Genomic DNA, 72089 nt, shown 5'->3' with positions numbered 1-72089 from the left:
TTTCAAATTCTGTATCTGAGACTCTTAAATGTGAAAAAAAAGGGATGGGGCAGAATACTTTTTCAAGGCACTGCATATATATATATATATATATTATATATATAACACACACAGTGTGCCGTGAAAAAGTATTTGCCCCCTGTCTGATTGTCTGCATTTTTGTATATTTTTGACACTGAATGTTATCAGATCTTCAACCAAAATCTAATATTAGATAAAAATTAAGTAAAGACAAAAGAGTAAATCAAATAATTTCAAACATATAAATTCATTTATCTATCCCACACCTTCTCGTAAACGTTTTTATATTCAATTATTCCCCAGTGGAGAAAAAAATCTTTTCACAGATTTTTGATCGAGACATAACAGGCCCATGTAAAAACTATATTAAGACTCTCTTAACCCCGTGCTCCATTGTCCCCTAGACCCGCCCCGAAAATAGTATACTTATTTCATTTATTTATTAAAGTTATGTAACACCCACTTCCCCCTTGTGAAAAAGTAATCGCCCCCTTAGACTCAATAACTGGCTACGCCATTTTTAGCAGCAATAACTGCAGACATAACAGGCCCATGTTGGCCAAAAAGTTCAACTTTTGACTCATCTGTCCATAGAACTTGGTTCCAGAACTCTTTTTGACTCATCTGTCCATAGAACTTGGTTCCAGAAATCTTGAGGATCATCCAGGTGACTTTTAGCAAACTTGAGATGAGCAATCATGTTCTTCTTAGTGAGCAGTGGTTTCCGCCTTGCTACTCTGCCATGAATCCCATTTTTGCCCAGTGTCTTTCTGATGGTGGAGTCATGAACACTGACCTTAGCCGAGGCGAGAGAGGCCTGCAGATCCCTGGATGTTGTTCTAGGGTTCTTTGTGACGATTTTACGCCTTGCTCTTGGAGAGATTTTGGCTGGATGGCCACTCCTGAGAAGATTCACTACTGTCTCAAACTTTCTCCATTTGGACAATATGGCTCTGAATGTGGTTTGGTGGAGCCCCAGAGCCTTAGAAATGGCTTTTTAACCCTTTCCAGACTGATAGGCATCAAGAACTTTTTTTTCCAGAGGAATTTCTTTTGATCGTGGCATGATGTGCCTCTAGAACCTGTGTGCTAACAACTTCACTCTGATGGTAAGGGCAAAAGTTAGTCAGATTTATGTTGGTCAGGGCTGGCCCAAATCAGGCCTGATTGTTAACCAAAGTATTCAAACAGCTCACCCTAACTAACCCTTTAATTGGGTTGAGTTAACTAGGGGGGCAATAACTTTTTCACACCTGAAGATTGCATGTTGTTCACTCCATCAGCTTATACAGATGAACCTGCTTTTCACATTTGCCTATGACAGCACATTACCAGTGCAAGAAAGAAAGAAAACTAACAGTGAATTAAAGAGCAGTGTTTTTAATACTGTACATTTAGTCGTTCTTTACATTTAAACAAATACATACAGTTTACTACAGGACAAATATGTTTTGTATCATGAACTGGAATGAAGCAGCTTGTCTTATTATTTAAAATAAAGGCATGAATTGTTGACTGATGAGAGCTATCAATTGCACTTGGTGTTTTTTTTTTTCTTTGCACTTGTATAAGACTGACTGTTAAAATTGACATCGGTGTTTTGTAACTGAACTGTATCCCGTTAAGACCGACCACGCTGCATTTGATAGACTGCACAAAATGTCAGTTTATCAGCCGAAATGATTATTGGTTGTTAGCTGCATTGGAAATTAATTATTTCCTGTGGTTAATTAATAGAGCCTGGCCACACAGGATTTAACGTGCAGCACAAAACAAATAAGCAGGTTTGTGAGATGATATTAACTCTTTATGGATTTTCAGGGCCAATTGAGATTATTTAACTTTAGAGCATGTATCAGACCAAATATCTACTTAAAGTATACAGTATAATACATTTCTAAAAAGCTGTTGCTCTGAAGATTACTAAATAAATTATTTCATTTTATGATCAAGTATACCCACACTGACCTAGTTTTACTGATCTCGTACTTAAAATATGTAATATTACCAGCGGTAGCCACACACCGCAGGAACTAGAATCGGAAGTATTTTTTTTTATATCATGTATGGTCTTCATTCTATACAAAATTGTTTGACAGGTGTGTGTTTTTACCCTTTTGAGAAGTAATTGGCAGGCTTTTAGCTTATTATGTGAGTTAATGTATATATCCATTTAAAGCATAGGGTGTGATACATTTCTGAATAGCTGAGTATTTTTACAACCTGGATATACCAAGGGTTGAACTCTGACATTCAGTAAAATCTTAATTTACCCAACTAGAAAGCAAAACAAAAGTAGAAAAAAATTAGAAAATATTTTTGTCTTTTTTTAAAAAATTGCTTTAAAAAATGTTTCATTCATAACAAATAATTATATACTTATATGTATAATGTATACTTATGTACATACATATGTTAGGATATGAATAATGTCTGAGCAACAGCAAACATAAAAATAAATAAAATCTGATTACTTAAAGTGCACTTTGTCCATAAAATATTTTAAAAAACATGTTTTCAACATAAATAAATACTACGTTATCATAACTAATTAGTAGCTATACAAGTAATATACTACACTGAATCAAATTCATAAATGGCAAAGTGAAAAGGAACATCTTTTATAAAAATGTCTTCTACCGTATTTCTTTTGTATCAGTAAGTGTTCTGGGTATTGCAAAACGATTTAGAAACCTCTCCGGTAAAGTATAACGCTTTGATGCCGTGGTCTATGGTAATCATGAGTAAACACTGCAACCGTAGATACTTAAACGTTGCACTGCGTCCAAAACCTCAACTCTATTGGTTAGGGGCTTTAGTGAAATACATTTTGATTGGTTTGACAAGCCTGAAGTTTGTCACACATATATTTCACTACAGTAAATGTTTGTTTATAAACATTTTAGGTGATTTATTGTGCTGTCAGGTCATTCTTTGTAGTTGCAGAACACATTGTGGTCGCTGAATATCACGGCAGAAGAAAAAAAAAAACGTTGCTATAAAATGAAATAGAAATATGGATCTTGACCTACTGACTGGACTAACTGTTGTTTGTTTGGTTGAAGTCTGACAAAGGTTTTTATGCTAATTTGAAAAAGAAATAACATACTTGTCACAGCTCTGTGTGCTATTAAGTAATCTGATGAAAAAATGTGTCTGAAATTATAATGGGCCATCTGTAAAGGGTTAAGAGAGATAATTTCTCAAAGAACCTTTGGAGCATAACAAGTGGTTTTTCAAAAATTGTTAGCAGGAAGTGAGTTTTAGGAAGCACTTGCACACAGAGGAAAAAAAATACGATTTTTGGAAAGTATATCCTTAGAAATTCCATTTTTCAAAATGGATGTATGTAGGATTTCACTGACAGCAACTCTCCTCTGAAACAATAATGGAGAATGCATAGCTCAAAGGCAGCTGTTCTGATGGTCCTCCTCCTTCAACCCCTGGATTGGTTCTCTATCTCTAGACTTGAGTTTGACAGTCAACACTGCACTATTGGACCCAGGAGCTGATTCAATAATTTTGTTGCTCTCATACTAATAGCAAAATTACTTGTGTATTGCTCGTACTCTGAAAAATGGCCTACTTGTTACGAATATCCATTTTTACTTGTTGCTCAGCATGGCCGTAACTCTTCCTCAATGTTAAACCAATTGTAGTGAATGTCAGTTCTGATATGAGTGGAGTCACGAGAGCTCTAGAAATCAGAACTATAAACACCCAATAATTTAAAGTTGTCCATGTGTTACTCATCCACATAAACTATGTAAGACGTTCATATTAACTATAGAACCATTTTAATCCTGGGGACTCTTTTACTTGCTACTACTGCAGTGAGTAATAAAATGTCATTTGTTACCACAATATCACAATGTCAGAGAAAGTCAGTGGAGAGTAATGCATGAAAGAAAAATGACTGTTCCAGGAAATCCTTCTACAGTCTGCCCATAATAAGAGAACCCCTAATTAAAATACAGAGTCTGTTTAACCATCACATTTCCTGTGATTAAACATTGCTACTTCTTCAAGAGGCAGCAACAAATTCAATCAGGGATAAGCACTGACATGCTACAAGAGACAGACTCAATACAGATGATTTATCTACATAGACAAATTAAATCACTGTTCGCTTATTCATTGGAATTGGCTCTGTTGTCTCTGCAAAAAGTCAGGGGCAAATTGAATTTGGAATTGTGTTGGACTTTGAGAAACTTTGTTGACCTAGGGCATTTCAAAGAGACAAAAAGGGAAACAACGAGAATTTATGGATCCTTAAGATTATGTAAATTTGCCTAGGTAGTAAATTAACAACACCAGTGTGTGTCCTATTTACACTTGAACTCAGGTGTTAAAGTAAAGAACATTGCTCTTATGAACCTGAAGTACTGATATTGGGCGATTCATCTTAGAAACCTTAACGTATAGAGGGACCACTGCTGGATGTGTGTGTTCACTTGATGGACTACAATTATCAATTTCTTAAGTTCCTACAACAACCCTTTCTCAAGAATATAGGATACAGTCTCACTAATTTCATTCCACTAATATGTGCAACAGGGAATTGTGTTTTCCACAAACCAGTTAATACATTTTAAATGACTCCCATTTAAATATTTTAAGAATAAGTTAATTCCAGACTCAAACCTTATCATTTTATCATTTGTTCAACCAGGTACCAATTAGAATGTGTTTGGGAATACCCCCTAGTTGCACATTTTTCCTTGTCGCAGGTGGTCTCCTTTCTTTCTGGTCTCCTTTCTTCTATCATGTGATTTTTTTTAAGGTTATAGTTATATCTAAATTAGCTTTACTTTGAGTGTATGTGTTTTCTTATTTGCTTATATAAAGTGCTTATTTACATGTCTAAAACCCTACAAAGCAAGAGCTTAAAGAATACATTCACACCACCAAAAGCTGTGTATTGAAGACAGTAACTATTTGATGAAAATGGCAAGAGATGGATTCAATCAAAATCAAGTACCGGACCAAATATGACGCAGTCATGAGAACATAAACCACAAGAGAAATCTGTGGAGAATAGCAATCAACTATCAACGACCAGTAGCATTTGTGATACATTGAATAATTGACTGATGCAGGAATTCTTTTTTTTTTTTTTACATTCTGGAATTCATAATTATACAAGAAAACCACAAAAGTTAGACTTACCCTTGGATTAAATCTTGATTACAGCACCACTATCCTTATATTGGCTTTTAAGAAATACCAAATAACAAAAACTCTGATAACTGTGTAATTTTATCAATGTAAGTGCTTTATAAAATCTTCCAAGACAAGAATACAGACCAAGGTAAGTCCAGTTTGACATGGGATGTGGTGGTGGCACTGTGTTCCACCAATCACCATATGCAGAAATAGAGATCTAAGTAAAAACCTGGGAGAGTTGTTCAACTTAAATAATATGCCGGGATACACAGGATCAACAACTTAAAGGGGATAACATGGAAGTAATGGTGGTCTCAATCAATTGAAATAATAACATTGACATATTTTCAGAAATATGTTTTTCTAAACAAAAGCTTGTTGCTTATGTTGTACCAGCTACAAAAATAGCAGCTCAGCATTTATGTGGTGGTACAGTTATTTTGTCTATAATGAAAACCCTTCAGAAAGTCTTGTGATAGCTTAATAACTAATATACAAAGGTCTGGGAACATTTATGAAGACAGAGATCTGTATAAATTTGATCAGACAGCAATTGTCGTTCTAGAAACACAGACTTCAGAAACAGTTCAGAATCATGGATTGGTTATGGCAGTAAGTGTAACTTCTAAAACCACAGACTCCCCCAGGCAGATTATACATCTCAATTTGTGCCTTAAAGGACATTTGGCTTGGGAAGGCTTTTTGGGCTCCCACCTCCTATATCTTAATTTCCTTTGATTTTTCCTTGCTTATACTATGTTGTTTTTATTATTATTGTTTATTATTATTTATAGTTTTTTTTTGTTTGTTTGTTTTTTAACAATACTTCTCAATGTTATACAAAGCTTTCTTGCTTACTAGAAATATAATATGTCAGACTACTATGGTGTACCAGTATGTGGACTGTGCAGAGGCGCCACTACTCGTTTGAACTGGTACGTGGAGGTGTTAAACTGGAAGTACCTTAAAAACAACTGTCTGCCATTCCGAGAGTGATTAGACAGTGCTTTGCCATTATTTGACAGTGTTTTTGATTGTTTTATGTATATATTTTATCATTTTAGGTGGGCAAGGTTTAACCCTATTATAATATGTAATCTTTTTAGGATATGAACATTTAAACAGCCATAACTCCAAGGAATAAGTTTTTTTGTATATAAAAGTATACATTTTATTAATCCATTTGAACCACTCTTTATTTTAAAAGTACCAACACTAGGCCTTTGCCACCCTCATGGTCACATGATCAAATCCAACTTGGCTGGAATGTTGAAGGGTGGTTATTTTACACTATCCAATGTATTTTGTAAAAAAAAAAAAAAAAAAAGTCAGACACGTGTTGTTTTTATGTTGTTAATATATTTACAGAAATACCCCCTAGTAAATCAATATAATAGTGGGTTTCACTATAGCAATACATTCTTTAAAAATAGACAAAAGGCATCCTTGCTGCTTTGATCCCTGAATCAATAATTTGGGTTATATGGAAGACCTTCAAGGACCTACAACACTATTAGTCTGTAAATCCATATACTATGACTGCAGAATATAGTATATTTAAAGTTATAAAACTGTGAGTGACATTCCATCCATTTTTCTTTAATATATTTGGGGATGAAACTCCAGAGAACTAGTACAGCAATAACTTTCCTTGTGAAGATAATAATCCACCTGAAAAAAGTAAGTGCTACAGAAACTGTCAACAGTAGACACATAAGATTAATGCTCTGACATATGACAGGTCTCATGTTGGATTTAGCTGTCACTAACTGCCCTCTTGCTTCTCATCTGACTAATCTAGACTTGGCTATATCCGATGACGTGGCTATTTTATTTGATTTGGAATTTCCTGTCTCACTTTATCCCTTCAGTTTCGTAACTGGTGTTCAGTTGACCATGCTAGGTTTTCCAATTCTATTCTTTCTTCACTCTCCTGTTTTTTCTGTCTCTGACACATTGGAGGAAAACGTGTAGCTTTTCAATAGCTCCCTTGACACTTTGACCCCAGTCAAGACTAGGTCTGTCTCCTATACTGACCATGCTCCATGGTATACCGTCCAACTACACTCTATTAAGGCTTGTGGTCATACAATTGAGCATAGGTGGCAGGACTCTGGTTTAACTATACATCTGCACTCATGGAAGGATTGGTTGAATATAGGGATGCCAGATCTAGCTATTTTTCAAATTATTGAGAATAATCAAGATAATACTAGATACCTGTTTCCACCATTGATTGGTTGTTAAAGCTTAACTGAACCACTGCATTGCCAGCTTCACATGAGTTGTGCAACAGTTTTGTTTTTTGGGGTATTTTTAAACATATTTTAAATATAAAATTGATAACATGCATCAACACATCCTCACCTCAGAGATTCAGCCACTTTGAGTGCTTTTAAATCTAGCTTAAAGACCTACTTTTTTAGAAAGGCATTTTTGTGAATGTTTTTATCATCTGTGTTTCTTGGTTGTTGTGATTTGTATTTTTCTTGTAAAGCGCTTTGAGATTATTGCTTTTAAAGGTTCTATATAAAATAAAGATTATTATTATTATTATTATTATTATTATTATTATTATTATTATTATTATTATTCAATGAGGCACAGCTAAAAAGACTTGGGCTGTTAATGTATTTAAAGACTAGCTTAAAGAAAAAAAATATGCAAAAATGTGTACATTTATTTTAAGCAAATAAGTCCAGAAAACCCCAACAACATTCAGAGAGAATTTTATGCCAGTGCAAGAAGTTCAACTGAAGACCAGTATTCCATTTCTAGTTATTTTAACACGGAGACCACAGTTCTTAGTGCAGAGCTTTAAAAAAAATATTTGTCAAAAAGCCCACCTGATGTAAACCTTTAACTGCACTTACTCAGAGGTCCTCAGTAAACCCTGAACACTAGACCCTACTGGTACTTCTGTGAACTGATGGGAATACATTTCTTTGACGAAGTGATGCCTGAACTAAGCAACAAAGACAGTCTCTTGCAACACTGCTTGAGAAGTACAGCAGTGCACCTGCTTTCAGAAGCCAAGCTGGCATCAAGGGAAATAATGTCTGTAACCGAACATCGACCTGAAAGTAGTTTGATGAGCTACTGGATTCCAACAATGCAAAACAGAAAATAGCAAAGTTCATTTTTATCCTCAAACTTACCTCTACTCCAACTCCAGCCTCCATGGCATCTGTGCTACTTCCTTCCTTAGTTTCAAGAAGCTCTTTTTCACCTCTACTCATGAGATGCTGCTTTCAAGGCAGAAATATACAATAAATAGAAATGCACAGTTTATTTTTAACAAGTAAAACTTAAAACTAATTATTGAATGCAAATGGAATGTTTAGTCATTTGGGACTATATAACACTGCGGGTGTACACAATAAAAGTGTATTTTTTTTTATTATTTAAAAAATGTTTTAATTATTTTTCGTCCACCCCAAACAACAAATAACTTTGAAATAGATGATGGCCACGTTATGCACACGTTTTAGCTGCATGGGGGATTTTAATCCCATCCAGGCTGTAAAACAATAAAACATATGTCGTGTTTTTAAACAATAAACAATACATTTAAATCATAATAATAATACAACAGAACAAAAAATAAATACAGGGGTGAGGTGTACCAGGGCTGAGGTTTGTGTCGTGTGGGAAGTTGTGATGGGGGCTTGATTCGGGAGCCGTTTGGTAATTTAGCACCAGTAGGCTCTTGTGCTAAACTTTAAAAACAGTTTAGCACCAATTTTCTAAATGATATGTAGAGTGCACAGAAGTGTAAATAATGTACCCATTTGTATAAAATGAAACATTATCGTAGGACACTATAGCTTTAACTATCTACAGTAGTCCTCATCTGTATGTATGGTATGTTTGTCATATAATGCATCAACTTGAAAAAGAAAAAAAAAAAAAACTCTCAGCAATCAATGTTGAAAAAAAAACCCTGAACACCAGCTTGCCTTTTAAATAGATAATACTTTTTTTTCTAGCTACAAACAGACAACGGATGTTCAATCACCAAAAACACCCATCTGTCAAAGAACCTAAAGTATTGATCCATCGTGGTTACATTTATCTTTTTTTTTCTCTGCATTAAATTCCTTAAAAAAGGCGTGTAACGGAACCAACTGAAACAATAAATCAAAGTAACAATACACTGCTTTTAATTCATTCGCTGATCCTACCCTGGGTGGTGTCTAAATATAACTTTCACAGTGATTCTCCAGCACAATATTTTAAATGACTATCTTACTTGGTCAAATTCAAATGGCAATAATTATAACCGATAATCACAATTACACCCTGCAATCCCTTTGCCTACTAAGCCATACTAATTATTTCTAGCAGGGTTACAAATCAGTTAGATATGGGATTTACTATATGAACTGATCATTAATAGCAAGTGATTGTCCTGGTGGATCACATCATTCTGGATTAGCCTTCAGTCTAATAAACATCTGTTCTACACACTACACATTGTTTTTTTGACTTTGTTTTACTTTTATTCTTGTTGTGCATTTTTATAAACATTAATTTAAAAATACAGTAATTCCATGTCAACCTTAAACATGCCGGAGTAATTCTATCACAGAACATGCCATTTGGAAATGGGGCACATTGCATGAGAGGGGGTGAAACTTACCTGACTTGAAATTAAAATGATTTGGGATACTGAACTCAGACTACATAGAAAAGTGTGGGTATCGGGGGGGGGGGGGGGGGGGGGGGGGGGGGGGGGGGGGGGGGGGGGGGGGGGCGACACACACCCTCTGCTATCATATGTTCCCATGCAAGCAGTTTGATTCAAACTGTCTCTATAGTCTTAACATCTTATTGACTCCCTCTCTTTTCCTAACAGTCTAAATATCAAATCATATTGAACCAGCACAATAAATTGTAACTTGATCTGATCGATGCATGTCAATAACATGAGGAATGGTTCTGTAAACAGGTACAGTATCATCAGTGTACAGCAAGCTGAGATGCAAATTATTGCTTCTCTGCAGTTTAATGAAGAAGAAACAGAAGTGCACGTAAGAGAGAGCTGTAATGAATTCCCAGGACAAGTGTCTTGAGTTTTTGTTCCGGGCATCAGGTCAAGGGATATCTGGTAAGAAATAGTGACTGTTCCAATGACAGTGGGACTGTTAACATTTACTGTATGCTACAGCAATAACCAAATGTGCTATAAAAGGGCACTTAATATATTGGCTTACAACAACATCATAAAAACAACATAACAGACATTTTATTTTTCTATTACAGCATATTCATTATGATAAGAAGTATGTAAAACAGAGTCAGCATTAAAATTAGCTGTAAGACCATGGGATCTGTATGGCTTCCTGTTGAGAGGGAGAGATGCGTAATTGCACACACTCAGGAAGAAATGGGATGTTGATGTGTATAAATGAAAAAAAAAAACATAATTCCACCAGAGCCTACATACTTCCCTCTCTATTTCTACTTCACTGGGCCACAAACACATGAACGATTTAAGCAGGTCACACAAATGTGTCAGATACAGCATATAGTTTGTCAGGTTAATTTATGGCTTTGCATAATTGCTTTGCCTTCCTCTATCTACACAATTTTCTATATCTCTGTGTTTTTTTTTTCCTCCCCTCATGTCACACTTTATTTTAGAGGGCATTTTTATAGTTTATTAACTGTTAACCACTAGCCTTCTAATTTTTTATTCTTGTTCGTGAATATAAAGTTAGTTAATATATAGTGACATATTTGTGAACAAAAGTCCAGGTAATTAAGCAGCAGATCTAAAAGTATATTGAAAGGGGGTTACATTTGTGTAAACACACTTAAGACGTGTTAATTTTTTTTTTCTTTTGTTTTAGTTTATAATAATCTATCAACTATTTACACAAAATAAACAGCATGTATTAACTTGTTAATAATAGTTAATAGATTAAGTGCCCATTATAATGAAGAGTGTAACTAACAATTACATCAATATATTTATTGTAAAGGATGTTAAGAACATTACAGTTTAATAATTAATTAAATAACAGGGCAACAATAAAGTTTTAAAAACAAATAACTAAACACTTTACCCCAAAAGTGTGAGCTCCTCAGATATTCTCTGTGGTGTTAAGAGGCTCCTCCCCTTTTCTTGTTGAAGGCAGGCTAGACTCGAGCACTACCTATTGGGATATGGACTGAATTCTGGATGTTCGATTGAAATTTGCACCCTCTTTCAGGACACATAGACCTATTTATAGATGTATTAATTGATTTTCTGAAAATGTCAATATAGAAATGAGTACATATATGGAAATACATTATTACAAGCGTAGGAATATGTCTGTGATGTCTATTAGTGTGTGTTCTGGTAACACTGAATGTACCATTAATTATGTCTACATGGTCTACAGCAGTCTTCACATTACAATGTGCCATTCTAAACAATCAGGCATTTGCGAGAGACATACAGGTTTTTTTGATTTTTTTTTTTTAATCTGTCTCCTCTTGTAACGCTTGTGCTTAATTCCCTTCTCACATCAATACATTTATGAGCTGGCTATTTCAAAACCAGGAACAAAGCTAAAAATACCTTTCCAGAACCAAAGAAGCAATCCTGCATGACTAATATGTGAATCCCCACCATTATTCAGTCTCCTTGGTAATGTATCTTGACTATGCCACTTGAGTACCCATTAAAAGAGTTCTTTTGAGGTTTTGGGATGAAAGCCAATAAATACTTTTTCTCACTGTTCTCTGGCCATTTATTTAGATATTCAAAAAACTAATCTGATCTATGTTTCTTACTGCATTGGTGTACACACACACACACACACACACACACACACACACACACACACACACACACCTATATATGTGTGTGTGTGTGTGTGTGTGTGTGTGTGTGTGTGTGTGTGTGTGTGTGTGTTTATATATATATTATCTCATACTTATGTATTTATTTTTTTTTTAATAAACAGCAGGTTATCTGTGTCCACTTACACGAGTTTCATGAACTACACTACCATTGATAAAAAAAAAAAAAGTAAAACATTCAAAAGATATGAATGAAATAAATGCATGGAAGGTCCAATATACATTTTATCTTAGGGCATTTTTGGCAAACTATACATTGTTTTAGCTCTGGTGAAGTGGATAGCTCTGCAATTCAGTGTTATCTTTTTTAGGTGGTGTACGCTTCAAAAAACAACATGTTGTTGAAGCATGGGATCCTTCAAGAAGCTGCTTGATGAGATTTTGGGATCAATAAGCTACTAACAACCAAACGAGCAAGATGGGCCGAATGGCCTCCTCTCGTTTGTAAACTTTCTTATGTTCTTAAACGATAGGAATCACTTTCTTACAAACCTTAAAAATACAAATAAAAGAGAATACATTTGAAATGTAACATTTGAATACAGTTTCTTGTGATATGTGTATATTCCTTTTATAATCCCACACCTGATGTAACATGACTAGATTTGGAATGGTTAACATTATAAAAAAAAAAAAAAAAAAGAATAAAAAAAGATTTATACCGCTTACAGTAGTCACACATTTCTGCTGTGAACAGTGACACGAATAATCAATTACCTGTATAAAAGTGCTGTAGTGTCATCCTTTAAAAAGAAGAATACCACTGACAAACACAGCAGGATTGAGTGATTGCACTTACATAGCTATAATCAATAATACCGCTACTGTGTGTAAAATAATATTTTGACATGGTGAGCTGTATTCCATATTTGTTCAATGTGTGAAATGTAGCTGCCTGAAAAGTTTTTAACGTCAACAGAAAGATGAAGAGGGTACAACTACGATAGTCTTTCTTTTTGTCTCTGAAAGAAGACAGTTGTATAGCAGTGCTACATATTTATTAGACTATAGAACATTAAAAAATGCTTAAAGTATTAATTCACAAACTATTTTTATAGTGTAGTCTAATAGCATACGCTTTATTTCATTAAGAATTACAACCTTTCATAAATTTATTTCGTAAATTTAACATTTTAAAAGCAATTTGTTCCGTGACTTCATTAATATAAATTGAATGCACATTTCATTACACAGTGAATAATATAGCACCATTTAAATTGTGCTGAATCATGTGACCATATGGTAAAAGCTTATTTAATGCTGTTAAACAAGCTTAACCAATCATGTGTACATTAAAGTAGTATGGATGCTTCAGTGAAAACTGTTTATATTTTTAGCATGTGAAAACTAAGAATAAATTAATTCTAAGAGAACCAGTAGTTAAACCCAGTAAGCACTTTTTAATGCACAGCACGGGGTGACCTTGACTGCTCAAGAACAAAGCCAGCACAAGGAAATGGCACTGTATCCAATATTGTATCCTCACAATTGTTTACCTTAGGGACTCAGATAGACCAACAAAAAAATAAAATCCATAAAAGAAAACTGCCTGAATACTCTTGTCCCAGTTTGAAGATGGCGTGTGCCGTAAATCAGGCTTTCTTTTGATTAGTTATTCTTGGAATTTCTGTCAGGGAGTGAATGGCATTTTTATTACAACCGCCCACTGGCCACTTAAAAAACACATTTATGCATAAAGTCAGTTGAGGCAGCTGCAGTTAATCTTTGAGATTGCTTATGGGGAAAAAAATACAGAATAGAATCAATGGTTTTCTGGTATCCAATATATTAACAAAAGTCCAGGGTAGATCTGGAAATGTAGAAAGCCCGTCCTTGCATTCTGTTACCCCTTTTCTACTGGCACATCCGAGCTGTGAGGGCCCCAGACGAGAACCAAACCAAAACACAATTGTTATTTACCCCTGATCTTTTTTCCAATGTCTAATGCCCAATTACTTTTTCCCTCACTGCAGCAATCCCCCACATGAACCAGGAGACCCAAAGGTTCAGTAGGCGACCGAGCCAACTGCCTGTTTCACCCAGGAACTCGAGAACAGATGCCAGTGAGCTACCGAATTCTGGAGGACAGCCCAGTAGGTGTCTGGCCAGCAGGGTTCGCTGTAATGTGATGAGGAGAAAGTCCCCATCAAAGACCTGCCTACTTCGCACAGCCAGGACGTGAACCTGCACTGTATGACATCCTGCGCACCATGTGGGTGCCACTTGGATACCTCTAGGATGTGTTTTTGTTGGTTGTTTTTTATAACCCATCACATAATATGTCAACAACCCCATCACTTACAAATGATAGAAAAACAGTACATTTCTATCTTTATAAATTTCCATTGTAAAAATTATCTGAGCGTCATATAGTGAAACATCTTCCAGGGAAGCTATACTGACAATATATTTGAAAATAAATAAGGACAATCTTCCCTCATAAATGGATGTGCGACAAACACACAGGCATTACCGATAAAGTTTTGGAAGTAAAATGACTTTGAAAAGCATTCATTTATCTCTCATAAGATACCTAATTGTTAGATAATTAAATGTCCTTTTATTGTTAATGGAATTGATTTAACAACTAATAAGCAAGTAATGGAGAATGTTGCTATAATGGAACAATAACTGTGCCTTCTAATACTAAACTATATTAACTATATTAAATATTAATTGGTATTAATTTGCAATGTATTATTTCAATTGCCTTCCAATTAAACTTGAAGTGTTTAAGAAACATTACACAAAATTATTTTATATAAGTAGTAGTTTCAAAAAGTACTGTTTTGGCACTTTTGTCTACTGTTTTGCATTGCAATTTTCAATTTCACACATTTTACAAGCTGTAGAAAGTTAAAAAGTAAATGAGTACAAAAGTACCTATAATTGGTAGTCAACTTGTATACATGACTTATTTGTAGGGTTGTGATGGAGAATGAATGACTCAGACTGGCACAGTATAACAGGAACAGTGTGTCCCGGACTGGAAGTTAGATAGTTAATTCCAGGGTTAGTCGGAAGTCAGCCACCCAAAAAGGGAGTGAAGCCACAATACTAGAAGCCAGAGTCTTACTGTGGTAGGCGATGTGTCAGTCATGGTGTGGAAGGGTGGTGGGTAATTCACTGACACAGGAGACAGACAGGTGGATTTGGCAACACCGCACAGGTGCCCAGTTTTATTTTCGGGGTGCTGTTTTTAAGTTTATCCTGCAGATGGCGCTGTGGGTCCGTGGTCTGATTTACCAATGATGGTAAACAGAACCACGGGCATACCAAGCGATGGTACACAATACCGGCGCCCTTGCAGGTGCTCAAAGAAATAATAATGAAAACAGAAGGCAAAAATAACAAGGGAAAAAATAACACAATAACAAAACTACAAATAAAAGGTGCTGCACTCTGCAGCAATATCCCGGTCACCGCTGCCCGTGCGACCCGGATCTCCGTCCTACGCCGCCGGCTAAATAGCCTGCTCTGTTATATTTTTAAGGGGTCTGCCCAAGGGTTCCCCGCTCTCACTGTCTCACTGTGACACTTTCGTGTCTTTTTCTCTCCCGGCTGGTTCTCGGTCCGCGACCAGAGTTTTTGCACTCTCAGCGCATCTATAAGGGCAGACCTGAGGAAACAGCAGAGCGTTATTTTATAGGACCAACAATCTCCCAAGACTCGCCTCTCAGCCATTCCGAGAGGGGGAAAGTCCACACACCCACTTTCCCACCTCCCCGTGTCACTGCCATGACTCACAGGCGGTTGTTGGGCGACTGCCGCCCTCTTCCTGCAGCCGTGAACACGCCAGCAGAGTCAGCACAGATCTCTCCCTGCTACACATGGATTGGAGGGGATGTGACTGAAAGTAAGCAGGGGATGTGGCCGAGCGATCTGTTGCTTTGTTATGGTTACAGATGGACCTGTAAAAGGGGTACAGATATAAAATAACCATGAGTATTTCTTGTTTTGTTTGTTTTGTTGTTCTAACTGTCATTGTTTGTCATTGTTAGATGGCTAACACTAGCTGGGAGCTGTCACTAAAGGCCAGCACCGAACCTGGACTACACTGCACCACTGTTTTACTGTTTCACTTACTGTTTGGTTAAGTGATCGTGTCTTTGTTGTGTGGTATTACTACTGCATTATTATTTCGGGACTGAACCCCGTGCTTTAACTGAATGATACACATTGGTGTGCACAGCCAATTATTATTATTTACCAGCAAATAAAGAGCTGTTTAACCGTGAACTGTGTTGTTTCAAATCATTCCTGAGTACTGCATCACCTCTACACCTGTGCACTACAAACCACTTTGCCACAGCTCCTTTGCTTTCAGTGTTTGTATTTGAGTAGCTCATGGATTACTCTAATAAATCACTCACCTTTTGAGTAAAGTGTTTGCTTTGAGCTGACTCAGATTCTTCACTGAAACAATGACGTTAATTGTTAGGTTTCACCTCTTAATGCGATAAGAAGCAGACAAATCCAGGTAAATTATTTGGGAGCAAACCACTGCTGTGTCCAACAAGGCATGTGAGACATGATCGTCACCCAACTTGTCTGCTACAGTGCTATGTTATAATTTATATAAGCAATTCCATAGTATTCACCTCAAATACCAGCCTTAACAATACACCATACTAGAATATAACAATTGGTACAATCTGTCCTGAGATTCTACAGTTCAGTAAAACAGTACAATTTTGCATATTCAAATTGAGGACAGGGGAAAGTACAAAACATAATTGGCCAAAATTGATGCTTTAAACAAAGCATTTGAAAATAGCTATGGAAATATATATGACTCAAGGCATGTAATGTTTATTGGACATGGTCAAGGTGCTGGTAGCTTTTGGAAAAGAAGGAACAATTAAATTAAAAGGCACTCAGTTGCTATGCTTCGTTCTTCATCCATGCACAAAAGGGGCCTCTCTGACCACAAAATTGCCTTTCATTTTGAATTTACCGACTTTCCTTGCTGAAAACTAGTCCACGTCTTGGAGGCTACTAGACGTCCTCTGCTTTTGAGCAACTCTGAAGATATTTAGTCCTGTGTGAATTATGCTTAAGATGTCCCCAACGATGCTACACTTAAGCCAGGCTGTGTTTCAGGTGATCAGAAATAACAAATACATTGAATATTATTGCATTAAGCAGCAAAGGCTCTGCCAATTGGTTGCAGAATTAACAGATTTTAATGATGTTTTAATGAAGAAGCGTATTTGGTAAATGTGTTACTCTAAAAGATGAGTGCTGTATTACATTATTTTGTGTGCTCCTCAAAAAAAAAAAAAAAATTGTCATTACATTTGAAAAAATATCTAAACATCAAATAAAGCACATGTAATACCCAGTTTGTTCAAGACTAATCAAAATCAACTACAAACCACCAAATTACTGATATAGTAAATCCCCTATTGAAGTGAACAGATGTCTGAATAGGTGCAACAATCCAGAAACACAAGCACCTACAATATCAAGCGAGCAGAAAAGATAGACTAACTCTCCCTCCTTCTCTCAGCCCTATTTATTTATTCAGACCTACAGTATGGCTCGAGCTCAGCATAACTTGACAAATGTAAAACAGACTAATTTAGCAAGGGAGCCCTCCCAATTATCAACATGACAGTGTCTCACAGGCCTGGCACCAGCCTAATGGCCTAGTCCCCTGTTGAGAGAGAACTGCAGCTGAACTGCCCATACTGACATGCTATAAAATTATATGGAAGAAATACATTAAATATGCAGAGTGTATATTGCAGATTGACCCGTCAGCTTATTTGTTTTTAAAATGCCACAATGTCTATTAATAAAGAATAGCAAATCAATAACTCTGAACTTTTTTCAAGCGTATCTTAACTTTGTTTTTAACTAGTGTTTTATAAAAAAAAGTAAAAAAAAAAGCGTGATTTAAAAAAAAAAAATAATAATTATCTGTAGACACTAGATAACTTCTTTGAGTGCATAATTAATAGATTTGTCAGAAGCTACTTAGACTGTGAAATACTGCAAGTAGACCAGATGGATTAAGATGAATGGGGTCTGCTGCCGAGTATGATACCTCATTGCTCAGCAGCCAGACTAACCAAGCTTCAGGATCTGTTTAACTTTTTTTCCGAGGATGTTTCCTTTTCTTTTCTGTCCAACATATAAATATGTATAAGTGGTCAACTGTGCAAAAGAGAGGGCAGAGCAGACGTCCTTTAACTTTAGCTCTGACTAGAATGAACATGTATTACTCAAAGCAGCTAGTTTAAACAGCAAGTTGATTACTGATCAACCAATGTTATTCATTCAACCAACTGTGGCGCTCAACCCCATAAATCATGTTTAGCGAGAAGACTGTCAAACATTTTTGGAAATTGACAGTAAAATAAAGGGTTGTTTAATTGATTGGTAGATTAAATGACTGAAATTATAGATGTAAGATGAAACTTACTGTGATTTAGATGATGAAAGGCTTGATTCCAGTACATAGGGAGGGAGCGTAAAGTGTACTGTGCCTTCTATCATTACTACTACGACTACATTATATTTTGTATTACGGTAGCGCACATTTAAACTGTCTTATAACTTACTATAACCTGGAAGCCAGTACAACATATTTCTTAGCTGACATCGGCCTTGTCAGGGCCTGAATGAGACACCTTCAATGAATAATACACAACCGTGTTGGAAAAGCAAACATGTTAACCCTGGAATCCTGGTTAAATTCCATTACTATTAGACCTTATCTGCAAGTTTTAGAATTCTATCACCTACCAATGACACTATTTCAATTATTTAAGGCTTTAATTTCATTACAGGCTTACAGCCTGCAACATGAACAGAATACATTATTTCAGAAAGTTCTTTTCCTTACCATACCAAGAGAGTTTTTTTTTTTTTTTTTTTTATCATATTATCTGTTTCCTGAACACTACACTTGTTTGTATTCATGAACTGTTCTGTGATTTAAGATTGTCCTAAAACAGTATTGTTTTATAAAACCATTTTTATTTAATTGTATTATTAACAAACTGCAGATGTGCATGTAGTTAACAGAGGCACGTTTGTGAAACAGCTGTGTTAAAGAGTTTCCCTGATTAGAGCTTATGCGTTTTGATATTCTGCCTCACTGCATTTGATCCAATGGTCAGTGACTTCAGGGCAAATGAAGAGTAAAATTTACAGCCACATACTCCCCTCTGTTGGGATAATCCACCAATCTGATATTATGAAATTATTGTTATTAGTATTATTTATTTATTTGGAATACTCCTTTATCCAAGGTGACTTACAGGTGTTACAGTGCAATACAGCATGCACTTTAGATTTTTGTCTAGTCAACAAGATGTGCCAGTAAGCAAGTAGCAGCCCATTTCAAGCATTGAAGCACTCCAGCCTTGTGAGCTTCCCTTCACAGCTCTGTGACAGTGCATCGATTTATCCCTGGACCCCCCTCTTACAGAGACTGACAACTGTGACTTGTATCACACTTTTGACTCTAAGATTATATTATAGTTTTGTCAATGGTCCACCAAGCTTATTTAAACTTGTGACCTGATCTTAATTTGAACCCGGGCCTCCAGAGGTGAAAGGCATGAGACACCCCCCCCCCCCCCCAAAAAAAAAAAGGAGTGCCAAGGGGTTGCCCAGGTCAGTCATAAAATATCGTCCAGGGAGGGCAGATTTGTGCCCTGGCTGTGTGAAGTTGATGACCTTCAATGGTGATTCCCCTGCAAGTGTTGACAATGTTTCTGGCATTCACATGGTTTAAGGATGCAAAATCATCAGGGGCTGTGTCTCCACATCGAACTATATTGGTTAATACTGGCCAGGCAGCCACTAAGCTCAAACCGGACACCTGCAGGGAAGGTCTTTTTCCCCCTATAAAGAACGAATTGTGTTGGTCGGATGAGCTGTTGTGGGGATTGACAAGGTGAGGAATCAAAATTGGATAATATAAATTGGGGAGGAGAAAAGGGGTAACATAATGTGGCACACTGAAAAGGCACACATTGGCTATACAACTACTGTAGTCATTATTTTTCAATACATGGAGTACCCCCAGAAGGTTGATAATATGCAAAAGCTACAGTAGACAAAACATATTTTTAACAAGGAGGTTTAGTTAGAGAGCAAACTTCTATGAAAAATGCCAGCATCTGCATACTAGGCAATTTTATTTGTTACTTGCCATCAATCTTTATTTTATTTTATTTTTTGTCTGTCATAACCCACAAGCTCCTACAAATGTGTTTAAGAGAGATATACAGTATATACTGAAATCTTACTGCACAAAAAAGGAAACTGAATCATAAATTCTGTTCTTTGTCACTGGTGGTTGTGGATTTGAAGCACTCCTACCCAGCAAGATGAATACAGATACATTTAAATGTAGCAACATATTAGGAGAGGGGTGATGGGATATAGAAGAAATTTCATTTGGAATTCCGTATGGTGTCAGGTTATCTTCTTTGGAGCTGTGAGGAAAACTATTCCGAGAGTTTAAAGCAAGTCTGGAACAAGACGCGTCTGCAAGAAAAATGTGTGTACTGTTTTTATGTAATAAGCCAAAAATGTGTTGCAGGATGGAACAGTTATCAAAAATATGCAGAAATAATTTTCAATCCCTATGATGCATGTCAGAGTGAAGCTGATTTGTTTCTATCTGTAAATTGTTATTTTTGAAAAACAGCAAACAGTGTAGTGTTGATCTTAAACTTCTTCGATTAACTTTTGTAAATTATTTAAGGCGACACCCATAATTACAATTATATCACACATTTAACAGTATACCCTCAACTTTAGGATACAATTAATGAGTTATTTAATATGCATTCCATATCAGTATACACATTGGTGTTATCTACTGAAGTTATGTTACAATATATATTGACTGGCAAATTGTTATTTAAAATCAATCTGAAACTTCAATATCTGTTTTTCTCTTTTGTTTGTTTAAGATCTGGTCTCTCATTTCATGTCATGCTGCTTCAAAATGTATTATTTTCTGCCTCTGGGTCAGAAAACTGAAGAATGTAAAATAGTAAATTGAATTTTTATGAGAGTAAATGTATCAGATAAATTATAATCAGATGGATTATAATTGTGAAATGGTGTGTATTAAAGGTTATGTGTGGTGGTTGTCCATTTTATATACAGCTTATATTTATTGTACTGCTGTGTTGTGTAGATTATTCTAATAGGATAAGCAGAGGCAAACAGGAGGACAAATCGATTGCATAAACTCCTATCATGCGTTATTCGTGTACTGGCTTACAGATTGTCATATACCCAGACAACAGTTAACCAAAAATAAACACACAGACTCAGTTCATTTAAAGTTTAATGAATCACAGTATATATTTACTCCTTCGGTTTATTAATGCTTAAATGGATTGATCGCAGAGTGACGTCGAATCCTAGCTTATGGACATCCCAGCAGTCTAGTGTCTTTGCAAACTAACAACATTAATAATATAAGCAATGTGGTTTCAACACATATCTTTAGGCAGTCTAAAATCCCTCAAATGTTCCTAAAGCATACAATGCAACATCCTCTCTAAAGCTAATAATAATCATATCCTGTAGCATCATGCTTCAATATAGGTGAGATATAAATTCAAGATCATGCTTACCCTCCTCAGAGAGGTATGTCTTAAAATATAAATCACAACTAAGAAAGGGCAGTCGTCCAAACTTGAGGCTCTGAATGCAACACTAGCAGTCAGCTTTGCAGAGAGGTCTTCAAGAGATGGACTAGGCAGGTTTGTTTGACCAAGACTGGCTGATACCAATCAGTAATTTTGTTCTCATATTTATATGACTTTTTCTCTCCTTTGTCTTTTATCTCTAAAATTAATAATATACTTTTTGGTGCCAGACTACTCCTTAAACTTATAATATGCAATATCAGGCTTTTCCATATTTTACTAAAGCAAGGCTATATGAGGTAATCTCTAAAACTAATAACATATTTCTCCTGTACCATGAAGTTCTATCACTTCAGTCAGTGAGTTTGGCCTTGGTTGTTAAAATATATTATTCTGGTACTATAAGAATCTTGGTACCCCCACAAGATAAGAGTAAAAAGCAAGGGGCTCTATTTGGCATGGGTTGCTTCTGCTGATAAGAGACTAGCTTCAGGCACATTCTAAGAGGCCCTTTCGAGGTTATTAAATTAGGTCAATTTTGCTGACTCTTCTCATTTTAGGCTGACACAGATTTCTGCAATAATATTTCTGCTTGTTTAACAATTTCTAAACCAGTACAGAGTTTTGCAATATTATAATATTATTGCCCTGAACAGTTACTTTTAATAATGGTCTTTTGATCACAGTGTCCAGTTTGCATCCAGGATATCAGACTGCTTCCAGCCAGATTGAAAATCTTTGTCCTGTTCTGCTCTCAGTGGTTCTCTAAACAGGGTCTGGAATCCAGTGCTGAACATCGCAAGTGTGGTTGACAGTTTTAAACACCTGATATCTGCAAACAGCCTGAACTCTGCTAGCAGCTCCCATCATTGCATTCCAATTCCCCCAGGTGAGCCCACATTACTTGGTGATCTATATCAATTCTTCATACATTCAATTCTTCTTACACATTGTCTGGTTCAACATTCAAATGCAAAAATGATAATCCTTGTGCATCATTACATTCAAACGTTGTTTTGCAATGCTTTACCATATGGGTACATGCAGGACATGTTTTGGTTTTGCTTGTGGCAGCCCAGTTCTACACCTCTGACATATTATACATTAACCTGGATATATACCTGTCTATTACCCTTTTCCCACAGGAAATAAAGGTTCTGGACTGATAACTATTTTGTTCATGCATTTCAATTTATCCACAGAGGGCTATTTTATTAGGTATCCATTCCATCCAAAATATCTCAGTTGGTCAGAACTCAGTATATTTCATATCAAAAGATTCCCAAGCCTCATTATCATTCCCATCATCAGTGGGAGAGAACCCCTTGGGAAATGAAGTTGGTTCTATTGAAGGGCCATATACTTTTGCAGCACAAGCCACCCAAAAGGATCTAGCACCTTAAACAGGAGAGAAGGGGTTTGAGGGTCACTTGTGACAATTTATCAGTTCATGCAATGATTTTACACCTGCTTATCTGATATTCAAAGAACTGGTCCACAGCTGCTCAGGAGGAGTAGGTTTTCTGCACTCTGGATACAATGAGACATTGCTTGATAATAATAAAAAGTATTGATTAGTTATATACAGTAGCGGAGCCAGCTTGGGGGGGTTGGTGGGAAGGTTGGTGGACTCCTCTCGACTCTCGGAACACACACTTAGAAAAATACACCATCACACACGCACTTGAATATTGTTGCCATCATATGCTTAACTCTGTAACCTGTGTTATTCTCCTATTTAAAATAATGGATTGCTTTCAAAACTACACTACCCAGAAGCCCAGCGATGATGCATGTATGAATGTTTTTGTATCTTTATTTGGCCATTAGATATTGTATTGTAAGACCCCTCAGGTCATAGAATAAAGTATTTTTATACATGGATCTCTAAGTAGAATACATAATAAAAAATACTTAACTTAATATACATTTAAGTATTTTATTTTAAATTTCAAGTGTATATATATCATATATATATATATATATATATATATATATATATATATATATATCTATATAGTGTTGAAAAAAAAAAAGAAAATTTTGAATGGTGTCTGAAGTACAGCACAATGTCATATATCTGACCCCCTGTGGAATGTGAAAAAGTCAGATTTGCAAACTTCTATAGAAAAAACATTTACACATCCATAAATAGGTTAGTGAGCAAAAACAACACGCAAACTGTTTTATACATGGGGACATTTTGTGCTTTAAAAGTAAGCAAATGTAAACTACATTAATTAGACTACAAATACACAGTGTTGCTATGCGGTTTGATATAAGCCATCTTCACGCAAAGCTTTTTTAAAAAAAAAAAATACAAAACAAACTGTAAATGTACAGTAACCTGCAACTGATGGCTTCTTTCTTTACTCTAGAACAGGGCTGTTCAATTCTGGTTTTTGTTCCAACTGTACTTTAAATTACTTAATTGGACCATGTGCAATGTGGCAACCTCAGATTGCAGGAGAAACAATTGTACTTGCTAACCAAGGGGTACAAAAAGGGGACGTGGCTAGGTGATCTGTTAATTTGTTTATGGTTAAGAGAAACGCTGAACGACCAAATAAAAAATAACCGTGAGTCAAGTCTAATTGTAATGTTTGTTAGTTATTAGACGCCTAACACGATCCGGAGCTGTCGCTTAAGGCCAAACCTGGACAACACCATTGTTCACGGATATATTCACCACTTGCACGTTAGCACTCACTGTGGACTTTGTGTGTGTGTCTTGTGTGTGTTTAATACTGTGTCTATTTCAGGACTGTAATATTGGTGTGTATTGCCTAGGAATATTATTTGCAGTCACAAATGACCTGGATTGCAAACCCTCCCCCAAATAAAACATTGTTTGGACATTGAAATCACTTGTTTGTCTTTACTTGTGCACTGCAACCCACTTGGTCACAGGACATTTTCTAAAATTTTGTCCGCACGTTGATAGTAATACCTGCCCACACACACACACACACACACACACACACACACACACACACACACACACACACACACACACACACACACACACACACACACACACAGCTGCTTCTAGCATTGGATCCACGTTGAATGCCAGGGAGACTCTGACTTGCTGTCACTCTGTGTTTTTACTGGCAGATAGTCGTATTGACCGAGCTGAAGCAGGCAGAAAGCTAACTGGTGGAAGTTTATATTCTCCGACACTTTTGTCTTTAGAAAACAGACACATATTCTTAGATCGCTACGTATTCCACCAAAATAAACTGTCAGAATAACTAATGAACTAAACTAGCAGATAGAGTCCCGTCGTGTTTTCTGCATGCTTTAGAAAATAGTCGGTGGGAATAACAGGGGTGCAGAAAAAAAGGTCTAAATAATGTGATCCTCCAGAGGCTCTTCTTTTAAAAATAACCCTCATAATGCTTATTATCAATTATCTTTGTTTCCCCGCTTACTAAGTGCACTGTTTATAGAACAAGCTGGCATTTAAAGAAGTAGGATTAGTAAATTAAGGTAGCAGGTCTGCTGAGAGACATCCAGTGAAAATGGCTCATGTGTAAGGAAATATCAGCAGGGGAATAAAAAGTGATTTCTTCTTTTTCCTTCACTGGTTCTTTTCTAATCACAAACTGTAAATAGATTTCATTAAAGATGTTAAGTCAAAGTAGTGGGGGGTTTCGCATCTCCTTGTTGTGGGCTTGTAAATGGTTAGGATACTAAGAGTTGTTGAACACTTGTTCAATAAAATGCCAAACTTTCTTATTAATTAACTATACCTCTTATTTTACCATATCGTTATTGTATTAGTGCATAAATGTGAGCAGTTAAGGGTCCTGGATAACTCATATGGGAAAAGCATAGGTGTGCATTGCGAGTCATACAGTCAGGGAATGCAAGTCTGCTTCCTGGCTGTGGGAAGTAGCTGTTCTTCCATAGAAAGTGTTACATTGGCTCTGGTGCTGCCACAGCTTATGGAGGTAAAACCTTGGTCAGGGAGCACGCCAAAATCCCCTCTTGAGGTGCCGGGTGCAAAGAGGCAATTAGGATGGTCTTGGAATCAAAGGAAGCCCACTGACCTTCAGTTCTCCTGAGCTGTAGGGGGAAATTAGGGTAGTGAAGGATCACAACTGGACATTCAAATTGGGGAGAAAATCGGGGTAAAATAATTGAGCAGTGTAACAGGATAGTGTCAATAATGAGACTCAGAGGCTTGGAAGCTACAGTTTAAGCATTGGGTGCGCACGTTTAATCAACAAAAAGATATACACAGGAACAAACAAACAGGCATGGTGGCCAAAAATAAAAGGTTTAACACTAGAACCGCCACGGCAGTCATATTTTCACTTTTAAAATTGTAATTACTCTGCATGTGTGAACGATACGTGGTTGTCCATTCTTGACTTTTCCTAAATACATGTATTAAATACCCTGATGGCGTTTGAAAAGCAGGATTGCAAAAACAGAAAAAGTTATAATGCCCTCTACCTAGAACCAACAGAGCTGTCATTTTGACTGTCTTTTACAATACATGTTTTTATTTTGAATATAACCTACAATATTCCATTTTATTTTTATATACAAGCCTGTTCGGGCTAGCCACTGCACTTCAGCAGAAATATTTCATTCAGAAAACTGCAAAGCAGCAGGCTGCAACAGCTCAGCCTGGATTCTGTGCTGCACTGAGTGACACACACACAAGAGGAAACATATGTTACTTTTGTTTTAAATTAAAAACGACTTTAGTCTTTACAGTTTTGTATGTAAATATACCTGTTTACACACTAGTTTGTTTTGAAATGTTTATTTGATTATAATTTGTACTGCTTTATATGTCATAAGTTAGAAAATAAACCCATTTATGTTTAATTGTTCATTTAAATACACCGTTTCGGCTGTGCAGATGTTTGAAATGACATTCTTGAATAAAACTTTTGAGTTGTATCCGATAGTTTGTCTTTCATTTTAAATGTAACTGTTATAATGACTGCCAGTGGCAGTTTTAGGTATGAGTATAACTGAGATGGTTCTAGTGTTAAACAAAACACTACTGCATGCACACTGATGTCAGGCTGGGCATTCGTCGTCACTGACCGGTGCAATGCAGTGCACAGCACAGCACAGCACAGCATGGCACGGCACGGCACAGCACGGCACAGAACAGCACAGCACAGGTTACACTCACCTCCACACCAACTTTCATGCAAAGGATTTTTACTTCCTTATATACAATGTGGATGGAGCCTTATTACATAACAATGATTCAATTAAGGCTCCAGCCACATTCCCACATGTTTTGTGGCAGGGAGGATTTTAACCCCCTCCCTGCCAGCCACGTATTCCCAATACACTTTTTACATTTAAGGCATTCACCCTGCCACAGGCACTCAAAAACAAAAGGAAATAAGAGAATAACCATTCATGGCACATTTATTCCAACAGTCCTGCCAATTTCAGAATTATATCAGTGCATCGCCACAGTCCTGCTGATTGAAGCCTTTTAAAAAATATCTGTCTCTTTTTTACACAGCACCTCTTCCTTCAGCCTTTGCGTCAGACAGTGACACGTCTTCCTGCTCACATCTTTCACTTGTGGTGACATATTGTAACAGTTCCAGACTGCAGACCCTACAGCTATGCCCTCAGAAGCAATCTTAGAGCTGGTTTGCTATTAAAACACTACACAGCTGTCCGTGATTGCTGTTTCTGACAGCGTTTTATCAAGACTGTCCTATGCTGAGATTTTTCCATTACCTGGTTAAACTAACAGTGGGAGAGAAAGACTCACTTGAAAAGAAAGAATGGTAACATTTAGTTGGTCCTACAAGCTACATTATTCCTTGCCGTTTTTCATATTCGATGATCCTTATTTTGTTCACAATTAACTCCCTGAACCATTGCAGTGTCTGTCCTCTGCGATGGACCCTCCAAAGTCTATTATAATGTTTATTGTATTCACAGCTTGTCTAGCAAAATAATAAAACTGATCGATCTTTTATTAATGAGAGCCTGAATAAAGCAGTCTATTAAAATGACCAGAGATTCAAGCTGTTATTATTCAACTACATCATTTGACACCTTTGCAATTCCTTTCCGAAAAAATATGTAAAATTTGATATGCCTTAAAAACTGGTTGTAGAGCTGTAGGTATTTTTTTGGTTAAAGATAAATATATTTTATAATTTAATGTAGATTAGACAACTGTCAGTATAGAATGTCTTTTTTTTTTCCTGAACCAGCATAGCCATCATTAAGGCAGGCAAACTACAGTACCAGCCAGTACCAGCATAAACAAGCCCTAGTCATTGCTAGAATTTCCAACAGGCTAATTTTATAACAATAAATGTTAGACTTAATTTATTTGACCTTGTATTTAAGTTTTTTATGGTCCATGGTTGTGATACACCCAGACCCTAAGAGGTTACCAAATAGTCATCTAATCAAGTAACTTATGAAAAATGTTATGTTCACTGTAGGGTTTGCAGTAGAGAGACTGAAGAAGTGTGTAATAGCTGCTGGTTTGTGTTAATGTATATGAAAAAGATGACATTGTATCAGCGATAGTACAGGGTTTAATAATCCACTATTTATAAGCTCCTTCAGATATGTGCAATAGAGTAATAAAGCAACAACTCCATCTAGTGTTGTAACATGTCACAATAATACAATGCTGACTTCCAATAAGATGATACTTTATTACCTTAAAATGTTGGGTGCATCAAGATAAAATCTACATATTGTTGAAAAGCGAATGAGTTTGTGTCAATTGTTTGTCTCTCACACGACCCCCTCCACCAAAAAAAAGCATACTTGACATATATTCTATAATATGTCAAGTCTACATCTCACTGTTGCATGTTAGTTTCAATCACAGTAAGTCATTTTCAACATTTTCAAACAATCCAGTCTAAAGAGTCATTGAATCCCTCTCATGAGGTAAACTGGTGTTATAATAAATGGCTGTACCAAAACTGCAGAACTAGGCAAAGTAATAATATTATACAAAATTACAGGCATGGATTTCCAGTACCTCTGTATACATCCGTCCACTCACGCCTGGCACACCACACCACAATTGAAGATCAATTTATAGTAAGTTATTTTTTCTTTACTAGGCATATTTTATATCATAATTGTTACATAATTGGAAATGCTGAATGGCAGTTTAACTTTTTATATAAGGCTAACAGTAGGTGCTCCAGGACTGCACAACGTGTTGATATTTCACGAGGAACACCCAAAAGCATTGCCTCTTTTGTGCAGGACATACTTAATTGCCGATTTCCACCTCCAATTTCCCTGAATGAATACATAACAATAATCACAGAGGAGGCAATTAAATATCACAAACAAGGTAAGAAGAAAAGCAGTGGTGTGCACCTACACAAAAGCCTGCTAGTGACTACAATATTTGAACGGAAAGAACATAAACCACTTTACAAAAACATATAGTGCAATTAGGCAAATAACAAAAGGAAAATAGATAGATAAATGTTTGGTGTTTTCATGCAGTTGCCTTGTTGCCTTACTTACATATTGAATTTTTAAAGAGGGTTCACTTCTAAAGCTAACTGAGCATTATCTGTTCCAATCAGTGGCTGACAGACCAAAGAAGGCCATTTTAAATTGCTTGCATGGCCCAAGGAGTCAGACATGACAAACATCATCCTGGAATAAGTGGCAGAGAGCCACATTAGCACTGCTGTGCCAAGAAGGACAAATTAATTGCTTATATAACAAACACCAACTTTTTCTCTCCGGGAGCATATTGTGTGTAAACTCATTTTTCACAGGTAGCTTTCAAGTGCTTCTGAACCTGTGTTGCTGCTTGTCTTTCACTGTTTGAAAATTGTTTTTGTGTCAGTGTGGACTCATTGAGCAGGAAAAATAAATTTACAAGAGATACAGAATGTGACTACCAGAGGCCAGGTGACAAACTAATGAAGTTCTTATTGAGAGGAATGGTCGTTCCTCCTGCCAAGTTATCAGCGAAGTGCGAGAACTGCCCGACTCTCTATACAGCAAGGATAGTTTACGTGTTTTCAGGGTATTGGCGCAGCAAAAGTAAATCAGCCAAAAGCACCATTTCACTTTTCATTTGTAGGTCCCAACACTCTTAGGTGAAATGTAGAAAATAAAATCAATACCTGTCATACAGTAAGAGAAATAAGTCGCCAAGGTAAGGTAAAAAATGTCCTTCTCCTTTCTCCTAATGTATTTTTTTGCAGAACCCAAGCACATTTACCCACGCATATGTATATTACAGGACAACCGATTTTAATGACAATTAACTTGTTTTGTCAACATGGAAATATACTAGGGAACGCACTTATTGTAACATCTATATCATTTATATTAAATGATTTATTTCTGTTTTAAAATGGAACATTTGCAAAAATAATCTTTATTTATATAAATATTTTAAAAAAAAGGTCTGGTATACATGAGATTTAACCCTGTAACATTCGGTTTGCAAGTGTGCTGTGTTATAACTGTCAGTGCTACATGATTAGTTGAGCAAGCAGTATTGTGAAAGATTAAGTTAGCCAGTTGAGAATTCTTGGGACTTTGTTATATTTTTGAGATTTTTCGAGTCATCATTCATCATCATTATCACCATCATTCTGAGATTCTGATCTTGAGCTCTGAAAATGTTTGGTTTCCTGTTAGTGTAATGCTCATTGTGGTCCCTACTGGCACAAAGAAATACAGTTTCCTCTCTCGATACTGGTTGATGAGATTAACTAGTTGTGGTCTCCTTTGGACAAAAAGAAATGTTCATTTCTGAGCTGAAGGATAGCCTATATATTTGGTAAAAGTAATTTATATAAATAAATAAATATATTAATATAAATATTGAAATACATGACTACATAGGCATTTATTTATTTATCTTGATATTTATTTATTTTTCAGTATGATATAAACACTGCCATTTAATACTGTATGAAACGAAAATAAATATTCAACAGTTCTTGTTCAATTGTATATTAGTGAAGATTTTTACACATAAAGTTCGTCATGCTTTCATACATTTTTACTTCCAAATTAAAAAATATACTGTAACGACCCAAACAGTTGCTTTGTTGTAGGACTTGTTCTCTGTTCAGTTTGTCTCATCTGTCTTTTATATATGTTACCTGTATTGTAAGGGGAACAGGTCACGCCATTAGCATGGGAAGGGGGGGTGAGTGAATGAGTGGGGAGAATGTGTGTTCTTGTTTACGGGAGTTGCAGAGCATTTTGAGAGCATACTTGGAATTTGTGACCTACTAGGCACCCCCGGTGAGCGAGCACACTTTGATGTGATTAGATAAGCCTAAGACAGAACCTTACTTAGGTCATGCATGCTTAATTTCGCTTCAATCGGTGTAAAGGTTTCAGAGAAGACGTTTGAATATTTTTGACAAATTCAATATGGCCGCCAAACCATGCTAATGAGTGACTTCTTTAGAGCAAGTCTAAAAATAGGCCATAAGGTTAGTCTGTGTACCATATTTCACATCTCTGCTGTAAGAAATAGTTTTAAAAAACTGTCCAAAAATATCAAAAAATCCAATAAGGCTACCGAGCAATGTGATCTATGACTTTTGTTTTCACTCTGATACAACTTCCCAAAGGCCTCTACCACCCTACCAAGTTTTGTGAGTTTTCATCCAACGGTGTTGATTTTAGAGCCATTTGAAAGAAAAGTGAAGAAGAAAAACATAGTAATAAAAATTCTGACAACAATAGGCTTCCCAGCCATGGACTGGGAAGCCTAATTAAAGTGTACTGAGTGGATTAGTTCTGGGGAGGGGCTAGTGATAAGGGAGGGTATAAGTACCTGTGTAGGGCTCATTTTAGGGGCACTAGATTTGAAACTCCAGTGAGACTGGAGTGACTGACTAGCTGTGTTCTCAGTCTAAAATATAGTCTTGTGGATTTGTTTATGTTAAATTATTAGTTTTTTTTCTAATTGAGACCTCAATAAAAAATCACTTTTGGCACTTTAATCTCGACTGACAATTTCCTGCCACCTGCAATAATAACCACTTGACTACAATACTTTACATTTGGTTGCAGAATGGGGTCCAGTGGCCAGCAGGGGTGTGCTTTAGCTCAGAAGTAGTCAAGTGCCAGTTCGTCGTTGGGAGGATGGTGCCCAGAACTGTATCTACGCTGTTTGCTAAGCTTGTGTTACCAGGTGTGGTTGCTTGCTGCAAGGTGCTGCTGTTTCCAGATATTTATAAATGGGAGTTCTGCTGTCAGGAGGACCATGGAGGCTACTGTTAGAACTTCTGAGTTTGTTTAAAGCCAAGGGACTCATAATGATAAAATGGTCAAACGAGGCTAAGATGGCATTTCAGAGTTTAATTAATACTCTATGTGCACAACACTTGTGTCTGATGTGTGGTTGGGAGCCGTCTTCTCCCAAAAGATACACGGTGAGAAACACCCCATTCTATTCCTTAACCGTAAATTGTCACCACATGAAAATAACTGCTGTCATGGAAAAGAAATGTGTAGTGATTAAATGGGCCTTAGACACATTAAAATATTACCAACTTGGCAGGAAATTCAAGACGGTGGTTCTCCCCTAGGGTTTCCCATTGCTCGTTTATCGGGTGAATCCACAAATTGTTTACCTTTTACTGTATTATTTATATACCAATGGAAGTTTGTAATGTTGCAACAGAGCAAAAAACACTAAAAATTGGCCTAGATTACTCATGGAAAAATCGAGTAAATAAAGATATTTCCAAACATACTGTTACCATACATTCTTCTAGTATTATATTTTCAAACCATGGTTGAATGTGATTAAAACAAAGCTGAAAATAACTGTTACGAATTAAGCATGCAGCTTTAAATTTCTATTCTAGCTTTGTTTAGACTTAGGCAGAAATTCAAGCTGATGCACAATACAGCTGTTCAGCAGAGCAAAGTGATTTGCTTATACTGCTTTGTGTCATATATCTCTGAATGTCTTAAGCTGCTTAATTTGTGTTGGTTCCAGAAACAAAAGGTCGTTCCTCCACATTAAAGCAAATATAATATAAGTGTAACGTGCAGTACATTATGTGCAAAAGGAATTGCAGGGTGTGGTTCTCAATACAGTACTTATTTAAAAAATCCATCATTCATTATTTCTTTTCACACTGTTCTGGTCGATACACTGTTCCGGTTTGATACAGCTTGTTCAAGTCTGAGAGCACACTGAGGAGAAATAGCACAATAATAGGAGGCTCCATGAAACATCCCATCTGATGCTAAATTGGATTTTTTGCAGAGGACAACATACAAGTGAATCCGTAATTTGTAAGACAAAATTAAAATCACGTTGACATGCTGTTTATAAATTGTATCAAAGGCAGGGGGCATGGGAACTGTGGCAGAGAGGGCTGCAGTGGTGACGTCAGACCAGGGAAACAGGACACAAACAAATGGACATACGGGGCTGAAAACAGCTGCAGCTGTATATTTATTAAATTATAAAAACAAAACAGTTTAACAAAAACCACAATAAACAAAATGACACACGGGCCAAAGTAAAATACTAACAAATATATATATATATACATATATAAATGCCTTCGCTTCCAGGTAGAATTCGCTCTCGCTCTTAATTCCTCTAAGTCTCTTTTCTCTGAGACCGAAGTGGGTTTTATTATACTATGGCTGGAGCCTTAATTACCCATTAAACAACTACCTTATTAAGGCTCCAGCCACATTCCCACAAGTTACTCGGGATGGGGATTCAACCACATTCTTGCCAACCACATTTTACGAGATCGGCTTTCTAGGTATTAAACAACAATGACAGACGGTTTCGTCCGCCCGCACACAATAATAATAATAATAATAATAATAATAATAATAATAATAATAATAATAATAATAATAATATCAACAACAACAATACAAATTAATACATACATAAATAAATAATATCCACAAGGGGGTGGGCACCCTGTCACAGAACTCACAACATCTGAAACTGCACAAAAATAAGGAAACTACAAATGCAATATTATTGCAGACCATTTAATGGCAAATGAAGTAATTGAGGGAATTAAATATTTGACTAACATATAGTACAATACTGACCGTGTGTAACTATCCCCTTGGTAACCAGCCACTGTGACTGGATTTTACTATACGGAAACATATCAAAGTGTTATGAAATGTCATAAACCTATGACACTGTCTCAGCCATTCAAGAGAACATTTCAGGTCATTATCTGCTACTAGTGTAAGCAAAAAAACGTAATCACTTAAAGATTGATTGTAATTCATTAGTCTGCCACTATTGTAATCTAAATGTTAGGCACACTAGTAACGTATATGGATACGCTATCACAATGTAGCACTGGGTATAAATAATGTTAAGAATGAAAGACTTGTGTTCAATAGTTTATATAGCAAAAAAAAACAGAAAAGGAAGATGTAAGTCTGAAACTCAGTTCAGCTCTTTACAGCTGTATGTAGAGTGATGTCATCTTACTGCGTGCAATTGTTAGTTGGTCCCCAACATTCTTTTAAAGTGCAGAAGATTACACAGTGTAATTGAAACAGTATAATTTATAATAGTGTTAATGCCAGCCCTTAACCATCAACTAAACAACCTGCAGGTTGTTGAGGGCTCTCATTCTGTAAAGCATCAATGGTAATACATAATCCATGCTGATAAATACTGCATAGTAAAGCATTATAAAAAATAATTTACTAAATCTGGTAGTAAAATTTATAGAGTTTCTGCAATGTATACTATTTCTTTATGAAAGCAATCTATTGTTTTGTAATGAACATGGAAGCCTGGACCCTTATGGATTATAATACATAGTCAGAAATCACTTTTGTATCAAATCGGGCAAGGTTTCATGTTAGCCTGAAGTTGGTAGTTTGTTTTTTGGAACAGACTTTCGATATATAAATATTTTTTAGATTAAGAACAATCTCTGTGTGCACCCTCTGGTGGCTAATTATCCTGCACATTAAAATTAGGTCTCCCCTGGTAGTTCTTAAAAAAAAAGTTTATCAGCCTTTTAAGAAAAACTGTTTATAGATATTTCTGTGAATTTCCTTTAATTAGATCCCTCAAGACATTCCTCCAACCTCAAATCATATTTATTCTAAGGAGATTTGTGTTATTTATAAAATAAGTCTAGTCTAACTGACCACACCAGAACTCAACAATAAGGAATCACTTTTTTTATCATTTTTTGTACAAAAAAAAAAAAAAAAAAAAAACATTGGCTATTTAAATCTAGTTAAAGCAGAAATAGCAAACCAATTACTGAAGTGAGTAGGTTCATTCTTTGTCTTCATTTATCTTCCTTCCAGACCAGTTACTATCGTCACAAGATAACAAAGTCTTGGTCAGCCATTAGCCACGTTTATAGTGATGGGACTCCCACTGCTAAAAAAGACCAGCTGACTTCTTCAAAACTTTCTCTATTGTCATAGGCATGGTACGCCATTTTTTTCAGAATGATTGATATGCTAATGATCTGGATTTCAAAAGCAGTCATTCAGGTGCATGGCAAAATGTAACCTAGCTAACTACAGAGACTAATTAAGCTCTTAAAACAGAGCTTTCTCTGTAAATGTACGCTGATCGATGAAATGTAAACATCAATCTCTCTTTCCTACTTTCACCTGAAGAAGAGATTCCTTTGAGGTCTTGAAAGCTTGTGATTAATTATTGTTTAGTCAGTCCAATAAAAGGTATCACATCTCCTTCTCTTTGTCTGTAAACGTACCAAACCCTTGCATGTCATCCTAATTCTTTTCAAGGCTCAATGTGTTTTGATGACAAGTCATTATTTTGTCAGGTATGAATAAACAGAGATAAGACCATTTAAAAAGACCAGTTTTACTGCTGGCAATGATAAAACTAGCATCTAAGTTTAAAGAATTGCAGTCTTCTTCAAGTATACATAATCCCAGAGGTCGAATTATAATAAAGGTCAGAGGATCAAATGGAAAATTTAAGAGAGACTTGTCTGAGATTCAAATAAAGAATCTGGTATGAAAGGTTTGTTTTATGTTCCTGTTCACAAATGTTTCTAAATGACGTGCAGTTCCTAATAAACTTGTACATCATAGTGAAAGCATAGAAAATTATAGTAATATGTATAAAAAAAAAAAAAAAAAAAGTTTTCTTGACAGTTTGGGAAGAGCTGCAGTACAGCTCAACTGGTCATAACATTTTTGCAGCACCAGATAGGAATTGCAGATGAATGATATGGCTATGGAATGGCTGGTGAATACTACAAAACAGGACTCTGGTAATGGATATTGTGTCAGTGCTATGTTTTCAAGTTGGCATGTTGGTTTGATCCTTAAACTCATTTTGTTCATGGTAGCATGAAGCAATTTTCAAAAATATTTTGTAACTTAAATTGCTTTTAAAATGCATCTTGGGGAGTCTTCACAGCACACATGTGTGGTATACTGTTTGTTTGGGCCCTCAATTCCACTTGTCAATAATCCATAACAGAGGATTGCTAGGATTTCCAAGATTTAATTTTTTTAATTATATATAATTTTTATTTAAGTGAAAAATAGATAAAACAATACAAACATTGTAGGAATTCTCAAATAGACATACATGTAATACCAAAATCAAAATTATTACATTTTTATTTTCCAGGGACATCCCATACCTCCTAATCAGAGGGTAGTACAGTAAGTGTTCAAGGTGTGAGAGAAAGGTTTGCCACCTAGAATAAAATCTATCAATGGATCCCCTCAGGGTGAATTACATTTTTTCTGGTTTTCAAAAGAACAGTATGTCTTAATCCAACAAGAACTAGAGGGGGTTGAGGAGGACCTCCAACCAAGCAAGACTTTCTGGAGGGCCAGAAGCATAACAGAGACAACCACATCCGCCTGTCCGCCTTGTAAAGGTTGTTTCTCAGGTAGAACACAAAAAATTGCTAATAATGGTCATGGCTCCAAAGGGGTTTGCAGTACCTGAGAGTTGTGAAAATGAAAGAGTAGAAACCAGCAAGCTTAAGGCAAGACCAGAACATGTGTCAGGTCAGCTGTGTAATCATATATGTCTCTCCCACCCAATTTAGAGTAGATCTTGCCAATATGTCCATAGATAAGTGAGCACGATGCAATATCTTAAACTGAATTAGTCCCAGCCAGGCAAAGGAAGATGTGGAATGTACACAAGACTGAGCTCTCTCCCACCAATCATATGTAGCTACTACTTCCAATTCACTCTCCCACCTAGACTTTATCTGTGGTAGGGAAATGCAATTCAGAGACAAAAGGTGGTTATGAATGTGTGAAATAAGTCATCTTTTCTCAGGGAGGTTCTTGTATGGTGTCCAATACAAGATTGAGTGGAATGGTTGGGAATGGGGGCTGTGGTGGAAGTTTACACTTTAAACTTCTGTAAGACAGAGACTCAGTAGAACAGGCAAGATTGAGTAAACAAATTTAATAGTTAAAGTTTGCAAACATGAGAATGATCTCAACACATGCAGGTGTTAGGAAAAAGAGCAAAGTTCTGAGCTCCGCAGAGCTTGTATGCATAATATATACCTTGTAACCTAGTTATTGCAAGCCAATCACATAAGCTTAATTCAATATTAGCAGATAGCAACAACTCGGAAGATTAAAATGAGACCAATCATAACAATCATATTTAAATTGCAAGCCTTAAAATAAAAGATAAGTCAGTGACATTTCTTGTGAAGTGCCGGAAGCAGCTTACGTTCTCTAAAGAAACAGAACTTCCCCTTTCTAGCTAAATGCCAGTACTTTTTCAATTCCTTATAAGGGCCACCTGACATTTAGAATGAAAGAGGATGTATCTTCACAAACAACTACCGATAATAACACATTATCATTATATGATACCTAAATCTTATAACCCGTAATAGCATTTAAACCTGAGCATGGAAACCCTAAACAATCATAGCAGTAGCAGCATTAAAGTGCCCCATCAAATTATCATGTAACTAATATCATAACTACTTATAATAAACTTATTATGGCTTTAGCGAACATGTCTTGTTCCTCCTGGCACCATGACAATCTCTGTCTTGTCACATAGGCTCTTTTGCAGTCTACTTCAAAGCATGACGTGTAAGTAAAGCAAACTTCAAACTTCTTATTACATTGCTATGATCCCCTTTTAAGTCACACAGGCTAAGCAAACCCATGTACAGACAGCTCAGAGGTTAATACATAAATTGCGTAAGATGTAATTTTCCCACCACAGGGCAATTGGGCACACGTGTAATTGCAAAAGGAAACAAAAGAAATGAGAATGGGGCAAAGTGAATTTAGCAGACACACAGTCAAAACTAGCATAAGTGTCATTGTCATATAAATCTTTAAAACATTTTAACCCCTTCCTCTGCCAAAATAAAAAGACTGAATCAAGCACAGATGGACAAAATATGTGCAGAAATGGGTACTAATACAGAAGGGCTTTGAGTTTAAAGTGAGTACAGGAACTGAGACCAAATTTTGAGAGTAAGCCTGATTATCTACACACTGCAGAGCTGTACAGAGACAGTGAAGGTAACCCTGATTATCTACACACTGCAGAGCTGTACAGAGACAGTGAAGGTAACCCTGATTATCTACAGAGCAGTACAGAGACAGTGAAGGTAAGCCTGATTATCTACACACTGCAGAGCAGTACAGAGACAGTGAAGGTAAGCTTGATTATCTACAGAGCAGTACAGAGTCAGTGAAGGTAAGCCTGATTATCTACACACTGCAGAACATTACAAAGTAACCTCTTGCTACCTAGCCTGAGCGTTGGGTTCGTGTCAGGTCGGGTGTAGTTTGTATATTATAGTTTGGGCTCAGGTCGGGTCAGGTCAGTGTGTTATCAGTGAGTGGATTATTGCATTTTTAATTTTAAGTAAGTATGCTTTTCTTCCTCTGTGTGCAAATGCTTCCTAAAACTCACCTCCTGCTTCACGAATTGTGAAAAACCACTCGCCATGCACCATAGGTTCTTTTAAGAAATGACTTCTCAATTATCATCTCACAAACCAGCTTATTCGTTTTGTGCAGCTCGTCAAATGTCGTCGAGTGGCCTGGCTTAACTAAGTAACCACAGGATAGAATTAATTTTCAACACAACTAACAACCAATAATCATCTCTGCTGATAAACTGACATTTTGTGCAGACTGTCAAATTCTGCGTGGGCACTGGGCAGTCTTAACGGGATAGAGTTCCGTTACAAAACACCAACGTCACCAAATTTTAGTCATACAAATACACACAAAAAAAAACACCAAGTGCAACACCTAATTGACAGCTGTCATCAGACAACAATTCATGCCTTTTTTAGATAATGACACAAACTGTTTCTTTCCAGTTTATGATACAAAACCTATTGGTCCTGTAGTAAACTATATGTATTTGTTTAAATGTAAAGAACGACTAAATGTACAGTATTAAAACACTGTTCTTTAATTCACTGTTAGTTTTCTTTCTTTTTTTTCACACTCGTAACGTGCTGTCAAAGGCAAACGTGAAACTGGTTTATATCAAGACGTGGCTTTGTACAATGCAAATCTTGCTAAATATCACTGAAAATACGACAGCAAAAAGACGGGAAATGTATCTCTGCAGTGGCACACTGAAAAGTGATGTATCCGTCCTAGCTGTTTTAAAAGCCACAGTTGTGTAGTATTTGTTATTGACCGTTAATTTAGTGGTTTGATATGATATAGGCTTGTCCAAACTGAGTATGCAAATTTGCAAGAGGATCTTCTGTGTGGCTATTTATGGTAACAAAGTTTTGAAGAAGCCTGTTGTTGTCTTCTTTTAAATCATGCAGTGTTGAATTACTAGGAAAGGGAGTCAATAAGATATGATTAATTGAGAGTGATTTTTATTCATTTATTTAAGTTTTAACTGGAGCCTGGGAATACTCCACACTGAAGGTACTTAGTTTCAATAGCGTATGTTTGGAATATATTTGTGGAGATGGTCAGGTTGGGTAGGTAAATAATTCAAAGGTCTCGGGCTCGGGTCGGGTTTGTATTTGTTTAGTCGGGTCGGTTTTGGATCGTGTTTTAAATTTAGGACTGAGCAGACCTCTAGTACAGAAACAGTGAAGGTAAGCCTGACTATCTACACACTAAAGAGAATGCAAAGAAATAATAATAATAATAATAATAATAATAATAATAATAATAATAATAATAATAATAATAATAAATATAGCTTTTCCACTAGCAGATTGAATGCACTAGAGTAAAACAAATTCAAAAAATCAAAAAATGCAGAGTGACAGTGTGGCAGGGCAGAGGAAAAGCCCTGCGCATAATTAGAGGGGGCGGGGCAAAGCCCTGCTTGTAAATATATGTATTGTCTATTTTAGAACAAGTGAATGTGTTATGATTTAAATGTATTTTGTGTTTAGTTAAAAAACATTATTGTTAGTGTGTTTGGTTTGAATGTGGTCTGGCAGAGGCGGTGTTAGTAGCTCGTCTGTGCCAGACAGCTCATGTGAATGCATGGTCAGGGTTGCTAAATTGGATGGGTTCACGCCCAATTGGGCTTGTATTTTTTTTTTATTGTGCTTGAAGAAATGGCTTTGGGCATGTGCCTAAGTTTTGGGCTAGTTTTGGGCATTTGTGTGTGTATTACATTTGGATATATTTTGCATGGTTTTAAAGTCTTAACAATATTTTAAAACAACATACTTAGCTATTGATACACAACCCTTAGTGTTTACATCACTATTGCTAAACAGTGTAACAATAACAAGCATCAGTATATGTGTCTATGACGTACACTGCATTATGGGTAACGTACGGTAACAGAAGATATATACAGTACCTATACAAAATATATTGGAAAGAGTGGGAGTCTGATTGTGTATAAAATGTGGACAGTGTTCTCTCGGATGTAATTTCTTAAAGATTACAGTTGAAATAGAATGGGACTAACACTGCTGTCAAAATACTCCATATTTAACCTGGACTGCAAAGAAACAACCTAACTTCAGACTCATTTACAGCAGGCTTCCTCAGGAGCTGCTGGTAAAGTTTAACAGCAGCATGTATAACATCTAATGCAAATCATTTTAAGGTGACTGCACATGTATACAGTCTAATGGAAGTTTAAAGTGTTATACAAAGTGTACAGGCTGAAGACAGAGCACAGAGCAGAGATGAAGGAGCTAAGAGGGGCTGTGCAGGCTCTGGAGCAAGGAAGCCAGGCTCTGAGAAGGGAGCTGAAGAGAGTGTAGGAGGTGATAACCAGTAGATCCCAGCACAGTAAACTGAGGACCATGTAGTGAGAGCTGGAGGGACTGCAACACAAACTACAGAGCAGAGCAGCCTAGGGACAACACGCATTCCCCCCACCACACTGACACCCCTAGCAATGACACACACACACACACACACACACACACACACACACACACACACACACACACACACACACACACACACACACCTTGAGACTCACACACCACTCCTGATCACTGACACACAGACAGTACACACAGGCTGTAAAGCAATGCAGCGCGGAGGTGGTCATCCTGACCAACTCCAACCAGAAATTCCTGGACGGAAGGTGCCTTTTCCCTGGCAAAAGCATAATAAAGATGTGGTACCCAACACCCTGCGCCTCCTGTCAGTGCAAAAACTGAGCAGCCCCAAATACATTTTGATCCACGCATGAACAAATACCCTGAGCTCCCACATAGGGGACATCGCCAAATCCCTGAAGCAGGTGGTAGTTAAAGCTACAGATGAATTCCCTGCCTCAAAAATGGTCATGTCCAACCTGCTGTCCAGAGCTGACATGCCCCGGCACACCAATCCGCTCATCTACGTGGAGGTGTCCCGAAGCTGCACCCCACTGCCCAACGTGCACCTGGCACACCACCACACCATCCAACAGCACCCCCTGTACGACAAGAAGGGCATCCGAATCTTTGGCAACGTCATCAAAGACACCACCCTGGGCTGAGACCCAACCAGCTCATGTCCTGAGGACAGGAGCACCCCGAAACACCCATGAGTATGCAGGAACACCCAGCCACTGAGACAACAAGTAGCCCCATCCCAGCGAGCCCCACCCCAGGGAGCCCCAGCCCCCAAAGTCCCAACCCAGCACAGTGAGGCCAGAGTGGGCAACCAGTGGTACCAGAGACCTACACAGCCTAACAGCTACACTGCTGTAGCCTCCAGAGCAAGAAACCTGGCTGCCTTGCAACTGAACAAGATAAGAAAACTCTTCAATCTTATCTGCACAAAAATAATGAGGTAATCTGTGCCTACATTAAATAAATAAATAAAAATATGTAAATCCCAAACTGATTTCAATTAAATGTGAACTGTAACTTTATAATAGGATCCTTCAAAATAAGGAGTTGGAATACTGAGTTTGTAAATAATATACATAATCATTCTCCATGAAACAGGGAGTCATGCAGATATGTCTACACACACTGTCACAGCAACTATAGGGAGCTGATAGTGCCCTCCCTGAAAATAAAAAAAAAAAAAAATAAATAAAAAACAGAACAAGTGTGGCAGAGACCCAGGAGGCATCATTGTATGGTGCAAAGGGGAGCTCACAAACTCTGTCTCCTCAGTAAAGAGAGGTGAACCATACCTATGGCTCAAAATTAAAGATGAAATTACCAACCAATTTAGTTACCTATCTGTGTGCAGTTTACATGACACCCTCAGACTCCCCTTACCACAGGGATGAGGGTTTTCAAAACCTCTAATCAGAGATTGTTCATTTTCGACTGGGCTCTGTGCTGTTGTGTGGAGATCTAAATGCCAGGACAGGCAGAGAGATGGACTACATCAGCATAGAGGGAAACAGCCACCAATTTGGAAACAGCCCTTTGTACCATACACATTTCACCACACTAAGGAATAGCCATGACTGTGGGAAATAAGAGCATGGAACAGCTGCTGCATCTCTATAAAGGCCTTGATCTGTACATTGTCAATGTGGACTCTATGGGTAGATTCACATACAGCTCAGCTCTAGGTAGTAGTGCGGTAGACTATGCCATAACAGACTTGGACCCAATGTATTTATAGTCAGGCAACAAATGCCCCTGTCTGACCACAGCCAAATAACCATGTACCTGAAAAAAGGTCAAACCAGCCCCTCAGAGATCTAAGCCCTGCCACCAAACTGGTCAACCTCAAACCTACTCACAAATGGACACAGACAAGCACCGAAGACTACAAGAAAATTTTCAGCAGTGCTGAGATTGAAAGCATGTTAAACAACGTTCAATCAACACAATATCAAAACAATCCAAAAAGGAATACATGTGGCCATCAAAAATGTTAATAATATATTTGAATCATTGGTAATAAAATCAAATCTCCAAAAAATAAACACAAAAAAGAGACAACAAACTAGAAACACAGGGAACCCAATCAGGGAATATTGCCTCAGCTGCTGCCAAGCACTAAAACACTACAAATATCTCCTGCTAAAGAAAAAAGTTGTCCAAAAATTTTACCCAAATTGAAGAATCAATTGAACAAAACTCTTTTTGAGAATTATTAAAAAATCTAAACACCCCCAAAATAACAAAGAATTAGTAATCCAAAATGGCAGTATTTGGACTTTTATTATTTTTAAACTTTACCAAAAAATTGACAAAACAAATCTAAATTCAGAACAAACTATAACATTATAAAATTTAATTGAATTAGAATCAACCTTTAAAAATAATCAAAACCCTGGTCAGATGACCTGGTATTGCTGTCACCCACAGAGCAGAGTCTTCAGCAGAGCCTGACACTGCTAGAGCAATACTGTCAGACACTGGCAATAAACCTGGACAAGACCAGAGTTTTGATCTTCCAGAAAAAAGACAGATCTCGGGGGAACAGGTATTGCTTCACGCTGGGCAACACCACACTGAAGCAAAGCACAAGCTATATGTATCTGGGTCTGATCCTCAGCACGTCAGGGAGCTTTAACTTGGCTGTAAATGCATTAAAATAAAAAGCATGCAGGGCTTTCTATGCCATAAAGAACTGTCTTTACCAAATCAAACCACCAATAAAAATCTGGCTAAAAATGTTTAATAGCATAATCCAGCACATCATTCTGTATGGCAGCAAAGTATGGGGCCCACTCACAAACTTTAATCCAAAAAATTGGTACATCTGAAACTGTCCATTTGGAATTTTGTAAAAACATATTACAGGTTCACAGGAATACCCCAAATAAAGTGTGCAGGGCCGAACTGGACCTCTTCCCTCTAATGATTCCCATTCATCTGAACTAGGCAGACACAAACTCCTACCACCAGAAGGTACTGAGGCTCACAGATCTGATCCAAACTCACACCAGTAGCCTCAGAACAATGCCAATGACAAACACCCAGCAACAACAATCAGAAAATTTGACCAAAATTTGAAAAGAAACTTACACTGAAAACTGAAAAAACAAATAAAACTAAATTACAAAACAAAATTGAATGTTATCGAGCCCTAAACAGAAACTTTACCCTGGCAAAGCACCTTGTCAGTGTAAAAGACTAAAAACAAAGGCAAACTCTAACCAAGTACAGACTCAGTGACCACAGCTTGGCCATTGAAACAGGCCGACACAAAAAATTGTCAGAGAAAACCAGCTGTGCTGTCACTGTGATCTGGGAGAGGTCGAGACAGAGATGCACATTCTGTTACCTTGCTCCAAATACACAGAAATAATGGACAAATATTTCCCTAAGTTCTCGAGTTGAATGACTCAATTCATACACCTACCTGACTTTAAGAAACTACCAATCCTGCTTGGAGAGCAGGGGCAGAAAGCAAACATAGCTACCCAATATGTGTCTGCCTACCACAGCCTGAGGGACAGTGTTGAGAGTCTTTTTACCATGACCAGTGAACACAACTACTGATGTTACTGTTAGGAGTTTTATATATATATATATATATATATATATATATATATATATATATATATATATATATATATATATATTTGATGGATACGGACAGTTGGAACCTTGTCATATTCAAAATCACTGCTTTGCCTCACAGTATTGGTAGCCACCTTGTTTACGGTTACAGATGTACAGTAACTATAGAACTGAGTGACCAATTACCAGAAAAAAAATCCCAAAAGTAAGAAGCAGACATGCCAAGAACAATTAATTAACTGGAAGGTAGCAAAACTGAATAAAAATCATCATCTTTCAGGACTGGCTAAAACAGAAACAAACTTTCTCAACTGTGGAAAATGCAGATCTTAAGAATATCTTTATAACGTACTAAGGGATTTCTACAGAAATGTAAGAAAGGCGCAAGGAAAAGAATATACAATTTCAAGCTACATTAATCTCTGAGCTGGAATAAATCACTGACTAAATGAAAACAAAACTGGGGAATCTGTCAATATACACTCATACCGACTTCATCACTTTAAATAATGTATTTTTTAGCAGTTCGTAAATGCTTCAGAAAAACACAACAAGACACATCTGTACATTAAACAAGCCTCTGACACAGACCTTCAATTAATTTTTATTCCTCATGTCCATGTCTTCCACTGAGAAGGAGGGAGGGGGGGGAATAATTCAATGTTGTCTCACATACTTTTGCATGTTTCAATTAAATTAATTTACTCATCTTAACTTAGTGTGTAGTTCAAAGTTATAAATGGGACTACTTTATTGGCGTAAGGATATTTAATAAAAAAAAGAATAATTTTTTGCCCTAAACATGATTTACCTTTTTTTTTCACTGCTTGACCTGGATTTGAAATGCAATAAGGCCCTTCAGGTTGTCTGTATACGTAAAATGCATGGACTTCTCAAAGGTTGGAGGCACTCACCTTCATCTCAGTGGTTGGAAATTCTGGTTTGTGATTGGTTAAAAAACTATTGCCTTAACATCCTTACATCACCAGGCAATAGTTTCCATCTGTTATGTGATTGGTTCACATCACTGTCAGTCCCGCCCCTTTTCAAAGGCATGCACTCCACCACCATGAAAAAAACTGCTGAACAGCGAATCTGTGACTTAACAGAAAATCAATTACAAAACATTCTACAAAAGAAAGAAAAAAAACATTTTCTGTTTATTTATTTATGTTGTTACATTTTTTTATTTATGCTGTATCAGCTATATTTAAACACATAAATATTTGCAACCAAAATATTTGGCAAATCACACCCATAAAACCTGTTTAAGCTTCAGAAATGTTGGCGACCTGTTGCACTGATAGTAGTATATTACTTCATTATATGTACAGCACTAAGATATCTGTGCCAAAAATGTTTACTTATTTTTCATACACGCTCGCAAAAAAAAAAGCTCGCAAATAGTTATGGCTTTACAGTATATAAAGTCATATTTACTATCCAACCTTGTCTCTCTAATCATTTTGACTGACTCGTACATTAAATATGTACTGCAGACTCCACTCACAGTGGTAAATTAAATGTCAAATGTTAAATGTCCCTGGGGAAGACAATTGTTACCTCCAGCCTGTCGGTGACAATAGTTTTCATTCGGGTCAATAATTTTACACTACAGCTCTTCTCTCCAGTCTATATATACTGAGGTACAAAACATTAGGAACACCTGCTCCGTCCATGAAATAGACTAACAAGGTGAATCCAGGTGAAAGCTATGATCCCTTATTGATGTAACCTGTTAAATCCAATTCAATCAGTGCAGATGAAGGGGAGACAGGTTAAAGAAGGATTTAAGCCTTGACGCAATTGAGACATGGATTCTGCATGTGTGCCATTCAGAGGGTAAATGGGCAAGACAAAAGATTTAAGTGCCTTTGAACGGGGTATGTTAGTAGGTGCCAGGCGCGTTGGTTTGAGTGTGTCAAGAACTGCAACGCTGCTGGGTTTTTAACGCTCAGCAGTTTCCCGTGTGTATCAAGGATGGTTCACCACCCAAAGGACATCCAGCCAACGGCAGGCCAGTGGTCGAAAACAGCTCATTGATGAAAGAGGCCAAAGGAGGCTGACACAAATTGTGCAGAGCAACAGACGGGCTACAGTTAGTCAACTGACAGTCCAGTACAACAGTACACCCATAAAAGAATGCACAACTCATCGTACCTTGACACGAATGGGGTATGGCAGCCGACAACCTAACAGAGTTCCACTTCTTTCAGCAAAACACAAGAAACTGCTGTTACAGTGGGCTAAGAAACAAAAGCACTGGACACTGGAGGATTGGAAAAACATTGCCTGGAGGATTGCCTGGTCTGATGAATCCCGGTTCCTGCTTTTTCATGCTGATGGGAGGACTAGGGTATGGAGAAAGCCACATGAGTACATGATTCCATCATGACACATGTCAACATTGCAGGCTGGTGGTGGTGGTGTGATGGTGTGGGGTGTGTTTTCATGGCACACATTGGGCCCCTTGATAAAAGTGTTGCTTTTCCAATCAGGTGCATCCTTTCATGGCAACAATGTATCCATCTGCTAATGGATTTTTTTCAGCAGGATAATGCGTCATGCCACAAGGCTACTTACTGCCCAGTCACCAGATCTCAATCCAATTGAGCATCTGTGGGATGAGATGGAACAAGCTATTTGGAGTAGAGATCCAGTGTGGCTAGCATTGGAGTCAACATGGCCCAGCATCCCTGTGGAACGCTTTCAACACCTTGTAGAGTCCATGCCCTGATGAATTGAGGCTGTTCTGAGGGTAAAAGGGGGTGCAACTCAATATTAGGAAGGTGTTACTAATGTTTTGTACACTCAGTGCATGTATATATATAAAGGAGGTGAAGGGTTTGGTGTCTAAGAAATCTGTTTGTTTATATTGGGATAATGTTCTAAATATGTATTGGGAATAAGGGTTTTATTTGTTCATATATGTGTGCATATTAGTGTTATTTTCTATTGTGTTTAAATGCTCTGGCAATATGGGAGCTTCCCTGTCATACTAATAAAGCTCAGGGTTGTTGTTAACAAACAAAAAATGGTGTGTGGCATTTTTTTTTACTACCTGCCACAGATAAAAATGCATATTGCACATTAAAATACAGTCATAAAAATGAATCCAGCAAGCAGGACGTATTCATAAATCATGAGCTAGCCAAGGTGAGTTGCTGAGTGTGGAATAATATGCTTACAGTGAGATCCAAACGGATAACATGTATGAACATGGCTTTAAAGAACGAAGAATGCTGTAATAAGGGTTTGGGGACGGTCAAAGCATATAGTGCCCTGCCAAAATTTATTATTTAGTACTATTATAGTTTGAATCGAAGGCTACGAAGCAAAGTACATTAGAGGTTCCCTCTGGCCACTGTTGGTCAGGGTTATTAATGCATCAGTGCCTTAGCCCCAGGGCATTGAAAAAGTAAGTGTTAATGTTGTGCAACCCAGCTACCACCTGTAATATGATAAAAAAAAATGTCATAACGGGTTCAGCTGAATTATTAACTACACTGTCAGGAATGTTGACTTTGATTAAGTCCACCACCATGTATGGTAGCTACCATCAAATAAATTTCCACAAACAGAGCTCCTCTTCTGAATGTCTCAAAAGGCCAGGAGATCTCATAAATGTGTTTTATACTGACAGCAGTTTAGCTTAAACCATCTGGTTAGTGTAGCAGGCTGACCTGCTACAAATGGCAAGGTAAATTGCATCACCACTGCAACTCTGGAGGAAACCATTTACAGCCAAGATGCAATGTTTAAGGTGGGATCGATTTCTATTCATTTTTTGGAAATGGACATCCTTTTTTTACCACATTTACCACAAAGAATTTGGTCATGCACTGTGAATATTTAAAGGTTAAATTGTGATGCTGCAAGAAATGTTGAAAGGGATTTAAAAATGCTTTTGTTAAACAGGTCAAGAAACAAAATTGTAGCATGTGTTGGTAATGAAGTAAGATCCTCATGGGCTTTTAAGTTCAACTGAATCAAAGCATCTGTGTATTGCCCTGTGTTTTAATTTATAGAGTTTATAGATGTTTAACTATTTTTAATCTATTTTTAAATGATTTTAAATTGTTTGCATTGTTTTAAAAAATACATTTTAAAATGACATTAAAAACGTAACTGTAATTTCCATTCTGTAGCCTGACCTTTTGTGTTAATATCTACTCCAACCTTCTCCTCCAACCAGGCATCCTAGGTTTCCCATAGGCATCATGGGTCTTTTCATGGGACTGTAAGAGGGTGAAGTGTTACTGTTACATGTGCGGGTCATCACTGAATAATACTGAGACAGACACAGAGCATTGGTGTTGACACACCACACAGATGCACAGATTTATTTACAACACTAGGGTATTAGCAATGGTAGTTTTAGTGTCACATTTACTAAAGAAACAAAAACAAAACAAAGCTAAAAATAAAAGTTTGACACATAAAATGGCGAGTGCTAGTCCCTCTACAAGGAAGGTCCCGCTCCAGGAAAATGCTACTCTCTAAACTGTGATGGGACCAATATCCTCTAAACTGACCTTATGGGCTTTCTAACGTAGACTCCTTTCACTTCACGTGGCCTCGGCTGGGCAATGCCTTCACAAGCATCATCTTGGAATGGAAGGGTTTCGTCGTAGTTGTCTTGTGGAGTCGACACTCTGCTCTTTGATGCAAACAAAAGCACTCACTCAGCACTTGTTTGTGTGTCAATGGCATTGCAGTTGTCCCGAGCTGAAGCACAGCAGCTTTTTGAGCTCCACGCTGCATTCATGGACATGCCCGCTAGCCAATCTGGACCTCTCGATCAGCTGAGCTCAGGGCAGCCCACTGCTCAACTGGCCGCCTAGCAACACATCTCCTGTTGTGCGTCACAAAGGCACACATACTCCATGAACCAGTGACAGGGAACTAACTTCCTGTCACAAGAACCAATTACAGTAGTACTGCAGAAGAACTTGCAAAGAACTTAGGGGTAGGTGTGCTAAAATGGGCCAGTCGCAGGGCAAACATTCCGCAATTTGCTTTTCCGTTGCGACACTTAGCAAATTATACATTTTGTCGTATGTATTAACAGAAAATAGGTCAATGAAAAGAGCCGCAATATACTAATTTAAATATTGTCTGCATCTTCTTAGCAAGATCTCTATTGCGAGAGTCACGCAACATTGTTCAAATAAATAGTGGGAGTTGACTTGTGGTTTGCTGCAGCAGAGGATGCCCGAAGGATAATGTCTATACATGCAAGGGTGCAAGAATCAAAATGACATTACTTTGTTAAATGTAAACATCATCTGTAAAATGCATTCTCTTCCCCCAAATAAAAAAATGTGCTTTATCAAAAAGCTTTTCATAATCATACAGTGCCCATCACTAAACTGGATATGTTTGTCTGACATTATGAGGTGTCGGGTTTAAAAATACAATAAAATCGCACACACATGCATTTATAGTGCTCAACGTATTTTAAATGTATAAATAATTGCACTGAAATAACACTAATGTGTTTTGGGTAGGCTACACATTACATTATGAACAAAAATATAAATCTGTACAGTGTGCCTATACAGTACAGTAGTAAAATCAAATGAACACCTACTGGACTTTCATTTTACTTTAGCTTGTAGGCTACCGGTATGGTAACATAAAATAAATCATGCTGCTGCTGTACGCATTGGTGTACAATTCTAATAAAAGATTATATTAAATTTAAACTAAATGATTTTAGCATTTTTTAAATTACACTATGTAACACAATTTTTGTAGATTTACAGTATAATCATAAATCTCGAAAAACTACTCACTTCTAAATCTTTTGTAGTCATTTTTGTATTACTTTAGTATAAATACATGTTAATTTGGATTCATATGTTGTTTTTTTCTGACTTTATGTGAACGAAAAGACACACATTCGACCGTTTTCCCATTGAAAATAGTGATATTTTGAAATATCACTGTCCTGGTCACAAAAGCAAAGTTTGTGGGGAATAATAGCCATTTTCTATACTTTTGAGGCATAAGCAATTAGGAAATAGCACTTACTACCCAGGAACAAAAATTATGTTACATAGTGTTATTATTATTAACTTGGCAGCCTAGACAGTTAACACAAAATAGATCATGGTGGCACATTGATGATATGATGAGATCACAGTTATGATACTTATAGGACGACAGTCAATTCTCATTAATATGAATTTCAAAGGACCAGCAACAAATTTTGCATTATACCACTCATTCGTATTACCATTAGTAGCCTGTAAGCCAAATGTATACTGCCCGTTTTTATTTAAGTTAGTCAGTGGTGCATTGCTAAATTGTGCAAAATTACAAACCACCTGCACATTAACAGAATAGGTGTTTCATATTCCTATACAGATGTTCAGAATGAGCTGGAGGGTTTAGAACACATGTGGGCAGTCTATTGCTCTCAACACATTGGGGAAACCAGAAATTTCATAGAAATTTGTTTTCAAGCTTGTAAGTACACCCTGTTTTTAGGGAAAAATATTTGGTTGGTCGCCTCAAAAATGTCTTGAGCACAACTGGTAACGCACAAGAAAAAGCAGACTGGGAAATGCCAGCAATAATTGCGAAAAACATGCTTTAAAGCATTCAAAAGTTCTTAACAAATTGATGCAAGTGTAAGTGTCACAATTTCCTACAGCTTTCATGCATCTCATTGTAATATTTGAGCACACTATTGCACTATCTCCGCCCCTTTTTGTGAATTTATGCAGGAACGGCCATAATTACATATTCATCTACGCTTCAACCACAAACAGAAACAGCTGCCGCAAAGCAGTCACTAAAAAGTTGCAAATAGCATTGCGCTTGTTTAGTACATTTCACCCCAGACTTCTGACTTTTTTTGCAACTGGTTTACGACTATTGCAACAGGTGCAACACTTTAGTACACCTACCCTGTGTTATTTTGTTTGCCAACAGATTCCATAATGCTGTGTTTAGAAATTGGTGGCGTACAGGAAAGCTGCCGCTCAAAGTCTACAATGGACTTGGATTTGGTTTACATGCAGTTTAGAAACTCCAAATGTTCTCCTCCTGCCCCTGTAAATAATGTTTATTTGATGGGGTTTATAAAAAAATTAAATTGGTTTATTTTTTCTGTAAAAATAAAGTATGTGGTAGATATGGCAGGGCGGAGAGGTTGGAATTCCCTCCCTGCCTAATTGAAAAATAATGGGTAGCATGTGGCCAGCTGTTAATTGAATAATTGATTAAAAAGAGGCTGAAAAGCCAGTTTCTTTGTTTGATCCTGTTCTTGTTTACCAGCGAGAAGATTCAAGTCTATGTGGATAGCCAAGGACAGTGAACCAGATGGACCAACCGAGAACGTCTGTGTGTATACCGGGGTTCTGTGTGTGTGTGTGTGTGTGTGTGTGGTAGAGATTCATTTAGGGGATTTAGTTTGTGCAGGGAGAAGGTTTCTGAAGCAGGACGTCCCTTTTAGTGGGAACAGCACATGGCCTGAGCTTGGCAGCCTTTTGTTTATTAGCTTTTATCCATTATTTTGTTACATGTTTCTCAAAGGAGAAGCCAGGTCTAAACCAGGAAACATGTTTTCTTATTTCTGGAAAAAGTACATCTGCAACAGATTTTCAGAAAGTTACATATAATTTATTTTAGCCTAAATTTATCAGCGTGAGGTACTTAATGATGGATGCAGCTGTCTTTTTTTTTCCATAATGGAAACAAACAAAAAAAAAAAGATTAATGACAGCCTTTACACTGGAGAAGTTGTCTGGAATCTCATTGCTTCTCCAACCAGCAACACAGGGTGTAATATAATATTTTATAACTTTGATAGCAGGATTGTCCTTCTGTAGCCTGGATCATAAGGTCAGCCTATCTTAAACAAGTTTGGTTAAATAATATATTTATATAGCACCTTTCATAGTGGACCACCATCACAAAGCGTTTTACAAAGGTAGGCTGTGAACTGTGTACTATATGTAAAGTCACTTACAATAGGACATTGATTTAACATGTCATCTGCAGGATGGAGCACAAGGAGGTTAATTGACTTACTCAGGGTCACACAGTGAGTCAGTCAGTGGCAGAGGTGGGATTTAAACTGGTGACTTTCTGATTACAAGCCTTGGACTAACCACTGGACCACACTGCCTCCTATAAACTTGTGGCAGAATGTATGTGGGAAGCATGTTTCATCCAGATTTTCCACATGCATTTCACAGTATTTTTCTATTTTTAAACTAACTTAAAAGTCAGAAAAATCTATGACAAAGATATATTAAAAATCGTGTGACCAGGTTGCCTCTAGTGGTGAAACCAAAACAGGTAATGACAGTGAACCTGAGATGCTACAGTGTCCAGTGTTTTATTAAATAATAAACAAACAAAAGATTTAAACAAAACAGCACACGGCACTTGACGCCAAATAAAATAGACAAATAAAACGACAAAACAGTAAATAAACAGTGGACAAACAGACAAACACGGTGAGTGAAATCAATTAATTACTTTTCCTTCTCTTTGTTTTTAATTCTCTTCTCCACACCCATTCTACACTCACTGAACACACAACCCCGAGTGAGTGAAAACACGCTGCTTTTATGCAGCTGTACCGAGACTTGATTGCTAATCAATCATTCAATTGGAGTCTCGGTACAACTGCACGTGAATTAATTGAGCGTAATTCCCCATGCTCACATATTACATTTTACCTACACATGAAGTGTTGTGCAAAGCCTAAATACAAATATACGTTTTAAAAACTTGTGCTCGTATCCCACATTTATATCCTGTGTCTTTTATACATAAACACCAACATTAACACACTGCATACAACATAAAACACTTAATAAACATAAAGGGGTGGGACACTCACACACACACACCACTATCTAAAAATACATTGGTGTTTTTCTCCAATACCAATCAAAGTGTTATCAGTTATTGATCATTTTAATTAGGTTGTGTTTTCAGAGGCTTAGTATCTATGTGCAATAAACTATTAACTTGGCAAGTTTAACAAGCATTTCTATTAAATTGGAAAAACTTTATAATGAAACCTTCATTTACACAATTATGTTAGCCAGATTCATCAAACACATAGTTAACCTTTTTAAAAAGCTATACTCGTGCAACACTTGTCAGCTAAATTCTTTAACCAACCAACTAACTTAAGTTTCGGAATTTCTGTATTTATCACTTGCAGTTGTGACACACACACAAAAAATGTGATTACAGCTTGCATTGGGGCATCTTCCAGGCTGTTTAGTTCTTGCCTGAATTGTATGGCTTTAGACATGTAAATTAAAAATGGCCTTTAAAATCCTGCTCCCTGATTTGTTATAAAATGTTACAATGATTTAGCCTATAGAATCTTTGTAACAGAGCAGACCTCTTTTGTGTGTGTTTGTATGTATAATTTTACTATTTAAATTACAATCACAATTGTGTTCTCTGTTTTTTGAGCACGCTGTTTGCTTGTTTTGGTTATGAAAGCAGAAAAATGGGACTGTTAGAAAAATGATCTACTGGTTTAGCCATGCTTTAGCTGATGGTGGGGTAAGAGTTAACATAATCCTTTCCATTCAGATTTGGGGAAGAACAAGAATGTTCTGTGTCTTAATTTACACCCAAAAAGAATTTAAACATTGACCAGGTAACAGGTGAAGTAAACTGCTTGTGTATTGTGCATTGTTTTTAAGGTTAGTACACCTGCTTACAGGCTCACAAGGGAATTTTAATTATGTACGGTATGATGAGACTGAAGACTTATTATTTATTTAAAACCTCGCAGCACATGCATTATTACTTGAGGACAGGGCAGAACATACAATAGTTGTGTGCAATTTGCAAGGCACAGTTGGAATGCTAAGTTAATGAAAATCCTATTTGCAAAGGTTATGCCACCCATTGTCTACTCTGGATGCCTCCAGCAAGCTTCAGGGGAGATATTGCCAGTGCTTATTACAGTAGAGAACCAGCTAATCTAGCAATACCACTTTCTTTGGCAAATGGAGTTAAGGAGGCATAGAAGAGACTAATAATAACCGATTGAACTCCTTCCTTCACTTTTTATTCCTTCATATGTTTTATGGCAGGGGATGAAGTCAAACTCGTTGGAAGCTCAAGGCATTCTCAACAAAGTACCTTGTTGAAAATGTTGAAAAGGAATGACTAAATGTTGAAAAGGAACTGACCGGGTGGGTAGACCCTGCTCTGATGATAGCATATCTGGGGGCAGGAGAGCCCTGCCAAAGAACCAGTACTACATATACCTATGTTTTGATATTTTTTGGTTAATTCCCTGCCTTAAATAGATGCTACATGCTTTCCTTGGGTCACCTCATCAGCTAACACAGCATTATGTTTTACTCCTATGCTGATGACACCCAGCTCTACTTAAAACTCTACCCTGAAAGCCACTCTACCATGGTCCGACTCTCAGCTTGCATTCAAGACATTGAGGCCTGGATGTCTACCAACTTTCTTCAGCTCAACACTAGCAAATCTGAACTCCTAGTAGGAGCTAAAACTCAACTTAAGAAGTTCAATATAGCTGCCCTGAACCTCGGAAACTGTCTGTTGCTGCCTTCCTCCACAGTACGAAGACTTGGTGTACTTCCTGAAAGCAACCTCTCCTGTGGTGCTCACACCTCCTCCATGGTCAAAGCATCCTTCTACCATCTTCTAAACATCTCCAAAGTCCATCCCTACCTTTCACTCCCGGATGAGGAGATACTTTGGCATTTGATTCCTCTTGACTCGACTACTGCAACTGTCTATATGGTGGTCTCCCAGCATGCACCATAAACCAACTGCAGTTAGTTCAGAATGCCACTGGCAGGATCCTTACCAGATGTAAAAAACATGATCAGGATTACTTTCAAAAATCTCCTGCTCACCTACAATGTCCTTCATCACACAGGTCCTGAGTACCTCCTCAACCTGCTGACCCGCTATGTCCCAGCATGCAAGCTGAGGTCCTCCTACTCTGGCCTGCTTGTTATCCCCAAGCAAAAGGGCACCACACTTGGAGAATGCTTGTTTAGCTTCATGGCTCTGACTCTTTGGAATTCTCTCCCAGCTTTGGTGCGTGATGCTCCCACCATCGCTCATTTTAAATCAACTCTCAAGACCCACCTGTTCTCTTTTGCTTTCTATGCCCTTTATGCCTGTTATCTGTTATTAGCTGCTGTGTTGTTGCTACTATTGCATGCATTATGTATTATGCATTTGTCACTGTATTTAATGTGTTATGCATTGTTTTTACTGTATATCACGTATTATGAATTTCTCTGTATTAAAAGTATTATGGATTTTCTTATTGTTACTGTATCTTGTAAAGCGCGTTGTGATGGTGGTCCACTATGAAAGGCACTATATAAAATAGACTGATTGATTGATTAATTAAATACTGAAAGGGGAGACAAAAGGCCTGCTGATGAGGTTAAGAATTTGGGCAGTGCTGGTAATCTAAATTGGACAGGTTAACCAATCCACTTCCAACTACAGCTAGGTTAACTGATTTAAATTGTTTGATCAATTTTCTGTGCTGACCTTATATTAACTGAAGAACTCTGCTTTGGAGCTTAGTGTGTCTTTTGGGTGTGCAGAGCCCAGAGTACAGGCAACAACCTAGGCTAAAAAGTTGGAAGAGCGTTTTACAGGTTGTGTTTGGCGACTTTTTTTTATGCAACATATTTTGCTTGTGAAACTTTTTGTTTTTTAAGCTTAAAAATACGTAACATTTAAAAATGTTAACTGCACTTAGAATAGTACTGAACCTTTATAAACTTTTTTTCAGTCTCAAATACAGTACCCTCACCTCAGCCTACCTGACCTTTTACAGGAACATTGGCGCATTTTACTATTATTCGTTATGCATAAACTTGCATCACAAAGCATTTGGCCTCAGACCTTTAAGCTTTAGGATGCTGTTTATATTGGTGCTGTAATCTGCTGAATAGTGTCGTAGGTAGCACCTCCACAGCCTCTCTAGAAATCTGAAACAAGTTCTCTCTCTATGAACAGCTGGTTGACCAGAGTGTACCCATTAACTTGCTCCCCGGCAGCACTCTGCCCCTGATGGATGTAACAACTACATCAATAAGAAATACCACTTAATTACAACTGTTCTTCGAGAGAATACATGTTTGAGAGCTCTGTTGTGGTCACAGTGGTGCAATACACTTCTGAATTTTAAAAAGGTCACCAGGATGTGAAGACTGAAACAGAAAAGAACTTACAAAGTCAAAACAACAAGAAGAACACACTACTTAAGATTCAACTGATCTTTAATACGCATACCAAGTCGTATTTTGCTGTTTTATTTTTGTGTACATTTTAATTGTAATTGCATGCATATATATTAAAAAATCTAAAAGTAACAAACAAATCATGTAACGGCACCTTCATAAAAAATGAGAGTGAAGGTGGCAATCCTTTTGTGGAAGTCACTGAAAAGATCCTTGTTGAAGAAGTTTTACTCAAATTGTATGATTGAGTGTGTAAGACAGAGAAGAAGAGTACATCAGCAAAGTACATCTTTTCATCAGTTTCTTACTCTATATAACACGGTGGTATGAGTCAGTGTCATATTGCTTCAATGCCTTTTTTTTTTTTTTTGACACAGCTCAAATCCAATAACCTTACCTTAAAATAAATTGAGTGAACAATGGGGGGAAAAAAACAATGGAACACTTTTTACATTCTATGGCAGATTTGGATGCCCTTGAATATGGGAGCCATAAATCTCATGGATGAAGCGAAATAAGACTGAAGAGTTGATCTCTTCATCATTCCTTCCCGTCTTTCAAATAGGTAAATGATCTTGATGACATTAGAGCTGAACAAAATGACTTTCCTCTGTGATCTGCATATCGACAGATTAATCAGAACCAAAGTTAAACTCCTTTGTGCTTCTGGGAGTTTTCAATACAAAAAGTCAATCTGAATACTGGTTCAAGAGGGTCCTCTTTTTGCCCGTTCTAATTCAATTTAACATATGTGCTGTGAATTAAACTTCCAAGATTTCATTTGGTAGCATTGTTTTTGTCGTTTGAAGAACTTGTGACTTCAGCATTTCTGGATTAAACCCTCCAGAAATTATAATAAATACTAAATGAACACACAGCCTTTAAAGACATCTATTCTCAAAAAAGTACCTGTATGGGATGCCTCGCTAATTAAAATATGTATTTTTGAAGAGTTGACTAATAGTATTTATTGAGGAATACCAATGTATTTGATAAACAAGGCGTCTGATTGCGGATTCATGGCGAATAAATATCCCACCCCTAATCATTCTATATTTCTAGAAAATTAATTTTTGGGGAATTACACGTGCACGCTCAACGAGGAGTCCTTCTCAGACAGGAATTACTATATATATATACTATACTTCGATAATATAAATATATATATATATAGACTATACAAAAAGAGTGTTTTTGAAATCTGTATATAGGTTTATTTGTAGCTTTTATATATATATATATATATATATATATATATATATGCAGTGAGTCGCTGTCACACGAAATTTGGGCCCTATATATATATATATATATATATATATATATATATATATATATATATATATATATATATATATATATATATATATATATTATTTTTGAAATTCTTTATTCAGCAATAGCAAAGGGGTTTTGTCCAATTTTTACGACTGACTCTCTCACTACCTGCACCGACTGACTCTCTCACGCTCTCATTCACACACAGATATCTCTACCATTCTCCACAGATTGAGTTTATACAATAGGCTACACAGCGTGGTAGCTTTTTCTAGTAGCCTGAATATATTTTAACATTGTAACATTAACTCTCTACTTATTTTACTATAAAATAGCAGTATATTCCTTTCATGCCACCAGTTGGAAGGGATCTACACCTGTGCTTTCGCAGAGAGTTTTGTGGCTATCCTTTACAAAAACATAAAGACAGGTTTTACAAGCAACGAATCCAGTCACATGTTTATTATCTTCATTCTCTATGAATCCAAAAGAATTCCACACTTCTGATTTACCTCTCGAACTATTATCCACTGCATGATATAAACCCTGCGCTATCTTTTGTTTCACCTTATCCACAGACATTTTTAATATCACCAAGCAGACGTGATAAAAAGATCTTGTGACGTATCAAACAAGCGAGAACAACACCGCTTAGTGAGCTGACTCCCCCTTAATCGCCTACTGCTTTAGTGCTGGAAATACTGGTGCATTTACCTTCTAATACGTTATTTAGGAAATTTTTCATTGGCTGGTCTATGAAATGTAGTTCAGGGGGGCCATTTTTTAGGGAGGGCCCAAATTTCGTGTGACAGCGACTCACCATCATCATGCTGTTGGCTGTAAAATGTTTCAGGCAATAAGATTGCTGCATTTGTTCTTTCCTGAATTTTCCTTTCTAAAAATTAATAAACACAGCATGTTGCCATTGAGACAGAACAGCAACTACAGTGATAGCCAAATAGTCCACAACAATAATAAAAGCTACAAATAAACCTATTTGAAGTACAGACTCAAACTAGGGGAAAAACTACCTCACAAATCTGTTATACTGGTTCCATCTTCTAATCATTTTACTCCTCACAACCACTACTAATCATTAATCACTAACTAAGCATGGCATATAAGCAAACTTTTTTTTTTGTTACACATGACAACATAGGCAAAAATTAAACATTAATAATAATAATAATATAAGGAATAAACTCTCATGGCAATATAATGATAAGACCGAAGGTGGAGTATCCATGTCACCAGAAGGTACTTTATTTGTTATAATTAGTTGTAGCCATTTACAATAGCTTAAAAAAAGTAGCACTATGGCCATTTCCCTTCCCTTATTTTTTGTAATGCCTTTTCTTTGCCACTAAACTTTTATTTGTTTTTGTGAAGTCTGTTTGGTTACCATAGTAAATTGAACATTCACATTTCTGTTGCATTAAATACCTATCTTTGCTTCCCAGCATAGCACAATGTTGTCGAGTTGCTGTACTGGTATTTTCATGCATTTTCTTGTTTTCTCTGTTTTCTTCCAGTTACACTTTTAATAAAAGTTTTAATACATTTATCACTAAATGACTTATTTTCTTGTGGCAGCATTTTCCTGATTTTTATCAAACAGGTCTGTTTTCATCAGTAACATTTTTAAATTTGGTCGTCATTTTCATTGACTGCCAGTTTGAGTCTAGGAGTAACTAACCCTCTAGATTTAACACTGGGAGAGTAAAATGTATTTTCAGGGGGTAAAAGGCAACATTACCTTGAAGTCAAGAGTAATCTTGATAAATACTGTACAATCTTTAATGTTAATGGTGTAGGGGTAAAAAAAAGAAACTTCCATTTTAACTCCAATGTTACTTTTAACTACTGTACAAAAACTTAGTAGTGAAATATTCAGACAACATCTATTCTTATTCACTTTAATTACCACAGTCAATATGACTTTGAAGATAAGCACAGAAAAATAACTTCTGTTTTAACATTAAATTCTTAAACTCAGTGAACATGTTAAAACTTCTATATAAAACCATACAGAGAAATACAATAAGGAAATGCATTAATATGTTCTAAAACAGTTTGTTTAATATTATAGGCACCATTTTTTTAGTGGATGCCTCTGACAATGGTTCCAGTTGGATTTGTGTCTGGACTGGGGTGTTTACGCTTCAATCTCCTGTGCAGCTTCAAATTTGTTTTATTCTTACTGTGATTGGCTACAAAGACAACAGAGCTAGCCAGAGATTTGATAATGTTTTGTTGGGTGTGTTTTAATTGTGCAGTTTCCTAGTAACTGAAGACATTGTATTCTGGGAGATGTAGTTGTTAGTGGAAGTTTTAGGAGAGGCAGGCAAGCTGCACAACAAAATGGCTATGCGCATTTTTATGCATTAAATTAAAATTGATTGTGTATTTGGGATTTTTTTATGTGTAAAAAAGGCAGGTGCGCAGCTTATCTGAACTGTTGCATGTGAGTTCACATTTATGAAGACAAAACTTTGCAAATCAAAGGTACTGTGTGTAAGTTGCTTATGGCTGTGGGCGCTAATGGCTATTTGGGACAGAGAATGATCAATGTTGATACAGCTTTGCCCCCCCAACGATTTTTTCTGAAATGATGCCCCTGTTCATAAGGTTCATTGACAAATTCTTTATTTTATTCTTTATGCTTAATTTAAACTCACTTTTCATCCTTATTGCATGTTTTCAAAGCTTTTGCAGAGATCTTGATCTTTAATAAAATGTGAGATTTTAGGCAAAGCAGACACAGCAATTTAAACAGCAATCTTTATATATATATATATATATATATATATATATATATATATATATATATATATATATATATATATATATATCATCTTGTAATGGTACATTAATCATAGTGCTTAAAGCCACAGCTTGTGACCACAGTTTTTTCCCAATGGTGTCGATTGCATCTCAGGAACATCTGTTTCAATACCTACATTGAAAATGTATCAAAGGTGCATTTATCTACAGAATCTTTGTTGTGTAAGAATAACCTTCCCAAAAAAAAACAAACACCTTCTTTGACTTTCACCATAAAAGTGAACTGTGTAGGTGTTCAAATCAGTCAGTGTAACATGAAAGTATCATAGCAGATTTACAGTCATCCAAAAAGGTTTTTGCATCAAATTCTCATTCAGTGTAACTGTTAACACTGTTGAATAGTGAAAACCCTAACAAACTGGATAAATGCCGCTCTTGGGAGGGAGTCAGAACTACAATGAACACAAACCATTTATTGTCTGCATTTCTTTCTATAGAGCGTAGGCCATTTAATATAATAGGAAAAAAAGAATTGCAATGCACACCTGGAGAATTTAATATTCACGGAGTGAAGTATAATATGACATTTGACAAATGTCAGAAAAATAATCTATTACTGGGATCAAAACCATAATTTATTTTAATTATTGCCCTAACCTTCATCAGAATATGTTTTGCATTAATGTGAAAATTGATCATTTTCTCTGTTAGCAATGAGGACATCGCAATGCAGTACAGTACATGTATTTTGTTTTTATTTTTTTACTGTTTTGAAAACAAATGTTCTGTCCACTCCTAATGTTCATAAATTAGGGGTGCTAGACATGTGTTTCCTTAGGTTCAGAGAGGAACCTGTGTTATGTACCAGCTTTTAAACCAAGTACTTTTTCCCTAAATCCCTTTTTATACATTTTCCATTATAGTGACAAGGAGCAATCTTTAAATATGTGGACTGGTGAACCAGATCCAGGAAACTGTTTATTTCCTAAAGACCCATGGTAAGTTTCCATGTCGGGTTGGAGCATGCATTACGTTTGTTTGTATACGTCACCTCTATGTTGCGCTATACTGTAAGATATGGTCGGCACATTCCCTACTCTACACATCCACATTGGCATGGACCTGTCCTGTCCTGTATGTGGCAGATTGACTTGGGGATATACATATGAACCAACAGCATTACAGTACTACCTACAGTGAATATATGTGTGTTGAGCCACTGTTAGTATCCAATACTGATATGTGTTCACATGACTTATGAAATGGAAAATTACTTTTCTGAAAACTACTGGAATTCTTATGAGCACGTAACAGCACTGAATGGCATGTCTGAAATGCACACTTTTAGACAGTATTATTATTGAACATGGTCAATAAAGTCAGTCACACTGTATTAACCACAGTTGCCTTCTTTTGTTGTTAATTATATAGACCACTATTGTAATATAAAAGACAGGCTTTCAGGAGATTGAGATGAGCCTAAATTCAATTAATCCTGTCAGATGGTATGTTTCAAGAGTGATTCAGTATCAAAACAAAAAATGTTACTTAACAAAAAAGTGATTAAGATTTTTAATGTGATTTGATTAAAGGTACCGTACATTTAGCAACTGAAAGCTGGAGCCTTTGCCATGAATACTGAGGACACAAAGGAACAGTTGGCTCCCAAATTTATGCATTCATAAAATCAAGGTGCTGTTGAGTGCTTTGGAATAATTGTAATGGTACTAGAGGAAGCAAAAAAGCTTCCTCCATTTTAGTACTTGTGCCTGATACTTTCCTAGATAATCCCCCACTGGGCAAGTACTGATTTCTGGACGTCTGTACATACCTGTATCTCATTGTGAACATGTGGGTTGCAGAGCGTAGGTGAAAGGGTGATTCAGGTTCTCCTGACAACGAGAAACACAAAGTTCACGGTTCAAATTCTTTTATTTTCCTTTTGATCTCTTTGACCGTTTAATTAATAATGCTGGATCTACCCAATTATGGTTATTGCCAGTGTCAAAACCAAGGGGTCGCAGTCCCGAAATAATAATACCAAACACAGACACAAGACACAAACACAGACACGTCTCCGGACAGTGCGTGCTCTCAGTGCAGGTATGGTGCTGGAAACAGTGGTGCTGGTGTGTGTTCATGTGCGCTGCTGGAAACAGTGGTGCTGGTGCAATGCAGTCCGAGTTTATTGCTGGTATAAAGCGGCAGCTCCCAGATCAGTATTTAGCCATCTGGCAAAGGTAAACACACACACACACAGTTGAGCAAAAGCAACAATTCACTCACGGCTTAATCGTCCTCCTTTTCTTCCCATTAACCACAACAAAGGAGCCGATTATGGTGTTCAGTCGCGTCTCCTCCAATTCATGACTGAGAATTCGCTCACCTTACTAGGGTGAGGACTCCTGGTACCATGACTCCGCCCCCTTCCTGAATGGTCGGCTTCCGACTGCCCCTGGAATGAACTGCCCAACCATTCAGTATGAGGCACACAGTTCCTGTTGTACAGTGCCCTCACAGGTCGAGAGGGAGATTGTTGATTCGGATTAATTCGCTCTCTATCACAGTCATGCAGTTTAAAGAACCGCCTGTCCAACTGGGAAGTTGCTAATAACCTCCTTCAGTACATTATTGAGTCTGTCATAATCTAAGGTTAATGGAGGGAGCATTTAGGCCTGAACGTTGTTGGTGATATGAAAAAATAAATTGCGGAGCTAAGTTGGAGTTGGAAGCACTGTGATGGAGTGGTTCAAGAGTGGTAGAGTAGGGAGCTAAATGTGTGCTCTGTTTTATGTAACCTCTTTCCATGTGGTGGTTTTCAATAAGAACATCTGTGGCTATGAACTCTGCCATGAGGAATTTTAACCCTTGGACTGCACCTCCTGATTTCCTGGTCAATTTAATTAATTTCCCAAAGAGGGGCAGTTTTGTGACAAAATGTTTATAAGTCTTTCATAGCAACTGTTTGTCTGAACTCTTTGTATTTCAGATCAGACACAACAAAGAGTCACGTTTGTATGTTTAATGAAAAACATATAAACATATATTGGGAGGTTCCAGAAATGAGTATCATCAGGACATGTCAATACAGTACATGAGTCTTCTGGAAATTCCAGGGGATTTCCATTGAGAGGCTACTAAAAGAGCACAGACAGCAAGTTGACAGGGAGCTTGCCATTCAGTTCATATTCTAAGCAAGAGTGTAAGTGATTATATTATAGAGTGATAGGATATATATATATATATATATATATATATATATATATATATATATATATATATATATATATATATTAGGGCTAATCACACACAAAGACATAAGCCCAAGATATGCTCCTTGCAAGAGAGCCCGCTTTGTACAGTGGCGCTATGCTTTAGTGCGAGAGGTCCTGGGTTTGCGCCTGCCCTCCGTCTGTGTGTGGATTGCCTCGTCCTGTGTGATTCATCTGCCTGTGTTAACTGAGATAGCTACAATATATTTGTATTTACAATTGAAAAATATAAAACATTGAATATTAATTTCATCATTTTATTCACTTAGATGTTTAGCTGAAAATCTTTAACAACAACATTTAATTATCTTTATTTGGTTACTCTAACTGTGGGGTTCAAATAAATAATTGCAGAAAAAAACAACTGACTGACAGCTTGCATAATAATTTAAAAAAAAAAATCCTAACAACTTTTCTTACTGTGAAATAAGAGACATAAGAAAATAATTCTTCTTTCCTACTTCCCTCTGAGAACATACACACACACACACACACACATATATATATATATATATATATATATATATATATATATATATATATATATATATATATATATATATATACACATATATATATAAGTCTTCATTTCTTGTTGCTAGTACCCCAGGGGGATAATAAAATGCATTCAGCTGACAGTAATACCAGGAATGCATAATGTATCCTAAAATGTATTATTAATTATACACAATTACTTTCACAACAAAAACTATTTTGTCAGTACAACTAACAATTTTCTAGCTGCTGTGTTAATTAAATCGTGACCAAGTAATCTTTTTTTTTAATGTTGAATTATATAGGATTTTTTAAATTTCTTATGCAACCTGTCAGTCACTTGTTTTTTCTGCAATTATTTATTTGAACCCTGCAGTGAGAGTAACCAAACAAATATAATTAAATGTTGTTAAAGATTTTCAGCAACTGTTCAGCTAAACATCTAAATGAATAAAATAACGATATTAATATATTTACATAATTTCCTATTTAGAGCAATATATATTTTGTAATTGTAAATACAAATGATTACCCAACACAAACTGTTTTTACAGACTAGTCTTAATACTGACGTGATGATGCCATATAGACAGCCTCCTTGCCTTTTTGAACGTACAGTTTGAAGATGAGATTAGGCAGTTCAAACCATCAAGCCTTGTCCCTTCATAGCATACAATTTGCTCCTATTAAGTGGATCTAATTTAATAAGACAGAATCCAAATGTTTTAATCTTCATACTAGATCATTATCAAGTCTTAATATAGTTTCCTTGACTGCTAAATCCTTTTCAAAGTATTTGTTCCTGAACTTGTAATATAGTTGGATTTATCTATTTCCTATTTCCCTGTCATTTTACTATTTTTTTTCATCTGTTTACCAATAATAAGCAAATATCCTGGTTTACTTTTGTAGTAACTTAATGTCTTTTTTTTCCTATGGCTACTAGAAACCTGCACCTGTTATGGTATCCTTCTCCTTTTTGTTTTTGTGTACCTCAAAGCTAAATTTGTGTTTTATTAATATACATTATTAACATAGAAAAAACAGTGGAAGAAAGTCCTTCTTAGATCATGTTGGGTGTCCCTTTGTAACCATGGCAACTAAAACCCTCATTTCTGACATCTTGAGTGCCCCAAAGCCACTGAATGACTCACAATAAGCAGTCTGTTACAGTACTGGTCTTTTAACACAAAGTAAGTGTAGTGTCACAGATTGCAGTAACTGGAACCCTTCCTTTCACTTGTGGCTGTGATGTTTTGGGTTAAAAAAATAGAACTGACACTTTGTCCTGATGTTTTTCAAGGTACTTTTTACAAGTTTTTTTTTTTTTTAAATCAACTTATTGCTTGACTTAGCTTTACTATAACCAAATTACTATCTGAGATGGGGAAAATAAAGCATTAATTACAAATTCAGTTACCCCATCCCCAATTACCACAAACAACAACAGTATGCTAACACCATTATCTAAAATCTGTGCACTGTCAATACAGTTTTTAAGACTCATTTATAATTGACACAATAGGAAACTAGGCTATGCCTAGCACTGGTGTGAAGATATCCATCATAGCCAAGCAGGAAACAAAATACTGTACTGTGCCTTCTGTAATGTAGTTTACATTGTTTGTGTTCATATAAAATAAAGTTAATACAATTTGTATTTTTAGCTTATTTGATAACACAGTGTGGTTGATGTACAATGTATATCCTCTGTCTTTTTTATTTTACGGGAGACATTTGTTATTTTACAGGCCATTAGTTTAAAGTTTTTACCAAAGGGTAAAGATTCAAGAAGCATAAAGCAATGAGCCTGTTGGAAAAGAGAAAACAACCAAAAACTTAGACAGAGATCACCATGAAACTTAATGTCCAGAAAGAAAACTGCAAATATGATTTTGGACTCTCAGATAGTAAAGTTAAAGGCTTGAAGTAAGCATTGAAATTACCAAAAGCTATCACTGACATTTCTGGTCTGCAGATTTAATTTTGCTTCAGGAAAGAAACAAAGTCCTTTGAAATGTAACTCTTCCAGAACTGTAGCCTTTAGCAGTAAGCAGTGTGGGCACTGTGGTGCTGCACACTCTATTTATCTTTGAATGACTGGGGGGGGGGGGTATATATTGGAAATTATATGTAGGGAGTATTCATGGAGTTCACAACCATTTGTTTCATTCTATTCAGTAAGCTTTGTAAAATATACAGCAGTGCTTAGAGATATAAGAAACCTCCATGAATTTATATTTTGTACATTCATGTAGTTCGAACTTTCCAAACATAGTTCTAAAGAAAAGAAATTCATCTTGAAAATAAAAAAAAAAATAAAAAAAATACTGGCACATTGTCTACAACTTGCTGCAGTGCTGAACTTAATTTCACCCTTCACTGGCTACCAGACAATTCAGACAGGATGACAACGATAGCTGAAAATGAGGAGAAGCAGCACTATCTCCTTTTTTTGACATTTCTTTCTGTTGATATGTGTTGTTAGTAGATTCTGTATATAATACTTCCCATTTCACTGACATTTACTCGGTCTCTACCTTGAGCTTGGTCTCGGATGATTGATCTTGGGTGTCTTTGGGCAAAGCGTTTCAAACTGATCGCATATAAACTGCCATAGTTACAGTAACTATTTTAAAATTCATAAACCTTGTTTTCCCAAAATGAAATACTGTAGTTCAAAGTATTACACCCCCTTTTACTAATCTAAGAAGCAGTGTGGTGTGCAGCATACAGGATACATGTTATATAAGAGGCATGTGGTATACCTGAGTGCAATTTACTGTACATGTGTACCATAAGCTAGACTGTATTTGTTTTCATGTTACTTTATGGTCTCAAAATCCATCAGTATTTTTAAATAAATACTTGAACAGTAAGTTCCAGAATATTTCATTTTTTATCTCCACCTTTTAAATGTTCTATTTTCACCAAATTATCAAGCAAAATTTTAAAAAAGCTTAAATAATAATACAAATATCACCTAACCTGTACTGAACAGAGATATCTTTAGCAGAAATATTTCCAATCTTTGATGCAGCCAATGTCTTTTACATTGAAGACACAAAAGTGCAGTAGTATGCAATGTGTCAATTGCTGGAAGAAAACAAAACTGGCTGCCAGGTTCAAAAATGTGAAAGTTAGTGTGTCAGTAAAGCAGATGTTTGCTACAGAATATGTATATTTACACTATTCTTTCAGAAATGGGGATTTTCACTGGGAACTACATATTACACATTCCGTAAATTTCACTGAAATCATTTAGTCCATGATAACTGTGAAATAAAATACAGCCTTATTCACAGCCTAAATGAATACTAACCTAGGTTTTCTGTTTTTTTTTTTTTTTTTTTTTGGGGGGGGGGGGGGGGGGGGGGATTTTTTTCAGGGGGGGGGGGGGGGGGGGGGGGGGGGGGGGGGGGGGGGGGGGGGGGGGGGGGGGGGGGGGGGGGGGGGGGGGGGGGGGGGGGGGGGGGGGGGGGGGGGGGGGGGGGGGGGGGGGGGGGGGGGGGGGGGGGGGGGGGGGGGGGGGGGGGGGGGGGGGGGGGGGGGGGGGGGGTGGGGGGGGGGGGGGGGGGGGGGGGGGGGGGGGGGGGGGGGGGGGGGGGGGGGGGGGGGGGGGGGGGGGGGGGGGGGGGGGGGGGGGGGGGGGGGGGGGGGGGCTTTCAGTCTAGTCTTCATTTATGTTTGAGAAAAAATAAACATTGATAACTTACTTGTAGTATATATAAAAAAGAGAATGTGTAATGAAAAATAACACTTGTAATGGCAGACAGCATTTATGTCCTAGGTGGACATAACACAATTTTAAAGTATAATTGAACCTAATATTATTCTTTTGATTTATCGCTCTATTTTTAGCATATCAGAGATGAGTGTTAATGAACTGGTGGGTGCCTGATATATAAGGAATGGTAAATTAAACTGGCCAGTCATGTGAGCAATGCATGTGGTGCTCTTTGTATTGTGAGAATTACAGTAGTGAGTTTATTAATTTAGACAGTAGGTGGTCTTGTTGGGCACTTGTGACTGCCCTGTATTGTTTGTGTTTACAGTTTATATTTCATTGTCAATTTAATCAAGTTATATTTGCATATGGACTGCCACAGTTCCCACCCATGGGTATTATTTTTATTGGGTCATTCTGTTCCCCATGCCTTGTCCTGTGCCAATAATAAATGTATGCACTCTACACGGGCTAGATTAGCCATTGCATGTGTGTAAATACCTCAAGGGACTGTATGCCAGTTCTGTATAAATCAATGCACACAACACACACACAATTACATACTATAATTAAAAAGGTAACTCATTAAGACCTGAAATGTTAAATATTGCTGAAAATGAAACTTTTCTCTGTTGTAAAATGTGGATTTAAAAAATAATTACATACAAAAATGCCATATAATTCATTGGAACCAAATCATTCTGGTACAGACATTTTCAGAAGAAAAATAAATTCCAATACTGACAAGTGGTTAGCCATTGTTTCCTTGTGAATTGTCGTTCTATTTTTGCATACACTCCTAGGCAGGGATTTAATATCAAAATATGTGATCTGAAAAATGAATTAATGTTCCTTTAAAAGTAGGCTACTGGTATCAATCAGCAGCTGACTTTTCAAAGGCATAGCAAGGACGAAACCAGAGAACATTTGTTTTTTGGTAAGTGTACAATTTCTGCATAGAGCCAAGTTAATTACTCAAAGCAGAGGCCCATGAATTCCCAACAGTATAGTTATTCCACTCAGACACTTGAGGCCCACTGAGCTGTTTCTTATCACTGAGGCTTTGATAATTGGCTTAGACATATCAAACAAACTTTCTTGAATTCAAAAGTAAGCGGGTATGACATTCAAATAGGGATTTCATTAGGCCTTTCTCCACGTAGTAATGTATTTGAAATCATTGTGACATTTTCTACTTCAAAGGGTATTGGCTTTGCTAATTTTTTTACACTTGTTGTGAAATAAATGTATTCACGCCAGTGATCTTACTCAATACACAGCTCTGCTTGCCGAAGCCTCACAATTAATTGAAAGCGGCATGGATATTATGTGAAAAAAGCACCATCCACCACAAAGCATAAAAAAGCAGCAACCATCCTCAGGAGGCCACAGACACAGGTGGGAACTAGTCTCCGTTACCCTGCAGCCAGCCTCATATCAGTGCAGGACTCGGGAAGGTGCTTGGACTCTTAATAAGACGCAATAAACTGGCGGTACTTTCTTGATTTAAGAGATTTATTTCTTCAAACACATTGGGGTTAGAGTCAAGGGCCTACAAAGCTCCTTTTTGATGCAATGTGGTTAGCAGTATCATGGGTGATTATTTGAATGGCAAATGGTACAGAAGCACAGCACTACAAAATTAAATGGTAATACAATTAATTGTACAATAGGAGAAAAAATATATTTTAATTTGTTACTGTATTCACCTAGTTTGCATATATGTGTACAATTCAAACAAATACATACAATAATAATGTCTAAAATCTGTTTCTACAAATAGCAGCGTGACATCTTAAAAAAATGGATGATTACCGTACCATAAAAAAATAAACACAACTAGATTGAAAAATCCTACCTGTCATGCAATACTACTCAGTTTCATTGCAAAATCAGTTAGAAGATGCAACATATTTACCTTTGCAGTTTATTTGAAATTGCTAAAGTACAACCCTTTGAACTAAGGTCTACAATAAAAGAATCCCATTTTACATGATTATGTATTTTTCAATATAAATAGTAAACACACATACATGTTGAAGTCTTGAAATAAAATTGAGAGGAATGGTAGTTCCTCGCGCCAATATGTCATGAAGCTTAAGAAATGCCTGACTGTCTGTACAGTAAGGATGGTTTACATGTTTTCAGGGTATTGTCGCAGCAAAAGTAAATCAACCAAAAGCACCTTTTCACTTTTAACCCTCTATTGCGTGACTTTTTGTTTCAAACAAAAAAAAAATGTTACCCTCTTGTTTCCTGTTATTTATATATATATATATATATATATATATATATATATATATATTATATATATATATATATATATATATATAAAAATGTTTTTCCTTAAAACGTTCAGGAGGTAAATTAGTGCAATCTAGCCATTGTTTTAGATTTTTTTAGTCATTATGGAACAGCAGAAAGCTGTTTCTTGCCGGTGTGAAGCAGAGATACAGATCACACTTTGAGCTCTTTACTTTTGATCATCAAAGCCAGCCATGACCATTAATATAAAGCCCCATTTCTTGGGCTTTTTTGGAAGGTACTGCTTTAGTCTATGACAACCATTAAATGGCAACAGTTGCTCATCAACACTTAGCTTTTCAGCCATGGGTTTGCCACTCATCTTTCTAACAAGATGGGTAATGTTCATCAAAATCACTGTGTCCCCTTGCTGGTTGTGCCATGTTGTCATTGAAATGTACACTTCCCATATTTCGAGTGTCATTGTGTCTAACTTGAGGAATCCTACTGCTTGAGCTCCAAAATATGCAAGTTGAAGGCAAGTTAAAAATGTATATGTACAAGGCAGTCCTAAAAGACTGTTCCAATTCCTCTGTGGTCATGTTTAGTGGCTTATTAGGATTGCATTGCATTGCATACAAATGCGACTGGCCAACAGCTGTTTGAAGAATATCTGGAGAGAAAAACAAGTGGAAATACTGCAATGGAGAGAGTACATTAGCTGACTCAAGAAGTGTGTCTAGCCATGGGGGAGTAGCAGGAAACTGGAATCACACGGTATTCTCCAGGTAGGGTTTCCTGTTGTTCTTTGGATATCTTGTGGCTCCAATTCTGTATTTTCATCTTTAGATCCGGATTGAAATTCTTTGCCTGAAAAGAAAAAAATAGATTATTATACTTCATTTTCAATATAAATAAAAACAAATTGACTTTTGATCTACATTTTTACTTGTACCTGAATGGTCTCCTACATAGTATTGACTGTACAACTCTGTTATTTGAAAAATAAAAGCATAGCGCCGATACCGCTGTACAAAGTCTCTGATTTAAGTCAGATATATCGATTACATTATGTCAAAGTATTTTCAATGTTGATGGTTTCTATTGTATCTGTTTGTGATATACTGTTGATGAAATAATAAGAAATCAGGATCACATGTGGATATGTCAATGGCACTATGCTGAATCAATTTTTAAATTTATTTAAAAAAATTTTTTACTTTAATTTATGTGGTAGATTGCTGCTGAACTTATGTAGCACCCAGGAGAGGCACTCGTTCTTTTTGATCGGGGTGGGATCATCCAAGCAGAATACCAGAAGGAAAATATGAACTCAGTTGTTTCTACTAAATTGACTTGTGTTTTTCAGGCACAATAAAAGTGAATCAGAAATGATCAAGCCAAGTTGGTAGAAACAATTGGGGCAACCTTGACCCCCCACTGCTTTTACAGTTGTACCTGTTTGCTTTGTGCTGGGCAAGGTTTCACCAATGGTTTCT

The sequence above is a fragment of the Polyodon spathula genome, chromosome 1 (assembly GCF_017654505.1).
Source record: "Polyodon spathula isolate WHYD16114869_AA chromosome 1, ASM1765450v1, whole genome shotgun sequence".
In the NCBI taxonomy this organism is placed as follows: domain Eukaryota; kingdom Metazoa; phylum Chordata; class Actinopteri; order Acipenseriformes; family Polyodontidae; genus Polyodon; species Polyodon spathula.
The sequence above is the reverse complement of the archived record's forward strand: the minus strand, read 5'-3'. Positions refer to the sequence as shown.